This window comes from Agelaius tricolor, unplaced genomic scaffold, assembly GCF_023055355.1.
Source record: "Agelaius tricolor isolate 1412-34295 unplaced genomic scaffold, bAgeTri1.0.p SCAF_3, whole genome shotgun sequence".
Classification (NCBI taxonomy): Eukaryota; Metazoa; Chordata; class Aves; order Passeriformes; family Icteridae; genus Agelaius; species Agelaius tricolor.
The window spans coordinates 13,477,891-13,538,838 of NW_027269263.1; the positions used below are offsets into that span (position 1 = coordinate 13,477,891).

The following is a 60,948-nucleotide window of genomic DNA, read 5'->3' on the forward strand; positions in this document are numbered from 1 at the left end:
AATATATATTTCAAAAAGCATCCCCGCCAACCAGCCAATTCTGACACTGCATCTTCATCCTGGAGAGTTTCTTTCTCAAGTTGCATCAAGGAGCAAGTCAGCCCTGGCCAACCAGAAAGAGTCAGAAAAACTGAAGGATGCTTTAAAACTGCACACCGTTTCCTTCCCTCTCATTTTTTATATCAAGTTCATCTAATAGCCGCAAATGTATTATTTTAACCGGTATTGAAATGAACTCTTTTTTGTTTTTTGATCACAGGAAAGATGAGCAGGCAGTGAGGAAAAGAGAAATATTTTGCACTCAGAGTAGCCCAAGATGTTCACTCCTTGGTGTCTGTTTCCCAGAGGTAAGGAAGTGTCAGACTTGCTTCTAAGAGCCACCACAAAATTCCTGTCACACCCCTTCAAAGGGCAATTTGTACTCATACATTATATTTAAAGCCAATCCAAAGCAGAGTGCTGCATGAAGAGTTTTTCTGATACAATTTCATATAAAGTTTTGAAGTACTACCAGCTTAAACAGAAAATAAACCCTGGATTTGTTCATTTCCCTCTACCTAAAGGCTTTTTTTTCCCTTGCATTTCTAAAACTGAACCAGCAAAAATTGAGTGGTGGGAAAAGGAAAATATGATAAAAATAAGAAGCTTGGTGTGTGTGGAAGAGTTTTAGAAGTCCAGCTGGCTTCTAACAAAAATAAAAATTTAAAAACCTTATGAATATTTTTGTTGGGAGGGATGATGATACATCCCCCCATTTAATCCTAGCAAACAAAAGCTGAGCCACAGTTATCTGGATTAAATGAGACTAATTAAATTTCCTTTTGGACAGACATCACTGTCTTAATCTCCCCACCTGCAAGCTTAAGCAATGTTTCATCTCTTAGAGGTAAAACCTGTACAGAATTCCAGAGGTCCCACCAAAGGGACCAACTCTCCCAAATCACAATGCAGTAGCAGCTCTGCCTTCAGGCACTCCATAATAAGCCTTGTTAAATATTAGCCAGCCAGGGTTGTGTAAAACCCCACAAATTTCCTCCTCTAACACTGAACTAACCCATATGTAATTCTACAGCTCCAAGTACAGCTTGCTTCTCCTGCAGATGAGCTAACGGAGTTGGTCTATAATCAGACCAGCTGCCTCACAATTCAATCTCTGTCCAGAAAAGTGCATAAACCTGTGGGGAAAAGCTGTCCCACAGAATAAAAACACGTGCAATGAGCATTACTCAGCAGGCTGTCAAATCACAACAAATGCCTGGGAAGGGTTTTAATTTAATCCACTTCTTGTAAACACAGGCAGGCATTGGAAACATTGCAAACTTAAAGAATGAAATTTAAAGCAAGTCTTTGACTGAAGGAGCTTCAGGCCACTGGGGGATATTTGAAGACTAAGGTCACCTACTCTCTTCAGCTTTTGGAGTTGCTTGGTCTATACATGTTTAATCACATTTCTGGAAAAAATGAAAAGGGCTACATGGGGATATACACTACGCATTGCAGATTTTATCTTCCCCCTGCCTCCATAGAAAACAGCTCCTAGACTTCAGTAGATGTGGGCTAATTTATGCCACTCCAGGCTCAGACTTTTTGTACTTCTCTACCCAGAACACAGTTGTCCATTTAGAGTAGCTTTGTGCCACGTTATAAGCTCTTTAATCAATCAAAGTTTCTGTTCTAGTCTCTTTATACTCTCCACTTGAGAACATTTTTATGAAGGAAGCATTTTACCTGGCTCCATATGATATTTAATTCTGCTTCTCAAATATCAGTTAATCTCATAAAGGCACACTGCTCATAAGTGTTCCCTCCTCTCGCTTAATTAATTTTTAATACTCAAAAAATTGCAGTTTTTAAAGAAGCCAATTAAATTCATCCAAAAAATCCCCAGCAAATGCCCTTTCAGGATGACTCAACTGCTTGTATTTATTTTATTTGCTCAAGTCAATGAGGGGAAACTATTTTTGAAGTTGGAAGTCAGAGTTACAAAACCAAAAGGGGATTTATAACAAAGCAGCCACGTTGCTCAGCACTTTTCCATCCAGGAGAAAGTAGCCAAGGCGTGACATCCAAATTACAAGAAAGCTGAGGGATCACTGAGAAGGCAATAAGTAAGGACATAGATATGCAGGAGCCACAAGAGTGAGATGGGGGCAAAGGGATGGACCAGCATTTTGATACTTCACCAGGAAAGCTGACACCAGGCATGTCCATCCATATTAACCCTTTCCATGGGCTCTCTGGACACTAACTAGGCTGCTCCTCGAGTTGCAGCAGCTTGCTGTGAAGGATGGAAGCACTGAATTGGAGAATAACTATTCCTCAGCTATGACAGAGGCTCACTCTGACTCCTACTCTGCCTCAGGCACTGCAAACCCCCTTGGCTTTGAATCCTTGTTTTTCCTTCAAGGACAAAATGCACTGGAGGAAAATGTCCGATTTAGTGAGTTCTTTGGTTGTGTCTTTCTTCTCCTTGCCATTTATTTTGTCCCTCCTCTCCTTCCTTATTCATTTTAAAAATAGGATTGTCCACTTGTACAGTTTCACAGTTAAGTGTAGCTAATCAAGTGTGTGATAAGGGTGGCCTTGATGAAGGGGTTCCTTGAAGGTCAGCTAAAGATGGTCCATATAAAAGATCTCTGCACCCACGTGAGTCCCTAAAAAGCTAATCCAAGAAACAGAGGTAGCTTTAAAAAGCCAGACCTTGGCCAAAATCATGTGCTTGCACTGGTTCAGTGCCAGCTTCAGGCAGAGCTTCCACCTACTGAGTGATCAAACCTAATTCTGGCATTTTCACCATGTCTTCTTAAACACTTGTCCCCTCGCTCTTCAAGGGGATGCCCAGAACAGAACTGAAAACAATCCCAAAAGCTGCCAATACATCCAACCTACATAAAGCCACCTACATCCTTATACTTAATAGAAGATAAGCTATTGTTCCAAAAGAGCTTATAAAAATGAAGTTATCAAAAATCACAAGTGAAGTCCTTCACCTGCAGTGGACTTGTGATGTTTGAATAAAATTACAGAAACTTACAGAAAATTACAGCACTACCTCTTCATAAAGAGGAAGCCCTAATATGTTTATGTAATTCCCCAAAGATAATAGGTAAAAATAGCTTAATGAGAAAGGAGGGAGAGACACCAGGGGAAGGGTCACCTTCAGGATAATGATTGAGACTGGCAGAGTCATCACAGCCTCAGAGAAAGACAAAGAGTGAACACCCTTTGGTAGTGGACAGCTAAAACACCTCATGTGATGTTAATTCTTACATTTCAAGCAAGCCAGCAAATTATGCTCCCCAATAATTTATACCTATGTGGCAATAAAGTAGATTACGGCACATGACTAAACAGGACAAAATATCATGCAATGATTTAAAAAAACCTGCTGAAGACAGGAAAAATAAAATCCAGATCTGTTTAGAAGAACAACAGGGTGTTCTATTTTATTATCTCAAAGAGAACATGCAGCTAAGAAAATTCCATATAGAGAAAGCTGAAAAAGCCCATTTCACAATGATGAAAGCAAAGTCTCCTGATTTATTAAAAAATGTATCACTGCTAAATTCTTCTAGAGCAACATGCAGCAGATCCAGTTCCAAGGCATTAGTGAAGATAATGCTCAGCTCATTCATCATTACTTCTCTCATTTTAAATAAGAATATAAAGCTCGTAAAGGCTGGAAGAAGTTGTTTGGTTAATATACACAATCTTGGCAAAGTCTCTTAATATTTTGCATATGGCTCACAAACTTTTTGACCCTTAGTTTGCTTGATAATAACTTATAGAAAAAAAGAATTTGATACTTGGCACATATTCAGGTGCAGAGCCTGGGCCTAGGCCTACACCAGTGAGGTGAAAATAAGTCTTATTTTGCACAGCAAATGTTGTCAGTAAGCATTAAATTATCCTCTTAATTAATCAATTATTTTAATTGTGGTGTGGATGTCAAATCCTGGTGCTTATTAATATTCTACTCTTTAAATAAGCATCACTGTAAGGAAAGTAGAATTCAGTGGGGCACTGGAGTCATCAAAAGTACTTTCTAAATATAGGCATAGCTGCCACCTAAGTGGCCAAATTCCTACATCAGTTTCAGCAGCATGATCCAAGATAGATCTGTAGCTAAATATAGAAGCAGTGAAAAGAAAGAGTAGGAATGAGTAGGCTGCAATGTAAGTGGAAAGGGAAAGCAGCACAATCATCCTTGAAGTGTCCATTTCTCCTATAGCTTACTGAAATATGTCAGGGACAGGACCAGGTATGCAATGCTGTTTTATAATCTCTATATTCTCAAAGAAATCACATTATTGTAATGCACATCTATATAATGGGTGCTTACATGAAAAGGAAATACCCTCAGCAGCTGGACTTGAGTGATCTTTGTGGGTCCCTTCCCAGCTCAGTCTATTCTGTGATCACTTCATTTTTAGTTCCTCTCAGAGCTAAAGAATAACACATAAAGCACAGAAGTGACAAAACACACAAGTTCTCTGCAGTTTTCTAAGTCTTTGAGAACTGAAGTGTAGATTTTTTTTCCTCTACAGTATTGGCAAGAAGTGTCAGGATGGGAGCAGAGTCACTCACCTATAAAAGAAAAAACAGCGCTTTTTCCCCCGCCCCTTATCCCTTATAATAAATAATAAAAAATAAGCTATTATAATAATAAATTATTATAATATCTATTATCTATTATTTAATATCTATTATTATAGTATCTATTCTCCATTGTTATAATAAATAATAAAATAAGCTGTTATGATGGAGTTGCATTAAAACAAATCCAGAGGGATTTCTGGAGGGCCAGAGAGGATGAGGAGGAAACAGCCACCCTGTGATACAGCATCAGCACAAACCAACTGGGAACTAGGCTGGAAACCTGGGATGTTCTGGTGAGATCTCATCAGTAACTGGCAGACAAAAAGGACAACAGATTTCTCAGCAGTTTATACCCCAGTGCTTGCAATCTCTAGCTGTGTACGTATTTAACCTTCTAGTGGAAATTAGGAAATGCAGAAAGCTCCTATAATACTCATCCCAGTGCTTCACTAGAGTACAGAATCCTAGGAAACCACTTGTGACAAGCTGAGAGCTCAGGTACAGAGCACCAGAAGCTGTTGATAACAGCATGTCACAGGAAGATAAGAGACCATGAGTATCTCCAGAGATGCCTCACTCCCACACTTGAGCATTTCTGTGCACCTTGCCCACATGCCAGGAAGCTGTTTATTGTCTGTGTCACAGAAGAAGTTGGCAGAAATACCTCACAGCCTTTGGCAATCTGAAAATCCCTCCTTTGAACAAGAGTTGAGAGCGAAAATTAAGCTAAAACCTTGAAAGGATTAGAATTATTTCATTAATACCAGGTCTGGATTTCAAAGTTAGATCCAAACCTGAACCTTCCGCTCTACCCAATGCTGAGAGGGCTTGGATTTCATGTTTCAAAGTCCAATTAGAAAACATACTTGCTGTCCTACAAAATACCTATCACTTAGAGGTTGTACTTTTGTGACATCTGGCCAGAGGGGAGGAAAAAGGGAATATAAAGGCAACACCTTTTCAATTTAGCAGATTCAAGCACAGAAGTATTTTGTTCTGAACTTGAAGATCTCCTCTTTTCCCATTATGTGCATAGTAGAGTTATGTGGAGTCTCTGAAATTCAGTCAGCTCCTGACACACATTTGTTTTTGAGAGAAGCAGCAGAGAACTCAGAATGAGAACTCCAGTGCTGCAGACACACTGCTCTACAAAACTGAACATCAGGCAAGGTGAGAAATTACAACTGGTGTCACACACAAACCACTGACTGCTTACTGGGACTACTCACACCTTTCTGGCTCAGTTTTAAAATTTGGAACCTGGTGCCAGTCTTAAGCTCACAATCTTTCGCCACCTGGCTCAATGGACACTTTTTCCATTCTGCACTAACTCAGCACCTGCCTCACCCACAGACACCTGCCCAAGAACTGGTTTTTATCCATCAAAATGTAGGAGTTGGTCTCCAGGTCTCCATACATTTTTCATTCATGAATTCACGATACACACATCTGTATTACACAATGAATAAAGAACAGTTGAAACTGGATAATCTTTAAGGTCCCTTCCAATCCAAACCATTCTCTGACTCTAATTCTGAATGCAGTTTTCTTTCACAGTCTCCTGACAAGGTTCTGTAGCACTGGTACAAAAACAATGATTGAGAGCTTGAAGCAAGCTCCACCAAAATAATCTGTGGAAAATTCCCTGTGACACTGGAGCCCGTGGGCTGCTCTGGGCTCAGTCCTTATCAAAGGCATCCCCATGGTGCTGCACAAACAACACACAACTGTGTGGACAGTAGCCTGGTTACTAACAGAAAGCATAGAGAAATACTGCTGGGATTAACATAGCTCAGGATAAAAGCCAGCTCCATTTCCTATCAAACTCCTGATGCTATTTTGGATAACCCCTCTGACAGTAACTCTCCAGTTCACAAGCCAACAGCAGATGACTGCTTGCAGCAGTGCTGACTTGCTTCCTCACATACCAGCACCTGGCCACAACAGGAAAAATCCCAGCATGACCAGACATGTCAGCAGCTTTGGGGCCACAACACATTTTAGGGCCTGTCCTAGTGCACACTGTCCAGCCAAACTCAGTCAATCAACTCTGCAGACTCACGGGAAAGCCTCCAAAACACTCATCACCCCCTCCTGGCACTCTGCAGTGCAGTGCCTGTCATCTTGCTTTGGGCCAAGGTGTTGGTCACCACATGGTGACATACTGTACAGTTACTACAGTACAGCTGTGTCCAAGAGCTTCCTATCCCTCAATAAAGGGCACACCTGGAACACCAAACACCCTCAGCTGCCAGTGTGTCTGCAGGAAGAGGCCTTTTAGTGGATCAGCTGGCACATTCCCAAACCCCAAGCAACATTCAGCAGCACCATTTTCCTGTGATGAAGCACCTGTAGATCCCAAAATGCACAAAACCTTCCCAGTTACTGAGCATTCCCAAACACAGTTACTGAGGCACAGGCCAGGGCAATGCCTGAGATTATATTTCAGACATCCCAACCCTCCTCCAACAACCAGACATCACCATCCTCTTCATCTCTCACTTACTGAAGGTAGGCACATGAACATTTATTAGTGTGTGTATAGAGGCTCTGCCAAAGAAAAAATAACAAATTTGGCACCTTCCCCTTGGCTCTGTGTTTTGCTTACGTGTGTCTCTTCTTTATCTCTGATCTACAGATGCTCAGGACAGACAAGCTCATAGAGGAACTGTCTCCAAACTAATCCTGAACTATCAAGACACACAACACAGAAAGGCTTGCATGCTGCAGAAGAAACTGTGCTAAGAAAGCAGGACTCTGTCCATAGTGGGAGAAAAAGCTGTCTGCATTTCAGTTATTGCTTCAGCATCTGCTTTACAGGGCAGGAAGAGAATTCTTTCCAGTGCTAAAACCCTCAAGAAGATAAAACCTGTACCGCTGGCTTTTGTTCTCCCTTTTAGATCAACTGTTTTAATGCTCCTTATTTAAATCCATTAAAGTAGGAAAAAGGTGAGGTTTCAAATAGAACTGAATGAACAAAACACACAGTAATCCCTCCTGCTGGAACTGTAATTTCTTTTTGTAGGAAAGAACCACATGCATGTGTTTCTGCACAAGCTATGCTGGTTCTCCTTGCCTACAGGACTTGGCACAGCACTTCCAAGGGAATACTGAAATAAAGCCAAAAATGCTCTGGCCTCTTGGTCCCCTGGGTTCTGTTGGCTGGCAGGACAGCTTGCAGATGCTGCTGGAAGGCAGCAGGTTTGCCACTGCCCTCCCATCCTGTCCCCCAGCTTGTCAGGAGGCTGAACACAGGTAACATGCTCATGGCAGCACTCCAGGCTGGCCAGGAGTTTGTCAGCAGCAGGACATCCCAGCATGGAGCTCCTTGGAAAGGGCTCCTTCAGGAGGCTACTTGTATATCCAAACAAGGCCTTGCACTGTTGCTTCTTCTAGAAGTGAAGTGTTGAAGCAATAATTTACTAAATGTGTCACACTCACATTTGTAGCTGTGTTGCCTGACCCCACAAGCTATGGAAGGCCAGGGGGAAAGGGGGAGGGAATAAAATAAAATCTTATTCTTTTCTTGGGAACAAGTAAAGGTCAGTTGTCTCATCAAATTTCATCCCTTAATAGTACGCCTGTTCCCTCAAGGAAATTTCTAATTGTTCCTCAGTCATTTCAGTCTTTGGCTTCTGCAACATTACTGAGTAATTATGCTATAAATTTAGGAGCTTCTTCAGGGGACAGTCCCTACTTTGCTCTGAAGAAATCCTGAGCAACCCAAACAAGAAGAAACTCTTATCATGCATCATTTGCCATTGAAATGTATGACAAACACCAGACAGACTGAAGACAACACATGTGCAATGACACTACAGGCACTTGTCATGTTTCTCTCACAGTACAGGGAAAGGTTTGGATGGTATATTGGTTAACAAAACTCATCATTTCTAGACCAAAGTCTCTTTATATCAAACTGCTGATTTTATTTACTGGGCCTCTAGCTCCATAAGTTGGTCTTCTCCCTGACACATCAGCACCTACACTCACCTACTCCACAGTAGATGCAACCAAACCAAAAGAGAAAAGAGGTTTACTCATGAGCTGAGCAACCACAAACCAGCACACCCCTCACCATCCCTTATGTCTTCCTAGAGAGGGAGAATTTGGAGTACTGCACATCTCTGCCAGAGCCTCATCTCAGCTAAGAGCCCAGCACTCACAGAGCAAAGACAAGTACTCATTCCACAAATAACCACACTCAGGTGCTCCACTTCAATGCAGCACCACAAGCTGGGCTAAATAGTAAAATTACTCAAGTGTTGAGCTATGGGAATAACTGTGTACAAGGCATCAGGGTACAACATGTAGCATAATGTCTAATTAGATATCACAGCAAGTTATCTCTGGTATTTTGCAGTCATTGGATTGCAGAAATCTCTTTACCATTAAATTCAAAACCATAAATAGGAGAAAACTTTTTTTTAAAGCAGAGTAAGACTCCTGTCGTTGCCCATCACAAGGATGCAACAGAGAGGTGTATGATCTGCAAAACAGCTGATTAATTTTGCCCAGCACTCAGCTTTAATTATAGGACAGCCTTAAGGCTAATATCAAATCCTTACTATGCAGACTCTGGATAATCACAGGCTGTGCTCTGGGAGTTCTGCCTCTGCAGCCATGGGGACAGGAGGCCATTTGAATGCCTCTTCTTCACACATAGCTCACACCTACTTCGTTGCCACGTTGGAGGCACAGGGCTGCTGAACCTCCTGCATTTCTCCTGCCTCCCTTCTGTCCTTCCACAGCTGCTCTTTGCGGGAGCTCCCGAGGCTGGGCAGACACAGCCAGCAGAGGAGCTGGGTGGGAAGAGGTTAAACAGTCCACCCAAAGCTGGGGCTGTGGACACAATCCGTGTTTTCTGCCAACCCACTCCCCAGTGCCCACACTGATGCCTCCAGAAGTTGCCTCCTTTCAACTGAATGATTTGACATTTATGCTAAACATGTGCTTGCCTTACCTGTAGGCATTTTCTGGTACACAGAAAGTTTTCCTCTTTGGAAAAGGGAGACTGGCCTTTTTCCAACTCAGCATCCCCTGCTCCTCAGCCCCACTGCCTCTGCACATGGACAGCACACACGTCACAAGGATCTTAAATGTCAGTGCACATCTTTCATGAGGACTTTCAGGCAAATTTATGATTAAAAGTAGATATTCAAGCAGAAGATGAATACATTATGTCCTCAGGCACCTTAAGTCATGATCCATATTTATAATGCAAGGCTAAGGCTTCAGTTGAATAATTACATCTTTTGCCTGCCCATTCTTCCCTCCCACCCCCGTATGTACACACTCACCACAAATGCATATATAACATTTAAAGTGAGCAATTATTCAACCCAAAGGCAGAATATCCTTGAGTATGTGCATGCTAGCGAGGAAGCTTAATTCTGTAATTGTCATGCAAGGTCTGCAGTAGCAAACCTTGCTGAGATTAAAACGCCTTACTCAGCACAAATAAAGGTGAGAACAGTGTATTCCAAAGGGGCTGGAGCACACCATGGCTAACAAATCCCAGGACTGTAGTAGCCACAATCATTCCAACTCCAGGTATTTCCCTTCCAAGCAGAAGTCTCTGATTTCAAGTCCCTGACTTCTTACTTGGTCAGTTCTTCAGAGTGGAAGGCGATGCTTTATAAATTAATGAAAGGCATTTTAAAACATTTGGCAGCCACTGAATTCAGAAATCATATGACAAACCTCTCAACAGTATCACAAATATTGCTTTTCAACTAATGATGATCTCCTCTCTCTTATTTGAGGTCATCTTTCTCAGCAGCAAGCACTGCTACTGTGTCCTGGATTGCCAAGCAAATTGTATTCCATTTGCCATCTGTATGGCAGTTTTGCTCTGTTCAGTGGGCAGTTTTCCTTATCTCTTCCACACCCACTCCTCCCTCTGGGGAGACATCTGCTGATAACAGGCTATTGAATGTCACTGCATGGCTGATAAGAACTACAGCATCCCACTGGGAGATGCTCTGCCCAGAGGGAAGAGCCAAGCATTCCTAACTGGATATAATCTGAGACCTTGGGACAGCAGAACGGCATTTCCACTGGATTCCCAGAGGAACAGCTGCCTCTTCCACTGGATCTTCAGAGGAAGAACACACCCTTCTACAGGATCACTGCTCCAGCAGAACCACACCTGACACTCCAGGAGGGCTGCAGCCACATTTCCAATTGGACTGCTACCAACACCCTGACCCACAGGGTGTCAGGTTGTGTTCTGACTCTGTCAGTGTTGTTTTGGTTTACTGCACTGTTTATTTTATTTTCTTCCCTAATAAAGATCTGTTATTCCTGCTTCCATATTTTTGCCTGAGAGGTCCTTAATTTAAAATTTACAGCAATTTGGAGGGAGGGGGTTCACATTTTCCATTTCAGGGGAGGCTCCTGCCTTCCCTAGCAGACACCTGTCTTTCGAAACCAAGATACACTGGATGACTTGAAGTCAGAAGTTTTGTTAGAAGGAGCATTTTGACCAGTATCCTAGAAATATAAACCTGTATTTTTTCATGCACCCTTCTCAGGACTACAGATAGAAGAAAGAGTACAGGTATCACTAAAAAGGACCAAACAGACAAGAAGTGCATTCATTACAGCTGGGAAACGCAGCTTTTACACACAAGAACATGTATGTGCATGTACATGCAGGCAGGCACTTCTTATTCATCAGAAAATCAGAAGATTTTTCACTAAATTGAACATTCTCCATCAGTTCTGGAAGTGGAAATGCTGTCAGCAGCCTCAAAATAATGTGCTGCAAACAAAAAACATATCTTGACAGGACCCCATCTTTTGCCAAAAAACTTTATTAAAAAATTCCTGGCAGGTCTCATCACTCTTTGTACCTCCCCTAAAATTTGCCCTCAAATACACAAAAGGAGCAGGAAGTGCTGGGAGCCTGCACTCAGCAATGTCTCATGGGCTCCACTAACCCAGGAGCAACTTCCATGGCAAATTTATCCCCACAGACCTAGTCCCAGATAATCAGTGTCAATGAAATGCATTTAGCTAACTGGGATTCCTCCCATTTTAAATATTTTAAAATCCAAATCCTTTAGTTAGGCAGAAATTGCAATCACAGTGACACTGGTGAGCTGAAAAAAAAGGTCACAGCTGCAACAATGGGGGTCACATATTCTGGGGGCTGGCAGAGCCAGACAAGAACACCACCCATGGAGCAGAGCATTTGAAAATGAAGCTCTTCAGCTCTGAGCAGGTCATTGAGACATCACTCACAGCAGAAGTATGAGAAATACAAGCGATATTAGGCAGCAGAGGTGGGGGAGTGTGAACAGGGATGGGCAGAGCATTGTTGAATAAGCTACTGACTTCTTGCTTTATTCATATCATTGCTCAAAAAGACAAATGGAAGAAACTCCTGCCTTGTCCATTGCTCGTGGCTTAGCAGAATCACAGTGATTTGTCTTTCTTCTTTTTCCCATCCATTCCAAAAGAGATAAAAATCATTACCTCCTTTCATAAAGAATTTCACCACATGCCCTGATCAAGAAGCTGGGTGTAACCAAGCTTTCCCCAAGCTGTCCTCCCATCTCTCTTGTCCACAGAGAGAAGAGCACAGAAACAGAGAGACTTATTGGTCTTGATCTGCAACAAATTAGCTCAATTCTGTAGCAGATAAAGGAAGCCAAGGCTACACCAACAGCCTCTGCAGAGGAAAGAGACACACAAAAATGGTATTCCTGAGGTTGTGGTCTAATCCCTTCCTGAAAGATTTTTCTGTCAATTCAGAATGGTTCCAATATTCCATCCAAGCATTAGTGTCTACCAGTAAGACAAGAAATGCAAGCCACAAAGAGATCAAGCTGCTGAGTTTTCACAAGGTAAAATTAGGCCCCTGGAATTTTTGGTTCCTCACTAGTAAAATTCCTATGAACACAGATGGATGTATGACTTTCCCTGCAATCCAAACACTACTGTGAGGTCTGTCCTGCATCACTTCTTAGCACATGCAGCATCTCACACCAGTGACGCTTCATTTCTACCCTTCACTGCAATCACAGCAGAAGAACTCAGTTCCTAAGCACAACTAAGAAGAAAATCAGCAGAAAAAAAAATTTCGTAACTCAGGCTAAATTGCTGGGTTATTGTGATGCATTTTGCTGCTGGAAAAAGAAACCCACAGCAAGATACAGCCACTGCATTTCCATGACCTTCATCCTCTTGTTTAGTCCTAAAGAGGATTGCATTTGTCATCCCATGACATGTAGATGTGCATTTCACATGTGAGAGGACATGTGCTGTGCATTTCACTGGTTCTGCCAGCTACTCAGAGTTTTATTCTGCAGGTTTCCTTGCTGCTATGCCTCATTCCTAGAGCATCATTTGAGCCTGTCTTTATTTGGAGTGGCAGGTACAGGAAGCAGTCCTGCTAAGACACAGGAGAACATCTGCATCTGAGGCTTGCTCCTGCTTTGTCATTATGAATATATAATGTCACAGCCCTGGAGAGGGAGGAGGCCAGAGCATCCTTGCAAGTGTTTGATGGGGTGGGCAAATCCTGCCTATAACAATAATTAAGAAGCTGATGTAGTTATGGTACACTAATAATAATTTTTGGAGACAGTTTAGCATTCAGGAAAGGTCAGATGAGGTGGGGTAGAAGCCCACCTTGAAAAGCCAAGGGGTAACACCCAAGTTACAGTGTGCCAAATTGAACAAAGCAATTGCAAATAATTTCTTAACTGCATCTACACTACCATGACAAAACCATCAGCAATGGCTGTGCACCCATTCTTGCCAAGCAGCCTCTCTGTGCATTCCACAGCATCCCAGTGCTCACAAACCAGCTCCATGCTGACTGCACTGTCTGCCAGTGCCTTGCCTGGCTAAAATCTCCAGGACAGTCCTCAAAGAAGAAGAGATTATTGCTTGGTAAAGCCCTGGGCACCCCTGAAGAGGAGCTTCTCTTAAGGGTGCCACTGCTTTTTCCATCTGCTCCTGGAAACTCAGGTGGAACAGTGAGCCTGCTTTGCCTCCCATCCTCATCCTGGTGCAGGTCTGTTCACATCAAATGCAAACCTGGGGGCTGCAAATGCCTCTGGCAGAGCCTGCAGGAGCTGCCAGCACCTTTGGTCTCATTAGGGTGACTCTGCTGCTCTATGGGGCTCACACAGGCTTTACAAGATGCAGAAATACACGCAGCATGATGCCACAGAAGGGTGAAAATGGACACAGACAATTCACAAAACAAATTCACCAAAATTCACATCGGACATCAACTCCTCACATACATGAAGCTGTCAGACCACAAAACAACTGTGGCTCTCTGCCACCAAGAAACAAACCTAGGGCAGGGAAAAATATGCAGAGCAGCAGGGAGATCTCACACACACCCAGCCCACCAGAGCAGTGCAGATAAGGTCTACCAAATGTCCATGTCCTAAAGGAAATTTTATGGCAGTTGTGAGGACTGTTTGACTCCAGACTCCAAAATACAGATTTAAGAGCAAATAAACTTCAAAATGTCACAAATACACCCAGAAAAGTTTTAGCACCACCTATATTAGCTTATATTTAGTAAGGGCAAATGAGCTCAGCTACAATAGAAACAAAGATCCAAAACCAGCCTGGGATTTAAGTCTTACAACCTGCTTTTACTCATTAAATACCCAGTCCTCTTCTGGCTGATTAGAGTAACAGGATACCCTGAGAAAGGCTGCTTTTGTATTTCCCCGACTTTATGGAGTCAGAATCGTTTCAGAAGTTTTACTGGGATTTCATGCTTCTTTATTAAGTAAGGAGGTGAAATGCCTGTTAAAAAAATACCCCAGCTACAAAGGAGATGAAACTCCAGTTGAAAAAACCCAAAACTTTTCCCTGCTACAAACACCCAAGTTATTATTTCAAAACTTACATTAAACCATACAAACTCTCTTTTGCTTTAGAAGCCTTGTATTTTTGCCAGAACTGTATGAAATGTGGTTGCCTCCAGAGGCAAAATCTAGAGGAAGATGAAATTCATTCCAGAGAGCTGATGGGCTTTCTTGCCATACATCAAGATCTATGCACCTTCTGTGATGCCTACAACACATTTTTAGCCAAAATCTGACCCAGGTGATGGAGCACACAGTGATATCAGAGCACCTTTGGGTTATTTCACCACACACTGTACAGTATTCTAACCTAGCACAGTCCTTTACCCATGAGAACAATCTTTATCCTAACTCAAAAACAGTCTAACTTCTGCTATGCTGACTTAGAATGTTCCTCCCTTTGCTTTTTAAGTCATTGCTGGATTGTTTGGGCAGTTCTGCTCCAAACACTGCTTCATAAAATTATTTTCCCTGATTCCATTATATGTTCACTAAAACATCATTTAGATTTAATTATTTTAGCAATCTATTGCTTCTCAGAGTTGAAAATATTATTTTCAGAGAATCTGAAGCATGAGGTTATATCACTTACTGAATCAAGTTAAGATGCAATCACAAGACTCAAAGTTAGCTTTTGAGAGTATCTGGGCAAGTCTCACTTCCTCTTTTTATAAGTTTACTCTTCAGAGTAGGATTTAGCTAAAAATTCTCTAATCACTGGAAAAACTTGTCAGTGCAGTTTGTCAAGTCCCCTGCAAGTCTCATTTATTTTGCCCTAAACAGACATTACCTAAGAGCCCCAGAGCCCTTCTCCCTGCACACCGTGCCTTTCTTGCAGCTCTTTTTTTGCTGTGTTAACAAACATCCCCTGGGGAGGTGGCTGCTCATCTCCTACGCCAAAACTCATCAACACCCACAGGCTCCAGGACAAGGCTCAGATACATTTCTCAGTTCCACTTCCTTTCCTTGCTGCTGGGTGCCCCTGGAAGCAGGAATTTGCAAATTTGCAGAGCAAGAATAAAGTTCTCTCTAATCTCTCCTCCCAATGGAAAGATCACACCAGAGGTGCCACTGTCTGACCATAAACACCACAGTGTTTGCCAGGCAGATGTTTTTCAAAGTCTGAGTTTGAAGATCTTTGAAATTGAGAGTTTGCTGTCCTTCCACAAGAAACTGCTTCTGTTTCTGTTCTTCATACACCTCTGCTGTGAGGAAAGATTGAGAAGAAGAGAGAGCTGGCAACTGAGGGAATTGGGATTGTTCAGCCTGGAGAAGAGAAGGCTTTGGGGTGACCTCATTGTGGCCTTGCAGTGCCTGAAGGGAGCCCACAGGAAAGATGGAGAGAGACTCTTGACAAGGGCCTGGAGTGACAGGACAAGGGGCAATGGCTTCACACTGACGGAGAGCAGGTTTAGATTGGATATTGGGCAGAAATTGTTCCCTGTGAGGGTGCTGAGGCCCTGGCACAGGGTGCCCAGAGAAGCTGTGGCTGCCCCATCCTTGGCAGTGTCCAAGGCCAGGCTGGATGGGGCTCTGAGCAACTTGGGACAGTGGAAAGTGTCCCTGCCCATGGCAGGGGGATGGAACTGGATGGGCTTTAAGGTCCCTTCCAATCCAAACCATTCCATGTTTGTACAATCAAACAGCAGCTCCTGAGACAAAGTACTGCTCTACTTGCAGGAAAACAAAATATTCCCTACCAGAGGAGAGCAGAGCCATCCTTGAAAACACCAAGCACACAAATTTGCAAACACTACTGGCATCACAACTCTCTGAACAGTCATCCTAAGTTGAAGACCCCACACAGAAAACTAGTGGAAATTGGTCCTTTGTTTTAATATTTTTCCCAATAGCCTCTGCATGACCCTTTGATTAGCACATCTGTCTTTTAATAAGTTACTACACCAAAAATCCAAGCTGAGCAGTGCAGAGATCTGCCTGTTATTTCTGGGGTTGCTGGCAAAAATTCAGGAAGCAGGTGTGCCTCAGCATCACCCTCAGGATAGAGGGAGCTCAGATTGTTCTTCTGCACTCTGACCTACTCTGGTTGGAACATTTAAGCATTTCTCAGTAGCAGAGGTCCCATTTCCCAGCTATGCAACAAGCATAATGACGTCAGGCTTGATGGGATCCAGGGTGCAGCTTGTCCTGAACTGAGAGTTCAGCCTCACTGCTATAGGGCTGTGCTTGTAAACACAGGCAACCAAAATCCTATGACTGTGCAAACATCACATTACTACTGAAAACGCATTTTTAAAAAAGCACACGAACATTTTTAGGTACTGGGAGTACTTCAGGCATTTTTGATGAAGGGGGTTTTTTTTATTGTTTAACAAACAGGTGCAGTAAGCTTACACCAAGGTCGAGGAAATTGTTACAGTCCTTTTGAGGTTTACCTGACTACATTTTTCTGGGTTGCCAGACAGATCTTAGTTTAAAATAAAGATGTTTAATGATCACCCTTTTTATTTCTACCTTACTCTACAAAATTCCAGTATGTGCAGCACAGCACTATTCATGTGGGACTCAATACCCTGAGCAGAAAATTTTAGTCCAATAGGCTCAAAAGCTGTTTTTCAGTTCCATTACTGCCTCCAAAGAGACAAACATAACCTCATTTGTTCCACAAATACTAATGTAATTTGGCTTTGATCTTGTCTGGACCAAGATAAAAGGTATCCTTTAAATTACACTCATTAGGGTTTTAACCCACTTTTAAACAGAAGGCAGGTTTTGCACATCTAAACAAGGAGGACAACATCCTCAGCTACCTCCTCCAGAGAATACCCTCACCAGACTATAGACACCAAGGACAAACATCTCCTTGAACCCTCTGAGCAGTTAAGCACCCTCTGCAGACAAAGGGAAAACCCCACAGAGAATGAAATTATTCCTCTTACACTACAACAGGTGTCTGTGAAATGACTTGCCACGTTTATCATTCCAATGACTAATGAGAAGATAAAGAAAGCTCCAGGAATTTTAAGTTAGAATAGGTTGTTCCAGCTGCATTAGTTACAGAAGGAAGAAAAACATCCATCTAAGAACAACTTGGTTCTTAACTTTTTGGCAAGCAAATTTAGGATTAAGTCAGTCCTGGCCTTTTAATACAGGCAGTTACATACTTGACTTAAGTTGACTCCTCCTGCTTCCAATGCCTGGTCTACATGTTTTAGGAGTTAAACATTAAGACCACATGCAGTCAAGATTTCCCACCAGCACCTCTACATTCCCTTGCATGTGCTACTTTTAAAAAAAGCCTGGAAAACAGTTCTTTGTTTCAGAGTCTACATGGATGTTTGGCACAAGCCATGCAAGCTGCAGGAGTATAACAAGTTTAGATTGCTGAACAGGAGAAGAGCAGCCTTTGGCTCTTCCCCTGGGCAATGAAAAATTCAATATTAAGCATTTGACTCTAACTGCCTATTGGTAACTGTATCTCCAGAGACACAGCATGGCAGAACTCACAGCCTCTTGCTGCTTGGCCCAGTCCTGCATCCTGACCCCAGGTCCAGCATGTGGAGTTAAGCCCAACCTTCACTTGCAGTCATCAATGGATCCTCAAGGATAGAGCTACAGAAGAACCCTGAACTGAGTCTAAACTGAGCAATATTTCATCCTTATGGACCATTCCCTTCAGGATTCCACACACAGCACGCCCTATCCATGCACTAATCTGACCAAACCCAGTCTTGTTTTGGAGGTGGGGGACAATTACTGACACTTAATGAAACACAGCCAGGTTTCATACATTTTGTAGCTCATCTGTGTCAAGAGATATAAAAACTATAGGCATCCATGTGCAACTACTGAAAAGTTAGGCACACTATTTGCATAGATTTATACTGTACCAAAAAATGTATTACTCTGTTCATGAGTAAAATCTACCAGAATGCAATTTATTGGAGCAGTAATCATAAAGAGCAGGCCATGTCTTATTGCCTCCAACAAAAGCCTTTTGCCTTCTACAGCCATGAAAAGGTCAAGCACCACCCACATTTTTAATAACTGTTCAATAATCTCCCTTTAAAGCGTGTAACTGTATCAGACTTCAACTCTTTTTAAAAGGAAAAAAGCCCCAAACCCACAGTAGCTCCCTGAAGTCCCCTGTGGGTTATTCTGGGTCCAGCGAAGCCAGGCAGTTACACCAGTGCTGCATTTGGAAGCTTTCCAGAACCACGTGTGACTGAGAACACCAGGTTATCGTTCCATAATATCTCCAAGCAAACAGCATTGCAACATTCCTCACACAGTGAATTATGTTCTGAGGCACACAGAGGACAACATGCCCATGCAAAACCCCAACTGCATCAAAATCCGTTTCACCTGCTCCCAAGGCTCAGGCACTTCACCAGCCTCTATTATCCCTCTATATTGATCTTACCCTTTTCTGCAGAGCCATAAACTCAGCTGACAGACTGGCAACTTGCTGATCCCAGCACTGGTTCTTCCCTTGTTCTTGTTTCAGCATGGCTTGGTCAGCACTGAGCCTCATTTGTAGCTTGTGAAACTGCAATAACAAAACAAACACATGAGGGACTTGTCAAACAAAGCAGGCTGTAAAATTATCAGAGTGGAAATCAAGTGCCAACATTTATTATACAATGAGCCACACCTCAGCTGGCAAATTTCAGGCCCACAGCTTGATAAGAGGGAAGAAGTGGCTCCAAATTTCTCTGCATTAGCCATGACAAAAGTCTCATTAAAAACATGCCTGGAAAGCATTTAAGGAGTAACACATGTGCACACGTTCATTTGGATTTCCCTTAACACTGCATGCATTTTATCAGAAATACCTTATTTCAGCAATTTAATCCTCCTGATACAGCTCCTAGTTAAACAGTATCACTACTACATTTTCATTAAAATGCATGAAACTTTTACACACGTAAAATCTATTTCACTTTTCTTTCTTTATCCAGTGTGCTTTCCCACCAACACAAGATTTGAGCAGCTTAGTGATTTGTCCTGGTAATAAAACAACACACTGAGTATTAATTCTGTCAGGTTACAACATTTTCATCTTTCATTTTTCAAGAGCAACTGCCAGCCTTGAAGATTTCTTCTAGATTAAGGGCAATGCCAAAGGAAATTAAGGAAAGAAGGCAGGTGACAATAAAGTAGGCCTCATATCAGGCAGGTACAAATGCTACCCAGGGACAGGATGCAGAGGTAGACTGCAAACAAGTGTCAGGGAAGGGAGGAACAGTCCCAAGCAAATCCTTGGGAGGTAAATGGCAACCTAAGAAGAACACATTTTTCAATTCCAGTCAGCAATACCGCTGGAGGAGTTGCCTCTGATGTTTGCCTGCTACAAATATTTGAGCTGGTAATTATTAATTTTAAGGCTTTTTTCCAACCCTAAGTGTGTGGATACATAGATAACTGGAAAATTATTTTTTATAGGACTAACCAAACCCATAATATTCAGTCCACGTAAAATTCAATGCACAAAAGAATCTCAAGCCAGTACTGCTAACTTTTCTTTATGTAGGTATACAAGTAAATAATAATGTTATTAATGTGCTGACAGTTAAAAACAGCCAAATTTATTATTCAGCCTGTGCAGTTATGATGAATGAAGTAAATGTCAGGCTCAAGAAGATAATATTAAGGGAAGGAGGTAGGCCAGGCTTTGCCTTTCCCTCCCAATTGGTTAAAGATTACACCTCAGAAATCTTTAGGTCAGAGTAGATTTCTTACAGAATCCTGGAAGTGCTTAGGTTGGAAAAGACCTCCAAGACCATTGAGGCCAGCCATCAACCAAACACTTCCAAGGCCACCACTAAATCATGGCCACATTAACTCATTGCCCAGTAACATCTCTGCCTGGTTCTATCAGTGTTGTCCTGTGCTAATTAGTGTAATTGGATGATGACTCAAGAAACAGTAGAGAATCTGAAAAGCAACTCCAGGCTTTGTCTGCATACATACAAGAACACTTGACCTCAAAAAGCAAAGCATCAGCTGACAAAAACAGGTGGGAAATAACTTTCAGATGTTGAATTCTTCAGATTTAAGAGGGCTGGAATCAGAAGGTTTGGGCAGCCAGGATTGCCATTGTGAGCACTAGAAACTTGGGGTTTGCTTCCATTGGAGGAAAAAGCACTGCCTGGAAAGCCACAGAGCCAGAGCTGGAGCTGCAGCAACAAATTCAAGGAACAAGGAACACCAGTCCAGCAGCTCCAGAAACAAATTCAGGATCAAGTTAAGTCCAGCTTCTCTCTGCTGCACTTTTGGAGGTGTAAATAAAATGGGTCCTATTCTCAACTGTCCTACAGTCCCAACACATCACTTTTCTCCTCTCTACCCACCAGAAAGCAGATGGAATGGTGAAAAGAGGTGTGAAGGGGACTGTGGATGAATAAATTACCCTATGATTTAACTGCTTCCCAAGAGCCACAGGCACACAGGGCAAGTAGAGGTCAATCAGCTCTGAAACTGCTCTTTGAGCTATGCAAGCTCCTGGGTGTCCCCAGGGGCCACAGCAGATGGTTTAGAACTCTCTTCTGTCTCCTCAACTCTCATTCCTGCTCCTCATATAAGAGAAGAATGGCAAAATTGGTGGCTTCAAGACAACAGGACGTGACCAGTCATTGTATGAGTAGAAACTACACTAAAAATACCAAGGAATTCTTGGTCCCAGTAGGGCCTAAGCTTGTATTGAAACAGTAAATGAAGCTTCAAGTGAATTAAAGTATAGTGAGAGATTTAGCATGCAGTCAAACCAGTGTTTGCTCAGGTCTTTTAGGAGCAGGGGAGAGAAAAAGCATTGAGTGATGTTTGGGAAAGTCAGCTTTTCCCCAGAGACAGAAAAGGCAGTATGTACTTTGAATGTTGCTTTCTAGAGTTCGAAATATTTTTGCCGGTAGTTCTACTGTTTTGGGGACTGTCTTACCACCAAGGTAAGTCAAAATAAAAACTACAAATGTCAATATCCAGAGCAGCAAAAATACTGAGACTTCCTTTGACTTTCTTTTGTCTGGAGTATTGAGAAAGAAAGAAAAAAAAACCACCACAAAACAGGCATAAAAAAACCACTTCAAATCAAATGACAGGTGTGTTTGAGAAAAGGCAAGCAGCCTGGGGGGTTACAGCAGCATCCAACCCAGCCCAAAGCCTGATCCTGCTGGGTGAAGCCACTCCTGGCTGTGTATCCCAGCAGGAACACGTGATGGCTGCAGAGCATGCAACAGGCTGTACCTTGAATTAATGGTTTGAGCCAGAGGACCACACACCGTTACCTCTCCTGGAGGAGCTGGCTGTAATAACTGTGCTGCTCACACACCACCCTCATCCTTGCATTTAAAAACACAGGCAAAATGGAAGGTGTGATTATTCTTCAATGTCATAGCCAATAAATATTGCAGAGCTCAAAATTAAGGCATGGAGAGAAGCATCTACAAGAACAATTTTCTCTCAGTTAAAGCATTGGTGCTTGTCACAGATTTTAATTTACTAAGCCTTTTTCAGTCATGCATCCCAGTCAAAATTTAAGATCTTTTCTGTCTAAAAAGAGTCATTTACTGAACTTTATGAGCAGGAGAATGCTGTTACTGACTGATTTTAGAAACTAAAATTTCTAAACAGTATTCTAAGTGATAGTCTGCTGGATTTATATTGGGGGTGGGAATGCCTGTGGTGTGCAGTCTGGGGGAAAAAATGCCAAGTTATAGGAATAAAATTCCTTATACTGCTGCTTAAAAGAAATAAAAAGCCCTCCATAGTGGATCTTCTGCTACGTGCAAGATGAACATCAAGACTCTTCAGTCTTCCAATACTGCAATGGTCTCAGCCTTGCCATGACCTGTTCCACATTGCCTCTGACTGCTTTGCATGATGTCAACTCACTGTGTACAAGGAATGTTACTCACATTAACTAGACAACATATTTAAGAATTCAGAGTTAAAAGCAGCAATGTTGTTGAAGCAGAGCAAAATGAAGAGGAGCACCTGGGCTCTGTTTCCATGCAGAACTGACTGAGCTCAAGCCTGCAAATCAAATTTAATCCCCCTCACCAGAATTGCTCTCAGACTTAGTACAGTCATTATGAAAATTAATACTTCTCTATATAAAAATAAGTACACACATATTTAGAGAAGTGAAAATATACATACAACTAAATTGCTTTCAAACCTGGAGTGATAATTTAGTTTTAATGATTAGCTATTGCAATTTAAAATGGAAACTTCTGCAGTAAATTTGAAATAACTAACCCAATTCTACAATTCATTCAAGGAACATTCCACATCAAAAAAAAATTAAAAATTAGAAAAACTCCATGCTTTTTAAACAAGATTTTTGGTTACAGAGTTTACTTGAGCTCTTTATCTGTCCCTGCTAAAAGTCAGAGTAACTGAGATGCCCAAACCAACATGAAAATCCCAAGAAGAAGGTGATGCTAAGAAGAAACTGATGCTGGGGCTCTCACTGGGTTTATGTCTGATGCTGACAGCTGGAGCTACCATGACAACCATCCCAGGCATAAGGTCCTCCAACACCAGGAGACACTCTCCAGTGATTACTTGATCTGCTATAAAGCCATTTTGTACTCTGAGAGTGCTAAAGAACAGCTTTAATATACTGGTGAATCAGACCGAGAAGCTATTTAGCTGCAGAGAGTACTGGCAAGCACATATAAATTATCTTTTCTCAGGGAAACACACTCTCAAATTCTCTATTTTCCCCCACACAGGGGGATGTTTTCAATACTCTCTTGGTGGTTATTACACAAAATGCTCCTGAGCACCATCAGCATTTCAGGCAAGCACAAAAGACATAAAACAAAGGACATAAAACACGGACAACTCTAACAGACTGCTAGTGTACACATCCATAAAGTCTGTGGATAAGCTCCAAGCAAGACCACACTGCTAGGGCTCAGACCAGTCCCAGTACAGCAGGGGAACTGGGTGAGGGATGGCAGAGCTGCTGACCCTTTCCTGGGTTAGGGAGAGGCCACAGAGCACTTCCCACATCTGCTTGCTCCTGTGTTGATAACATCACTGGTTGCTATGGGAGCAAGGCAACTTCACAGCCCCTGGTATGCAGGGAGCACCAGGCACTTCACAGACATCCTTACCAAAGGTTTAGGGACTGGAGGAAACACAGCCCTGGGGGCCTTTTCTACCTTAAAGGGGGAAAAAAAAAAAACCCTGAGTGGGTAGAGGGAGAAAAAACTCAAATATGTCTGACCCTTCATTGCAATTCTCAGAGAACTTGAATTCACATCAGGAGTTCTCAGTCTCGGGCTAAGAGTTGGCACAGAGCCTTTCAACTCCAAAACTGCCTCCTGGGCAAGTCCATCTTTTACTGGGAATGGGCAAAGGAAGCTGAAAACACAGAGGAGGTGACACTGCCCTTCCTTTCTGCTTGCCCATCATCATGGATAATCCTCTCCTCCTAGCAGTCCAGACAACCTTCACCTTACAGGAAAAGGTGTCTGCAAAGCTCTCTTTGTCCTTGTCACAGATGTGGTGGAGGGAGATGCTGCTGTGCAGTCCATGTGTGCCACAGCAGAGAGGGCACCACGCTCCAGGGGTGTTCACAGCACCTCCAAAAGCTACATTTAGTCCCGAGGGTTTGCATCCCCAACAAAACCTCAATAAGAAGAAAACCAGCCTGACTTTCAACACCCAGGGAAAATGTACAGAGTCAGCAGTTAAGAGGAAAATATCTCTGCAGGTATGTGGAGTGATTTTGTTCTCGAACCCCATGGAAGTCAACAAACACGGCACCCTGGGATGCTGTTTTCCAAAGAACTTGTCTTCAGGGGAGATGGGAAGTGACTCACAAGCTCTGAAGGAAGGGCCAGGAACAGAGAGAGGTTTCAGGCAGCAGGAGTTAAGCAGCTCACGTGTTCCTCACCAGGAGCAGGGATTTTGGCAGGCAGCACCTCCAGCCCTGGTATCGCTGGGTGGCTTTGGCAGCATTCGTGCTGACACTGTGTTGGTCACGCTGCAGGACTTGGAATTCCTGGACTTTTTGCTTAACAGTCACTTAATCTCCTTTACATTAGGTCTGTTTCACACAAAGTTCTGCATTTGGGGTTCCTCATGGCCAGGACTAGCAGGGAAACAGTAAAGGTGGGGAATAAAATAAAATTATCACATCTGACGTATATGTCACCCCAGGGTCAGCTGGGACAGAAATAAAGCAAGTTTCCCTTAGAATTAGCCAAAGAAATAAAATACCTATTTTTAAAGCCAACTAAGCACTCTCATGCACATACAAACATCTCTTTTCCTCCCAGCTCTAAGAGATCCACAAATATATGTATAGTCCCGCTTAACAGCATTTTTGACCCTTTGCCAGTACATAGAAGATAAGAAAACATATTCCCCATGAAACACAGTTCCCTACAGGCACATGTACATTATCCAGCAAGAAAGCAGAGAGCCCTGAGGCACACCAGGAGATCTGGTCCTTACTGCTACAGGCAGAACATCCCACATGAATCCTGGGAGGAAAAACCACACCACAGACTTCTCTGGCACTACCAGAGCATCCACTGAAACAGCTCCTGGTGTCCAAGCTGGACACTCATCCCTAACTCAAGTGCTTTCAGTTATTTACCAAGAAGCAGTTCCAAAGCAAGCACTCCCTTTTCCCCCTCTGGATTCTCATCTTTAGTCTGAGAATGTTTAATGTTAAACCTACAGGATATGTTGCAAGCCCTCCCCATCTTTAGAAAACCACCTCATACATTCACTGGGATTAATTAATACCTTACTGTGGTCTGGACAGCCACCACTGACTGGATTTACATCTTCCACTAATGCACTTTAAACACTTGGGGACTAGCTTAGTACCCAAATCTTTACATCAGGGACACTCGAGACACTTGGAAAGTACTGCCAATATTGTCAGGTCAAAGGCCAAGATGCAAAGGCAGGTGGGAGAATGGAAAACTCATTTTAAAACAATGATATAAGAGATCTGTCTAGTTTTGTTGCCTTTCTAAGAAAAGAGCATCAAGTTGCAAATGAGGCTATCCACTGAGACTGAAAAAGGCAGACTACATAAAATCTGTTGCACATTCACCTCCAGAGCACACTGTTGCAGGTGACAACTAAGATAGAACAACCTGAAAGCAAAATAAACACCCTGTTCAGTACACAAGGGTTTAGATCCTCACATCTCAGCACAGAGCCCATCTCCAGCTACCAGAGGAGCTTTTCTGAGGAGGTTCTTCAGAGCCACTCAGAGGGTCTCTGCTTTTTCCCACTGAAGCAGCTGGTGAGGGCTGATCACAGAGGTCCAAGGTCAGCACATTATTGTTCCAGCCAATTATGTAAAAACGCCTTCATCACAGCAGAGAGATGCTGGTCACACAAGTGTTGTGTTTATTTCCTGAAGGAAGTTCCCTCCATTTAGAAAACAGGAATCAAACTCCTGTCTTCTACATCAGTGTTACCTAAAAGAATCACTACTTTAAGTTCTTCTAGGTTGACACTTGGACAAACCTAACTGGATCAGAATAAGATGCTCTAGTGGAAGGTGATGAGGAGGAAAAAAAAAAAGGAATTACTGACTTGCAATAACAAACCCATTGGAGTGGAAAACAGCCTCCCAGAGGAAGTCAAATGCTCTGTGTTTTAGATAAGAGGCAGGAATAAATCACTTTTCCTTATACATTGTCTCTGAAGGAGTAGTTGGACAAAATTAAGACCAAAACAAGACCATAATCCTCCTGAATAATACTGGTAAAGGAATACATTGAACTACATTGTCTTCTGGATAGCAGAGCTACAAGTCACTGATGCAGAGAGTGGGTTTAAGTATTTAGAAAGAACCCAAGCCTTACTCAGACTTCTTATGCTCTATCTGGGAACACAGTAGTGTAAACACAAAGTATTTGTGTAAGTCTTCTTCTAGGAGATCCCTATTGGTAGTATTTGGGGTAACGTGCTGCTGTAAACATATCCTTCATTCATCTCAAGCAGGGTGGGTAAAAACCCAGTGCTTCTAACTCAGGAGATTATTTATTTATTTATCTTCCAAATATTGAGCCTGCCAGTAACTTGGTCAAGGTCAGGTGGGATTATCCCCTAGCTCCAAGAAACACTGGCCTTCTACACCTCTCTGAACCAGGATTATTTGTTCTATAGCCTCATAAACAGAGCACACACACAAATTATTCCCTGTAACAGATTTCAAGAAAAATCTGGACAAGTGGAAAAAGAGGGAATCCGTCCATTAATGGTTTTCAAACACAGTGACCCAGAAACAACTTCTGCCTCAGGAAGACCCAAAGCAGAAAGAAGGAAGGTATTCAAGGGAATTCTTGCTTTAGCCTTTGCTGAGAATCTGCTTCTTGGCAACACCAGGAGAAAGTTCCGACATTTAACTTCATCTGAATCATTAAGCATTTCTCCAGCATCTCTGGAAGAATTTATGGTCCATGTACTCCCTCTGCCCACCTCCCTGTGGTCAGAAATCCTTACAAAAGCACAATGCAACACAAAGAGTTTGTGTTTCAGCAAACAGGTATTTTCCAGCCAGATGTTCTGCCCAATGTGTGCTGACTTGTTCTGGCACAGACACCAAAAAGCTAATCTTACCTCAGTCACCCCTGCACTGACAGATGCCTCATCACTGGCAAACTAGAGCTGAGCAATACTCAGCAGGCAATAAAGGCAAGAAACAGCTGCATTTTTAGATTTTGTGACTAGCAGGGACAAATTAAAGGCAAAGGGGAAGAGGTTAGCAGCTCCTGCCAAAATCGAGCCTTCAGCCACATGCCTGGATGGTGAGACACAGGAATATGACCCTGCTACGTTTTCTTCTCTTTGCCATTGCCTAGAGGATCTGGAAGCATAAGAGATGTGAAATTAAAAAAAAAAAAAAAAGTTATTCCCTCCCCCCCCAATGTTGATATGTCAAATCCTAGGTCTAACAAATAACTATGTATCTCTGTCTTGGCTACAGGGGAAAAAAAATATCACATGCTATTCCTCAGTGGAGTGCACTTTAATTATTTCTGCACTTCTTTCTTTACTTGACCTCTGTTAAATAAGGTGGATGCAAAGACAGACTATTGTTGAATGGAGCAAATTAACTATGGAAAAGAGAACTCCTTGAATAGTAAAGCCTTTTCATCTTGCTCTTAAGTCAATAATATTATGGAATTAAAAGTCAAATGCAAGGGTTTCTTTCCCCCCTTTTAAGCTCCATTCCAAGCTCCAATTAAGTAGTTTTATTCAAAATTTCTGCCCTTCCCCTTCATGTCTCATGTGTATTTGACATTCAGGTACCTTCCTCTTCAGAATGAGGGAAACCCAGCTTACCTCAGCAATAGCAGAGCACAATTGAAGTTAAAAACCAGTACCCAGAGCAAAAGAAATACAAACAAATCCCCACATTTTTATACTTAAAATAGGTCTGGTCTGCTTATAGGTACTAGCACAGGATACACAAATCTATGGGCCTGAAGGGGTGCACCACCTTTGGAAACAGACCTGTGCATTTTTCTGTGCTGCCAGGAACACTGTTAGAACAGAAAAAATCAACCAGCTGGGAAGGAACTTGGGGAAAATCCCAAGAGAATAATGCTGCTTGTCTCATGGGTTCTTCATCTCCCTTGCATCAAAGGCAGAGACAGAAGGCTCTTTAAACCACAACCTCGGGTGGATTTCTTTACCTTCAATTTGTCTCATCTTTTCCTGCTCACCCACCCTCACCCCTCTCCTACTTCACACATTTTTCAAACACCTGAGACACTGGATATCCCTGCCTCTGCCAAAAACCTGCCCCTGGTGCTACTGTCCCCAGCACAGAGCATCTTTGGAGGCACAAAACAGCCTCAGAGGCATCTCAGCAGAAGTTAGGCAGTAGCAGAGCTTCCCTTTGACTCTGGGTAAATCTCTCAGGAGTGCTTTCTTCCTTCCATCTCAGTTTAGTTCAGTTGTTGTTGCCCAGAGGAGCCTGGATGTTCAGGGGCTGGCACTGACAGCTTTCACCCCAAAGCAGAGGCACCAGCACAGCTCAGCCCTGCAGCAATTACTCCCCCTCAGCAGCAGCACCGGAGCTGCTGTGGGCAGCTGGTGCTCAGACTTGGTGATAACACATCCAAAAAAGCCTTTACAAGTGGTACCCATTTGCAGTTTTGCTCATGGCCCCAGCAAGGGCAGGGATTAAGCAGGATCTGGCAGCAGCCTGGTCCCACAGGAGGCCACCCTGCAGGGCAGGACTGAGCTGGAGCACTGAGAGCCACTGGTGCTCATGCCTGGCTGTGGATTTAACATGTCCTCAGAGCTGTCAAACCACCTCTCACCAGTGCTAAACCCACCTTTGGTGCAGCAGCTGCACACATGCAATGGGAAAGGTGAATAAGGACTCTCTGAGGAATCCCCAACCTACAGCATTTGTAGGGTGGGCTGAGAACTACTCCAAAAATCCTTGCCACAAGGAAGAGCAGACTCGGTGCTGCTTTACATGGCAGAAACTAATCATGCCTGCAAACACTGCAAGTGCATTCTTGTTTGAACTCACCTTCTCTCATTGTTCCTTTTATTCAGACCTATTTTGTGATGCTCTCAGGGAGGTGAATTAAAATGCATCAGTGGAAATAGGCTCCACTCAGGCCTCAGAGGCTGCATGGTATTTATCATCTGACTGCAGACAAGTCTCAGTCTGCCAGCCTGTAACTTCCAAAATGCATAACAAGCGTGCCAGCAATGAGAGACAAAGCATCACTTATTGCTCAGATAGCTTCCCTCACTCTAATGAAGGGTGAGTTATGAGCTGCACCTTCATGCCACCCATTACACAACAGCATTTGCCACTCTGCCCCCTTTACTATAAATATACCACCCACAGAGATACTACAGACCAAAATCTACTGCCTGACTCCCTTCACATTAACAAGTCAGGAGTTATTTTATTTGTGATGAGGAGTAACTCCAGTGCAAGATAATTGCAGGGAGGAGTAGAATAATTTTTCCTTTCAATCTATATTACTAGGTTTAGAAATAACATACTTTCTGGTGTGTTGCTTAGTTCTAACCACTAACTGATTTATAGAACTATTAATGAGTATTTATTAGAAAGTCTAATGGGTCAGTAGTTAAACTAACCTATTAGTAATAGCTTCATAAAAATCTCAATCACATAATCTTTTAATTTAAAAACCTTAACACACAGCATTCCTGTACCATTTTACAGATGTAATTACTCTATCACATTACCAAATTCTTAGAAATAACCCCCTTTTCTCTCTTGAGACAGAATTAATCAGTCAGTGATTTCCTTCCACTCAAATGCACAAGTGTCCTGGGAAGCATTTTTATCTTCTTACACTCCTTGATATGGTTTGCAACTTCCCACTTTATCTAACTAAATGATCTTTCCACTGAGTCTTAATTTCTCATCAGGTCTGTTAAAAAAAAAAACCAAAAAAACTCCCAAGGATCTATTCCTTCCTGTGATGTCAAACGAACAAGCAGGACTGACCATCACTTCTCAGTCTTTCAGACGTGGCAACCCACCTCTGGCTCAGCAGCTTTTACACAACCCTCATGGGCAGCAGCCTGGGCTGGCAGAGAGAAGAACCAGCTGTAAACACCAAACACAAAGCTGACCCTCTCCCTACCTCATAGGTGTTGAGCTCCTACCATTAAATGCATGTAGATGTTCTCATGCCAGTTTAAACCTTTTCAGGCAGTAACTAAAGCCTGTTCTTATCCCTTTTACCCAGGGGAAAAAATAAAATCAACTTCTACAGACCTGGTGATTCTAGAGGTCTGAATCCCATGGCCCAGAGCAGCCACATGGTTCAGTGGCACAGAGCTGGCTGAAGAAGTTAATACATTTTCCTTCCTCCCTCCACACAAACACTGCTCCAGCTACTGATTCTTACCCCCGTACTTGTTGTTTACAGCTTCCAAAATCAACAAATAACCCAAGTCAGAAAGAAGCTCAAAACTCCACAAATATCCCCTTTACATTATTAAAAAAACCAAACCAGGAGGTCAGTGACACCATACTGGAGCAGGAACACTACAGAGTTGCTGCAAGCAGTGCTGTACCTGAGCCCAGACAACCTGGCACCTCTTTGAAACCTTTCAGAGCCCATCAGAAGTCAAGACTCACCACTTGGGACATACCAGCTCAGATTTAACAGCACTGTCAGGACCATCCTCCTTTCCACTCCCCTAAAAGCACCCAAGGTCCTGATAAAGTTTATGGCAGACCTCTAAATATCTGCTGGGGGGGGGGGGGGGTCAGAACCCACACTCAAGGCCGCACACTCAAACAGCACAGGGCAGTGCCCTGGGGTGCTCAGAACAGCAGAACTGCTCACTGAGTGCTTGCATATGCCCAAGACAAATACACATCCATTTTTCTCCTGCTCACCATCTACCCTCCTCTTAGGCAGCAAAGATCCATTTGACAACTTGTCATCTTTACACTTGCTCACAACACCCATTTGGTGAGCACACACTCTGTTCCTGTGGGGATCTAAGAACTTGCTGTCAGCCTGGAATTGGGGCAAACACCATTTGCTCATAACTAATCCCTCCTGCAGCACTAAAACAGCTGACTGCTGCTTCAGAGGAGCTGACATTTACTTGGGAATTGTTCTGGCTTGAAAGCAAAACCAGTGAGAGACTCCAAGTCAGAAATACAATTTATTAGGAAAAGGGGGAAAAAACCAAAATACATGCAATAATGCAAAAGAAAAACCACTGACAGAGTCAGAATACAACCTGACACCCTGCTAGTTAGGGTGGTGGTAGCAGTCCAGATGAAATGGACTTGAAGTGGTGATCCTGTAGAAATGATCTGGTAGCTCTTGACCTCTGGAAAACTAGTGGATAAGGGCTGCCTGTTCCGTGCCAAACCCCAGATTATATCCAGGTGGGGATGCTTAGCTCCTCTCCCCTGGGCAGAGCATCTCACAATGGGCTGATATTGTTCTGAGTCACGCCTGGGTCCTTGACTACCCATTGAACAGAAATGGCTCCCACAGGGAGTGATCTCTGAGTCATGCAGGGAGGCATTAATAGGCCCATTAACAAGTGATAAGGAGAAAACAATGCCCCTCCTGGTTTCAACAGCTCTTGAGGATGGGAATAGAATACATCTTTATGTTGTAACCTAGGACAGCAGCCTAATTCACCCCACAGTGAGGTCAACAGGGAAGCTTCTCCCTGTTAAAGTGGGACCAGGCCCCTCATTCCCTACTGTAAGTGCTCTGTCATTTCCACAGCAAGCTCATGTCACTACCATGGGGACACCAGTCCATTACCCAGGCTCAAGAATTAAGCCCGCTGAGCTTCATAAAAGTCAAAATCCAGATGTTACAAACCAAACAGTCAACAGCCCTGGCAGGGTTATTATTGCAAATCTCTTATGCCATGACAGAGAGGACGAGAAGGGTGGCACACAAAAAGAGGTGCTCGTTCTCTCCTGCTGAGGGGTTTAAGCAGGCTAGCAGCTACAGGAAGCACTGAGGGGTCTCTCCTCTTGGTGTTCCACAGGCAGGAGATGGGATATTCACATGACTATCCCCTTCACCCCACTGCAAGGGGACCACAGTGCCCCAACAGCCTCCACATGTGCTTTAGGTTCCCAGGCTCCAATGTACACTTAGAGCATTAAAAGTCTGGGCCTTCTCCAGATCTGGAAAAGGAGAAACACTTTCTCCTCTTGGAGAGGAATTGGAAGCTACAGGGGGTGGAGAATGACGACAGACAAACAAATCCATCACAGTTGATCACTGCTTTTGGAAAACAATACAGCATCATAAAAATATCTGTAAATATTTTAATAAGGCTTCTTTTACACTGAAAAAATTACTGCTTTTTTTTTTAAATACAGAGTAATGTTTTAAATGTTCTGAACTTACCAGGAACATTGTTGACTTTGGGATTTAATAGCTAATATAATATTAAGTACACATTTGCAGCTCATCAGGAGAAGCATACCCGCTGATCAGAAACATGATGTAAAAGGAGAGCTGCTGATGAACTGTGGTCATTTACCTCCTCAAATTTCCCCACTGACGCACATCATCAGAGCCCCTGCAAAGAGAGCCAAGGCTGTTTTCCCCCGAATCAAATAGCAAGGGAGATGTTATTTGAGACATTTAACCAACTTGGGAGCATATGCCTTGCAGACTATCCCCAGTGAGGAATTCATTTTACCCATGCCAGAGCTTTGCACCCTGGGATCTCCCTTCATGGCTAAGGCAGGGAATTAAGCTACGATCCCATCAGCTACACATTACCAGAAAAAGAGAAACACTGATATTCCTCTTGGATAAAAAAAGTTAACCAGCTAGTAACTATTAAAGTAAAAGTCATTTAAAAGATAAAAACCATATTTGACTCATTTATAAAATCATCTGTAGCCATACATGAAAGGAAAAAAGTTTGCTGAAAAGACCCCAGTTCTATGGGTCTGTTGCCAAAACCCACATTTGCTTGCAAACAATTTTACTCTATATGACAGTAAGTTTGGGCATTTAAAGTAGAGTTTGCAATAATGGTTGTGGCAGTTCTCAGTCCATGACAGATTGGACAAAGGTCTGTAAATTTGGACAATACATAGTGAAAAAAAATCCACCCAAACACAACTGAATGAATGCCTTGGTGTTGCAGTCAGGCGCTGTGAGCCACAGCCTGCAGCAAGACAAAACTCAAACTGAATTTACAAATGTCTTAGGTTTCAAATGCAGCATGTGACTGGGGGTGTCTACTCTATTGGCATCTTTTAGAAGTGAGGCAGTTATCTGCTGTTAATTGGGCCACCTGTTAAGACAATGTGGAACAGTTTTTCTTTATCTCTTCCACAACCAGCCTTCCCTCTGGACGCCCTCCAGGAAGTATGTTCTCTTAATGGGCCATTGAGTGTCACTGCATGACTGATAAAATTACATCATCCATTGGGAGATGCTGTGCCCAGAGGAAGGAGCCAAGCATTCCTACCTAGATATAATCTGAGATTTGGAACAACAGAGACAGCCTTTTCCCACTGGATTCCCAGAGGAGCAGCTGTTTTCTCCACTGGATTCCCAGAAGAAGACCAGGCCCATCTGCACCACCACTGAATCTTCAGAAGATAACAAGACCCATCTACAAGATCACTGCTTCAACAGAGCCACATCTGTCATTCCAGGAGCACTGCAGCCACCATTTAATGGGACTAATACCAACACTCTGACCCACAGGGTGTCAGGTCATATTCTGACTCTGTCAGTGTTATTTTGTATTACTATATTTTAATTTTTTCTAACAAAAACTATTATCCCTACTCCCACATTTTTGCCTGAGAGCCCCTTAATTTCAAAATTACAATAATTCAGAAGGAGAGGGTTTACATTTTCCATTTCAAGAGAGGTTCCCACTTTCCTAGGCAAACACCTGTCTTTTCAAACTGAGACAACAAAGTGACAAAAGACCATAGCTATGACCAGCTGTGAGACAGCATAAAACAAGCACAGACAAGAACCAGCCAGTGGAGGAGGACCCAAGCAGCAAGGCCACAGGGCAGAGCTGCTGCTGTCAATGGGCTCCAGGCTGCACAGCCCAGCCCAAGGCAGCCACTCAGGGCAGGAAAGGGACCTGGACAAGGAACAGAACCATGAGCAGGATCGGGGCGCTTGCAGTCCAGGAGCTGTGGGCAGCTACACCACAGCCAGAGCAAGAGCCACAGTCGGGGCTGGCACCAAGAGCCAAGCATGGGCTCAGACTCTGCTAATGAGAGACAGAAATGGAAAAGGAAGAAAAGAAGCCACAGCCAGGACCAGCACTGTAAGGACCAGAGGAAACAGTGCTCAGAGTCCTGGGGGTGCTCCCCTGGCTCCAGCCTGAAGCATGGGCAGGGAGTGGCACCACAGGAGGGATGGATCCAAGTCCTCTGTGTCCTCCATCAGCTCCCCTGTCCCACCACATCCCCAAGAGGCGCTGGGGTAGCAGCTGAGCCTGAGGGAAGAACAGAAGAAACAGGCAGCTCTGCTAAAGGCCTTGGAGACATCCAAGGAGAAGCGAGCACAGAGGTTGGCCAAGAAGGTGGCCAAGGAGAGAAAGAAATGGGAGAAGATAGGCTGCAGTGAGGAGTACATGGGCTACACCAACACTGACAATCCTTTCAGGGACAATAACCTACTGAGCACATTCATCTGGAGCAAGGCTCTGGAAAAGGAATGGATCAGCCATCTGGATGAGAAGGACCCAAAGGAGAGGATCAAGCAAATCCAGGAGGACAATCGCCTGGAGCTGCAGAAGATGAAGCAGCTGCGCCTGGAGCAGGAGCGGGAAAAAGCCATGCGGGAGCAGGAGCTGGAGATGCTGCAGCGGGAGAAAGAGGCAGAGCACTTCAAAACCTGGGAAGAGCAGGAGGACAAGTTCCACTTGCAGCAGGCCAAGCTGTGGTCTAAGATCCGGATTCCGGATGGGAGGGAGAAACCCATTGATCTTCTGGCCAAGGACATCAGTGCAGAGGATGATGACCTGGCTGTGGAGATGCACGAGCCCTACACCTTCCTAAATGGCTTGACCATCTCTGACATGGAGGACCTGGTGGAGGACATCCAGGTGTACATGAAGCTGGATCAAGGGAAGAACACAGACTTCTGGACGGACATGACCATCATCACAGAGGATGAAATAGCCAAGCTCTGCAAGCTGGAGGCCTCTAGGAAAGGAGGACCAGGGGAGCATCGTGAGGCCTCTAGGAAAGGAGGACCGAGGAGCATCGTCAATGCCTCGGTCAGCTCAGATGTGCAGGCCGTGTTCAAGGGGAAGACCTACAACCAGCTGCAAGCTCTGTACCAGGGCATCAAGAGCAAGATCCAGGCAGGAGGGCCCAACCTGGACACTGGGTACTGGGAGAGCCTTCTGCATCAGCTGAAGGCTGACATGGCTCGGGCCAAGTTACAGGAACAGCACCAGGACATGCTGCGTCAGAAGCTCTACAAGCTGAAGCAAGAGCAGGGTGTGGAGTGTGAACCGCTCTTGCCCATCATCAAGCAGGAGCCAGCTTCCCTCAGCAACAGGCTGGATCCTGAGGAGAGTCTTGACATACAGCCAGGGCCCTCCTCAGAGCCAGAGCAGGACACAGAGGCCAAGTGAGAAGTGGAGGGAGAGGCTGTGCTGATGAAGGAGGATCTGATCCAGCAGAGCCTGGATGACTATGATGTGGGCAAGTACAGCCCCCGGCTGCTGGGCCCCAATGAGCTGCCCTGCAATGCCCACATGCTGGAGGCCAAGGAGGACACTCATCAGCTGCTGCTCCTGTGCCAGCAGCTCCAGGTGACAGGCAATGCTCCTGAGAACACCCACAACATCATCTTCCATAAGGCTAAGGAGGACATGGGCGCAGATGAGGCGCAGTTCAGCGTGGAGATCCCGCTCACAGGCCAGGCCTATCCGTGGGCTGACAAGTACCAGCCCCGCAAGCCTTGCTTCTTCAACCATGTGCACACAAGTACAACCAGACCCATTAACGACACTGACAACCCCCCACCCAAGACTGTGCAGGGCTATAAGTTCAACATCTACCCCAACCTCATTGACAAGCGCTCAATGCCCAAGTACTTCCTGGAGGCCTGCCAGGACAGCAAGGACTTGGCCATCCCGCACTTCCATGCCAGGCCACCCTATGAGGACATCACCTTCAAGATTGTCAGCAGGGAGTGGGAGTATTCCACCACCATGGCTTCCGCTGCCAGTTTGCCAATGGCATCTTCCAGCTCTGGTTCCACTTCAGGCAGTACAGGTACCGCCGGTGAGGGGCTGCTCAGCACCCTTGGACACCTGCCAGGGGTAGGCAGGGGGCATCATCTCATGGCACAGACACTGCTCCAGGCAGGGCCCTGAGGCCTGGCCCTGAGACTCTTGTATAAATAAAACTGATTTTTACCATTTTTTACAGTTTGGGAGGAATTCAAAGCTGTTTGAACACCATGACACAGTTGTAATGCTGCTAGCTTTTACTATAATAATTAAAAATTTAAGCTCTTATCTATGCACCTATCTACATCACATAATATTACAATGACTTTACCACACCCTCCTTGTAATTCCTTCAGGAAAATCATTCTGGTTTTATTTTAAGCATGTATTGTTCAAATTCTCAGTATCTTTTGTATTAATAGTATCAAAATAAGTTGAAACATTTATAGATAATAAACTTCAATATGTTAATTTGACCTGATCTTAGCAACACTTAAGTTTTATTACTTTTAGGTCTAAGTACTGTTAAGTTAGATTTTATCAGTTTGGTATTCTGTTGAAGTTAAGTTTATTATCTTTTTTGTCAAAGGTCATTTATTTCAAATTTTAGTATTGTTTAATATAAATTATCCTAAATTTTGTTAAAAGCCATCTGTCTAAACTCTAAGATATGTATTTTTTTAGAGAGATAAGACAGCTCCAATTAAAACTATAGGCTGCTTAATTGATCCAATGAGTGTTTCTACAGCTATTCAATTAAAAAAATAATTTTTAGTCTGATTTTCTCAGGTTGTTACTTTTGTTCTGTAAGGATATGAAGCTTAAGCAGCTTATTAACAGATCTGCACATGAGGATGGGCACACACACACACACAGTCCCTCTCACCTCCAATAGCTTTAGGACTTACTGGCTAATTTCAAACAGGTTTTATAGAGCAGCAGAAATTAACCTCAGTGCCCAGGCAGAGAGGAAAAAAAGCAAAATTAACACCCTGAGGGAAGAACTATCATAATTAGAGAATCAGCTCAGGGGTACAGAATAAAACCCAAAACTAAGTCCAGCTGCTGTCCCAATATGTAAATTATGACTGAGGATAAACTTTAGACATGATGAGCTCCTTGTAGGCAGAGTTATTTAAGGCGCTCATTCAAGGCTTTTTTTTTTGCATTTGTAGATTCTTATACTCCTTCCAGTGGAAATGCAAATCTGTTTAGGGCACTTCAGCCTGATGATAATTATCTTTTATGGCCTCTCAGAGAGAGTTCATGGATCCTCCAAGATTGATATACTACAAGTTGTAAAATAATTCATCTCATGCAGACTTGCATCTGCAGTTTGGGGCTAGAAGTTTCAGGAACACCCAAGTAGACAAGCAGAATTTCCTAACTCTGGTTGAAATAGAAATAGTGCTTAGAAACCTCTTTAATAGTATTTTTGCATTGCAAATCGTGGCTGAAACAATAAAACTGACAGCAGGAAGCAACCCTTGCTAACATCCAGCACAAGTTTTCAAAGAGACATTAAAAATACCTGTGAAAAAGTGTGTTTGAAAGCCCTTTCCTACACCTCACCTAGATAACCCTAGTGCTCATCTGTGGGATAGGTTAAGCAAGGGCTTAGATCTTTGCAATTTATTCCCCTCATTGCTATCCCCAAAAGGTCTCACAAGACTGGGCTAAAAAAAAAAGAGTTCATATTGTGGTCCAGCTCCAGTGGCACACCCCTTCATACACAGGCAGCCCTAATGAGAGTTCCTCCTTTAAAAGTCCGATTTTGATCCCTTATATTTTTTCCTAAGCTAAACCCAGAAGAATATACAGATTTTTTTGGGCAGCATTTCAAAAAAACAGTGCTAATCATTCATCAGTAACTCTCACTTAGATTTCCTTATTGATGCTCTTTTGAGGAGAAATAATATTTCAAATGAAGATGTGTCTATTAGCATTCAGAGGCATCACATTTGATAGCAGAATTGATACTTTGCTAATCAGCTGCTCGCAGGGATCTGAAGAGAAATCCGTGAGAATATGACAAGAATAAGACAAGGGACACATGGCTTGGAATGACAGAATACCCTCCTGGGCCTTCTCAGACTCTTCCAATTTGTGTATTTTGGAAGATGCATTTTCAGCCATCCTATAAAAAGATCAACCAATCACTCACATCATTCTTTTGTGTAATTTCTCATACACACACTTTACTGTGTATGAGAAACTAAATTATTTCTCATATTATTTTCACTGGTTTCTGACCAATGCAATCCTTGTGCCATTTTTCAAAAAGGCTGTTGAATAGCAAGAAAATTGTAAGTGTGCTTCCTCCTGGACAAGGCAACTGCAAAGTGTGCTTTATGACAGCATATTGACCAGTTAGTGTTTTTTCATAAAAACAAAACATACCTCAATCCTGAGATGTATTAACAAAGCTCTGGCTCTCAGAGTTCTGAGGACACCTGTGGCCTTAATGGCCTTGCCAGTCTCACCTGAGGGCCCAGATCCATGACCCCTGTCCATGGGCCCAGCTTAGCTCCATCCCTCACTGGAGCCATGTGTTGTGTGCAGCCCTGCCCAAGGTCCCCAAAAAGCCCCAGGCCTGTGCTGCAGATAAGGCCATTTCTGATGCTGCACACTGGATAATTCTTTTAGCAACACTCAAGGGAGCTCCATCTCCAGTCCAGTCTCCTGCTGTTCACAGCAGGACTCCCCCAGACCTGGTCCACCACCTTACCTTGTTTAGGTCTGTCAGTGGATCCTGCCATTGTCACAGAATCATTTAGTCTGGAAAAGACCTCCAGGATCAATGAGTCCAACCTTTTAACAATTTTCACCTGGTCAATTAGACCATGGCGCTGAGTGCCACATAATTTCTTGAGCACTCCAGGGATGGTGACTCCACCACATCCCTGAGAAGCCATTTCCAATGCCTGACAGCTCTTTGAGGACATCAGGAGGACTTTCCTCACTGAATCTCCCCAAGTGCAGTCTGGGGCTAGGTCCTCTTGTCCTGTCACTGGTTGGCTGGGAGAAAAGGACAACCCATTGTCACCAGGTACTGCACTCCTGGGCTCTGGGGACAGAGGGTTTTGCACAGTTCCTGTTGGCATCACCCTTAGTCACAGCCATCACCCCCATGTCCAGCCCCTGTTGGGTTCCTCCATCACATCAAGTCAAGTCAAAAACCACAACAATTTGTGTTCTGGCCTGAATGACAAGGTCATGTAGAACATGCAAAAAAACATCTTTCCCCTGACCCACTTGTGTGCTATGCATGGACACACATCCTGCTCAGCCACAGTCAGTGCTGTAGCAGGGAAAATGTTACTCCTTCCAAACACGCAGGAGAAGAGGTCAGAGACTTGCTTCAAAACCCTTCCCTGCTACTTTCAAGGGCCGGCAGTCAGGAGCCAAGAAATGTTGCACAAAGAAAGGCAGGTAGGGCACCAGCTATGGAAGTTCAGAGCAGAATTTCACTCCCTGACTGCTGGCACCATTTATGGATAAACGAGCCAAGCAACACAAGACAACAAAAAAGCCCACCAGAATGTACCAGCTTCTGGTACATCAGCTCCTCTTTCTCCCTCCACTCTAGGAACCCTTATTCCATTATTTCTTTATTCCAAGGGTTTCTAGAGTGGAGAGAGAAAGAGGAGCTGATGTTTCAGAATATCTGCAGATAGTCAATTATTCATATGCCCTCATGGAGAGGGAAAAGAGCAATATTTCCAGTTCAGCATCAGCACATACTGAAAGCACTGTGAAAAACCACCAGAGGTGTGAAATAGCTGTCAGTCCATGTGAAAGGCCAAGATTAAACACCTCTCTCACCCAGCAATCTTAGTCTAAGGATAGCAATCATGAATCAGCCACTCAAAACCCACAGAGGGCTTGTTCCAGGAAACTACCCTTAGAAAGGGCCAGGATGGTTTGGAAATGCACACAGACAAAACCACACCAACAATCTGCCCACAAAGAGATATTAATAATCTACAGATTGTACATGCACAGGCAGATTGCTCCAAACCTCCCAGGGTGTGGGGTGGGAGCACATCCTCCCATCCTGCCCTCTCCAAAGGAGCAAAGCACGCTAACAGAGGAAACTGAGAGGAAGGAAACTTCCTCATACCTCCTTCACAAAGGGCAAGTCCAAGAAAAGCAGGGTTCTATTTACAGTCCTCTAAAGTCCCTGCCTGCCAGATGGTCCCTTTGAGCTCCTTGGTGGGGCACAGCTTAGGCTGTGTTAAGACTCCCCAGAGCCGGGGTAAGCTCACAGCAGGAAGGAACCAGGCGATTGGGCCAAGTGCCACCAATATAAGACCACACTGTGTGAGGTGCAGATAACCTCATTTTCTGTGGAAGATATTAGAAGAGAGCTGTGTGTTTTCAGGTGTGAGGTAAGGAAGGAGGAGTCTATTTCTTATGGGAAAATATAACAACTAAAACAGCAACACAAAAAAAAACCAAAAAAAAACAACCTAAACAAAAAAACCCACAATCCTGGGAAGTGTCCCTAGAAGGTTGTAAAGATAGAAGCCAAACTAACAATCCTTTGTTCTTCTGGAAATACTTTCCTCTGCCCGTAGCAACGGAACCAGGACCCCATACTACCATCCTAAGTTAAACATGGGCCCCATTTGGCTCTCAGGAGGCCAGGATTTAAATTTCTTTGTTTTCACAAAGCAAAAAAATACACGCTTGCAGAAATCACTCTCTTCTGATTCATTTCCTCTGGCATTGTATTGTTAAGTTGCTTTAACAAAATAGTCAGTTTTCTCCTCTTCCTCCCCCTTTCCTCTCCTTCAGGGCCACGTTTTCCCCCAGCAGGGAGAAAGTCTAACTTTCTAAATAAGCCATTACTGTAGCTAATAGCCTAGAGGGAGAACAGCCCCCCTGTGAACCCTGAGAACACTGTGTATTAACTCTTGTAAAGCAGACAAATGAAAGCAGGAACACATGTTATACATTAGAAGCTCATATTTTGATGGTAGGCTGCAACAGCCCAACCTTCAATTAATTTTGCCCCTGCTCCCTTGGCTTCTCAGGTTTTCTGAACTTCAGCCATTAAATCTGGGTTTGCATCGCTCAGGTGCCAAAGGTTTCCTTCCAGGTGGAAGGAAAGAGCTTCTGACCACACAAGCCCCATTCCCATGCTGGCATCTTTAGTATTTCAGGAGGTAAATGGAGAGAGTCTTGGGGACAGACTGGTAAAGAGCATTGCCACACAGCACTTATTACCACAAAACCCTACTGATGGTTCTGGAGCCATGCATCTGCTGAAAGGAACCAATTATCTGATTGCTAGGCCTGGTTTTAAGAGAGGAATCTGTAACATACCTATGTTCCTTGTTAGACTCAATTACAAACTGCTGTGGGCAAAAGAGCAGAAAAAGCAGGAGGAAAAAACCTAGCAGTAAATTTACTGCTTGGTTTCAGTTGCAACCTACTGCTTCCCAAGGAGTAAACATAAATACATGAAAATTGTGTAAAACTGTTCAGACCATAGGTTTGAACTCATCACCTAAAAGTCAGCAGTAGGCTTTCACCCCAGTTCTTAAAAATGCTTTTATACCTCATAGCCCTGTTCTGGGCAGCATCTCTTGCTCTCTAGTTGAAAGGATGGCTTGTCACCACACAGAGACACTCACTCCAGCCTTACTATTCCATTACTTTGTAAAGAATTATCTCACAGGTCACCCAACATCTCTGTACAGAGGTGCAAACCACAGTCTTCTTTTCACAATAGATTGTGGAAACTTGAGGAGAAAAAAACCCAACAAAACAACCAAAACACATGTAGGATTGAATTATAAGAACAAAAAAGTGGAAGAAAAAAATTTGAGTTCCTAGATAACCTTTCATTCATGTAAAAGCACTTTGTTTATGCAACAACACCAGATATTAACACCCCAAGAATTATCTTTTAATAACAAGCACTGGTTATTTGTTTTACATAGAAAATCTATGTGATATTTATTGTTGCTGAAGAGTGGAAACTCTACTCCACTGAAAAGCAACATTGTTCATTATTATGACACAAATACATATGATGTGAATTATACGGAGTAACTGGCTGAGGTGAACCATTGCTCTTTCCTGCTGCCTCAGAGCTTTAGCTGGGGCTGAACTGCAGGTGACAGTTCATGCTTCAGATGGAAACACTCCTCTGGAGTGAGAGCAAGCACCAGCAGGGATTCAGAGACAGCCCCAAATGCTCTGTGTAGTGTCAGAAGCTAATCCCACCTCTGAAGGAAGGGCTAGGGGGAAAACAGCACTCAGCACTGAGAGGGCATGCTCAAACTTTCTGGCTGATGAGATTCCCAGAGCTCTTCAACATGTGCTGGGCAGTTACATCATGCACATGGCTCTGCTTCCAGCAGCCTGCTTAATACATCAAGAGCTGCTGTGGGGGAAAGGAGGCAGAAGAGCGAGCAAACTCCTCATCAGAGTGACCTCAGTCAATGCTGCAGCCAAGTCTGTGAGGTTTGGATCCAGAGCACCTCCCAGCATCCAGATCTAGAGCCCTAGGTGCTGCCATTACAGAATGAGGGGCCAACAGAGGCAATAAATATATGCTAAAAACATCAAACTTCAGCTTTGACCATGGCCCTCACGCACAAAACACAATATGCTTTCATCTGTGTCCATCTCTGCTTGGTACAAGAGTGCAGCCAGCAGCACAGGACTTCAGGGAGATTGGCAAAGATCTTCCCCTCCACGCCAAGGGCAACACTTCTTGCCTGTGGCATTTTCCACCCACACATTAATCCCCTCACTTCATGTTTGAAAATAAAGAGGAAAAAACCCCATCATTCAATAACAGCAGCAACATCAATTCACCAGGGGAAACAACAAAGGCAGGGGAACACAGGGAGGAAATGTTTATACATGCAAAGGAACCGCCAAGAAAACCAACCGATGAAAAGGCAGAAAATAAACAAATCCTGCCCTGCTCAGCCCCAACCTCCAGCTGCAAACCAGCCAGGCCTTTGTGTCACCCTGCTGCAGGTGCCAAAACTTTGTCCTGGCAGCCATCCAGGGGTTTTTGCTCCTCAGGACAGACAGACAGCAGGGATGGTTAAAGCAGCCATGCCCTGCTGTTTGCTTTGCCAGTGCTCCACTGGGCTCGCTGCTAATGGCCACAGTCCCAGTGCACCAAGGTCTTCCTCTCAATTTTGTTTCTGTCACTGAGAACCTTTCATTTCTCATGGCTCCTCTCAAAAGGCTTTATCCTCCTCCACACAGAGCAAGCACCTTGGGTTTGGAGCACCTCCCAGCAGGTAACCACATCCTTGCTGACACCCATTCCAAGGTGGCAGGCAGTCCCCAGCCTGACTCCCATGAATGCTTCTACTGGGAAAGGATAAAACACCTGAACAGGGCACCAGCATCAGAGTTTGTCATCTCAGAACTATAGTTCTGCCTCCATGGAGAATGGTAGACTCCAGGGACAAAATGGTGCCTCTGCTTTTGTGTTGTATTGTGGAAATGCCAAAAGTGGTGGAGAGAGAGGGGAAAGGGTCACAGAGAAGTGGAATATCTTATGGAAACAGGCCTGTACTAGTGATGAAAGAAAACCTCTGGTCCTGCCAGAGCCTGCTCCTACCCAAGTCCACAACAGAAGGGGAGGAAAAAAAAGAAACAACCACAAAAAAACTCCATTGAACCCAACCCCCCCCCCCCCATTTCTCTGTGTTCCACTTTCACGGAGTGTATTGCAAAAGACCAATCCCATTTTATCTAAAAGCTTGCAACATTAGTGTTAACAATCATATCTTTCCTTCAGATGTGCTGACCCTTCACGCTGCACACAGCCTGGAGTCAAGTTCTCATTGTTTCTACTCCTGAAGGCACCTGGAGTCAAACCAGTCACTGATGAGCACTGGGTTTTACCTGAGAGGATGTGGAAGAGCAGAATGAAGGTGTCCTGTGCTCAGAAGAGCTGTACTAGTGACTTCCCAGGGCTGTTTAAAGTGACAATACAACACAGAGGAACGCTGAGACTCATCCCGTGTCCACTGTCTCAAGGAAGACTCCAGTAGTCTTCTTCTTGCTTCTTTATTCCATGTACTTTTAATATCCATGTGTTTATGCAAGGTATTAAACCCAGCAAATGCTGATCACTGCCTCTGCTCTTCCCATTCAGATCATTAAGTTAAAGTCAATGCTCCTGCTTTTGGCTCTAGCACACATCACATGCCTCTGAGGGGAGGTTGGAGCCCTCTCACTCTGCATCAGCTCCTTTGCAATGTGCATACAGAAACAGAGTTCCTATCTGCCCATTTCTAGAAAACAACAGGTTTCCTAATCAACAAGTCCACCTCTCATCTCACCTTGTGCAATTTTAAGTGTTCTCAAACACAAAACAAACCACACACGAAAAAAACCCAAAAAGCCCCTAAGCAGTTACTGACATGACTCCTGCACTGCTCCCATAGAGTCTCCTAAAGTGAATGGCTACAAAAATGAAAATAAGTAAAAGGAAATAGCACATAGGCTGTGCCAGAGTAAGCTTAAAAGGCAAATGAACTTATTTTAAAATTAAAAGCCTCCCCTGACACTGGATGATTCTAAGGAATATTTACATTTTTTTCCCAGCAGCCTCTTATCTGTCTACACAAGGAACCAAAGTGACAACCATTATCAGAGCCTTCAAACACCTTATTATTTTAGTTTGCAACCATCCAAGACAAGGAGCAGCTCAGTTTTCAGCAGAAAACAGAGAGAGCCTAAATACAGGGCATAAGAATTCACACTGTTCTCTGGCTAAGTCAGTCCCTGCCACACATCCAGGCACAAGGAGAAAGCAAAGCCATCAATAGGGTTTTAAAAACAGCCTGCAAAACACTCGTGGGAGGACTCGGGTCAACACAGCCTTCCATGACCTTCATTTCTTGCAGAAGTCATCAATATTCACCTACTAATGAGAACTCGTGGCCTCACAATTGGCTTTTCCCTTCCCAGCTGTGCTCTAAAGCTGTTCTTGCTTGCCCAAGGGTAAAGGGATGGAGGGAAATACTCAGGTCTCTAGAGGGCAAAGTCAGAAACCTAAACATAGAACCATTCCTTCTCCTTTTGTTGGGCTTTCATTGTCAGTGTCAAGAGTGTCTTATGGATCAGCAAGGTGACCACCAAAACACACACAGGGCTTTTTGTCCTGTGACCATTCTCTTGAGTGTCTCTCTAATACAAATGCTAATTTATGCTTTGCTTGTTCTTTTTGAATTCATGCACAGGAAAGATTTCTCTTGCCAAATTGTTGTTTTAGAGGTTTCAACAGAAAAACAAAAGCAGACTAAAGGGGAAGTTAACCCTGAGGTTTCAGGAGGAAGTATGGAAAACCTGAACCTGGCAATACTCATCCCAGCTAAAGTAGTTCCAAGTACACAACTTTTGTCACAGTATTTGCAGCTTGAATTAGTGACATTCCAAGGACTTCTCTTTCATTTCCCCTCGACCACAGGTTTTCATTCTTGTATGTATTTTCTTTAAAAACCCAAACAAAACCCAATACTACATTATCTCAACTCTCTTCATCCTCTCACATTGCATCCCCACCTTCAGCTCCTGTGCCTCAGCTGTAGTAAGTTAACTGATCACAACCAAACATCTCAGTAGGGAAGAAGTTTTTCTCATTTACCAGACTGATAAAGGCAGTTCCAGGACTAACAAGGGCTTAAACACCCCTCAGTTCCAGGTGGATGCATTCCCACCATGCTCACCAGGAACAAGAATTAATATTAAAACACTTTTCAATAACATAAGTGCTGACAGACCCTTTAATGAAACAGCTCTAGTACCCAGTTTAAATAATGATCTACCCCTGAAAGCTTACAGCATAAGGCCATTAGCAAGCTCTACAAATCTCAGGTAACTTCTTCACAGAATTTTAAAACACTTAGCAAACACTAATTAATTGAGCATCACATCACCATCCAAACTAAATACCTGAATTCACCACAATAATACATTGGATTTTCCTGTCTTCACTTCAGGTTGTTCAAACAATTTGCTTTCTCATTTTCCTCAGAGTGAACACTTGCTCTTCCCTTAGCAACCACTGCAGTCAAACCCGCTACACATGCGGAGTCCTGGATACATTTTGAATCAATGAGTGAAAGAGGGATTTTCACATTTTGCTAGCTCTAAGTCCAGCATTATTTTACCCTCATCAGCAGGTGGGCTCCAGGGAAGTAATGCTGCATGCTAGCCATAAAGGTCAATCCATATTAGATGTGTTCAGAACAGAAGATTTGCTTCCAAAAAAGCAGTTTTCCCACCACCCCCCTCACTGTGGCATTAGCTGATAGCGCAGAGAGGCTGAGAGCACACAGAGAAGATTCCTTTCAAGTGCAGCTGAACAGAATGAGCAGCTCCATTTGCTAATGGACATTCAGCCTGCTGGATGAGGCTAAGAGTAGCCCAAAATATATATACTGTGGATTTCAGGTCCTAAGCAACAGCTATTTAGTGCTGCAAGTCAGCTCCTATTGGGCTGCTGGATTTATCAAAAGAAATAAAGCCACAAAAAACCCACTCCTGAAAAGAAGAAAGTGCTAAGGCTCCTTAAGTGCACATTTGAGCAGTGAAGGAACATCAAAGCATCAGAATGGAGGCTTCAGTTTTTTCCTTTCAAACAGCAATGCACAAAGGAAAAGAGTTGGTTTAAGTTCACACACAGGCAGAGCTGCATGCCTAGGGCAGCCACAGGAGCTATAGCTTCCTTGGCTCTTTGAGAACTCCAGAAAAACAGTTAGAGAAGTTCCCTTGAATGAAAGGGCCTGGATCTAGAGAGCAACACTTCCCTCAGCCCCAATAATTCTCCTCCCTCCTGCAATAAAAGCACATACACCCCAAGCAAAGCTGAATTCCACATAAAACGTTACATCACCTTGAACTACACCTAGTCAAAAAGATACTTACTCAGAGCTTATTTATATATTCTTCTTGTAAAGGACCTGTGACAAGTCACCCATGAGCAAAATTCAGCAGTGTCAGCACACACCCTCTGAGACAAGGCAACAGCACCTACTCCCCACACAGACACAGCTCTGCAAGTAAGTGCACAACCTAAGAACAACTTTACAGTCCGGCAAAATCATTCCACATCTTATATCCCCAGTGTTATTAAAGTGTGACATACTCACAGAGAAAACAGCCAAAAGGAAAAGGCAACTTCACATCACAAGCAGCCCCCAGGACCAGACAAAGGCTCAGGACTCTCTACCTCAAAGGCAACAAACACTGCCTAGCCACGTACAGGGGAGGAAAATTTAACCTCTAGCAGGTGCCCCAACAGGTGTGGCTGTTTAGCAATCAGGTACAACAGCTGAATTTGGGCCAGTCAGCACCAAAGATGGCTTGGTGAGACCCGGTGGTGCAAAGATGCAGCTGACAAAAATTATGAAGTGAAATTGGGAGCTCTCGGGAGTGTCTTGCACCTCGGCATTTAAGAGTGTGGCCATGTAAACGTTCTGGTACCACTACAGTAGCTCACTTCCATTAGTCTGTGTTCATCTGCTTCTGTAGGAAAGTTAGCTCTGTGGCAACAGCAGTGTGATCACAAGGCACTGAAGATACCTCTTCTAAGAGTAAGGTTATTTTTTAGACCTGTAAACAATTATCTCTTTGAATTTCTATCTGGGCTGGAGTTGCAGTACTTGGTCCTGTAATTTCAGTCGCTGGAAAAGCTCTTTCTTGCGCCTGATATTTGTGAGGGGGATTAGGAGAAATAAACTGATGTTGGTTTTGTTTGTATGTGTGGTTTGGACTTTGTGGGGGTTTTGGGGTTTTTTTCAGGAACCAACTCTAGTGAATAATGTGAAAGCACAAGCCACTAGCATTGGGAATTGGGAGTGGAGCAGGCATTGAAGCTTTGTGTAAGCAGTGCTGCTTTATCTCCCAGATACCCTGATTTGGGTCTGTCATGGTGGCAAGGGGCAGGGCAAGCAGCTCCCTGTCAGCTTCCTGCATCCCTGCTTCTCCCAGCGCCTCTTGCATCCATCCCGTGTGGGTGAAAGCAGGATGTCCCTCAGCAGGGCTTTCCGGCACACCCCTCGCTGAGCCTTGTGCAGCTCTGGCAGCCTGCAGCTCAGTTTCGAGGATTTAGAAAATAGACGTGTTTCGATGATTTATACAATAGGTGTGCTGCAAAAGCAGCAGTCTTTGCTATTCTGTTAAATCGCAGCGATTTGCAAAGAGACAAAGAGTAAAGGAAAGCAAAGTGGGTGCAAACAGACTTAGATCCTCCCTTCTTTGTTTCTTAACAAATCCGCTGGAAGCACTCGCTTGGCGGAGAGGAAAATGGTTATTTGCATTAGGACCCTCTTAAGTCGCTGCTCCTTTGCTCTGAGTAGATCACGAGCCATTGTTCTGCTCTCCAAAACCAGCGTTGGGGCCGGTGGCCCTGCTGAGACTCTGGAGGAGCCTTTTGACTTCCTGGCTCCACTTCTGGCAAGCAAACGACTTGCTGCAGGGTGGCAGCCCCAGCCTAAATTTCTGAAGAAATGTAGTGACACCGAACCTCAGTTCAGCAAAGACTGAGTCCTCTCTTACCAGACTCGAGCTCTTCTTTTGGGGAGCAGCAGAGAGACAGTCACCCTATAAACAAGTTACACATTGTCACTGAAGATTAAAAACTGCTGCTCGTTTAAATTTAATTTTAACGATTGGAAACTTTAGGAATTAAGAAAAAAAAAGCTATGTAAAATATTAGCCTGAGGATCACAGATTTTGGCTGAAGATCTTCCCCAATTTCAGTGGCATGGTTGAATAGACACTGCAAAAAGACATCTGTGTCACATAACACAGCCCATTGCTATATAGAATATCTAACCCAAAGGAATGATTCAGATGCTGAAGGTGCTACTAAAGGGAAGTTCACTTGGTAGGGTTTGCTTAAATCCCTGTTATGCTTCTTTTCCTGAAGGGGAAGAAAAAATGTTTTCAAATAAGGAGATATTTTTCTCTGAAGTCATCTGGTTTCTTCAAACACTTTCGGGAAAAACATCTCTGCTTTGTAACAGATAATCATAATTTATCTTCCACTGAGCTCTGCTATAGGACAATTTGTTTCTAGCCTTGTTCTTGTACCACAAAGAATTCACAATTCTTCATTTCTGTTATTCTTAACACTGTCTGTGTGCCAAACTAAATTCTTCATTTTCCTGGTACCCCTATCCTTAAGTAGTCTCAGTAGGAGGTATAAAGCCTTATCCACTCAGTGCCTAGCCACAAAGCTTAAACATATTTGCAACTCTTTCAAGGTTTCTAGGTGAAATGAAACATTGCTATTGTGAAAACAATTCTTTCCAAATGCTGCAGAGTGCCATCACACAGTGAAATTGCTGTTATTGCCCACAAGCACCAAGGAATACTCACACCTGATGTCTACAGAAAGCTCAGGATGTGTAGAAATGCCCAGGGTTATGCTGATACCGGATACTTCAACATCCTGCTTGATATTCTTGAAGTCCCAGGACATTCAGCAAACCTGGAGGCAACTCTACATGACTTGTTGGCAAGGAAAAGGCTAATGAGTTTCAAGAGGCTTTTGCTTTTATATTTTTAATTTTTTTAATAAGTTTGCGAGGAACAAAAAGCCAAGGTGTGAGAATTTCATATTTACCTAGAAAAGCACCATAGGTACAAGACAACTCCTGGAAAAACTGCTGGTGCCCCAGCCCAGGTGATGGCTGGAGTCTCAAGTGAGTGACATTTTTGTACCACACCAGTGCTGTTGATTCTACAGGAGCTGAGCTGAATCCTTCATGTGCCACTCAGACCAAATGCCCCCTGACTCTGGAGCAAAACCTGCCTGATCAGTGTCTGAAGGATGCAGCCCTGGGGTACACGGTTCACTGCTGCTGCCAATTAACTGAGAAAAACATCCTCATCACTGTCTGGGTTCCCAGAGCATCTTTATTTCCCTTTCCAGGCTTTGCCTGTGCCCAGAAGGTTTAACTGAGCTTGGAGGGGCAGTGTTCTAGGCAGGGTCTCAGCAGAGAGAGAGCATCTGTCTGCAGGAGGCAAAGGCAATACCTCCAGGGGCAGGGCAAAAAAACCCATGCGAGTGTGTTGTGTTCTGCCCTGGGCCCTATCCATCAGAATGTGTTCTCTTCCCTTGAACCCAAAGAATATGGTGGCCAGATTTCTATCCCTCTGTTTCACATGGAAACTGCTCAGGCCATCAAAGGCCAGCTAGCTGCAATCACAGAAAATACTTTTTAGTCAAGCCTACAATATAAGCAAAAGGTAAAAATGCTTGTTGGCATCCTAGCCCAAAAAAGACAGAAAAATCACAAATAGAAAGGAAAATAGGGTGTAGAAAATTGCTCCATTTCTAAACCCTAATTTTTAAGATTTTGCTTCCAGCCCTGGAGAACTGCCAGGTTGCTTTACAGTACACTTTTTTCCTTGGTGTTTTGCTTTCCTATTACCAGGTGCTAAACTGGCTGGGGTTCATGCTTGCCTCTCACACAACAATCTTGGATCCTGGAAGTAATAATACATGCTCTCAGATGTTGCACAAATAACCATGTCGTGTTTGCCAATTACACTCTACTTGTCTGTTGTTAACAAACCATGCAATTTCTGGTTTCCTGCAATAAATTCAAGCATAATTATCTTGTAATCTTGCAGGTATAAATGTAATTAAGCCAGGGAATCACAGTAATAATTACCAGGTAGATACCAAAGATACTGTGCTGATCCCAGATCCTTCAGTATGACGCTAATCGTGTCACATGGTATTTGTATTTCTTTGGTACTTTCCTTAATATCTCTGAGAACAGCCATGTGAAACTGATTATCTTGTACATTATTAACTGGCCCCTCCAATTTAAATTGACTCTCCAGCTTGCAAGGCAATCACAAATCTTACAGGGGACAGAGATGTGACAATTTCATTGCCAGATAACAATGCAAATGTGAGGCCATGCTATGAATAACAATTGGAGTCAATCACACCAAAGTAGTTTCATGTTAAATCGCATTGCTTGGTGATTTTTTTGAGATAACAGAGATTCCTGTGCCCTGCATCAGCTTCCTGTCAGGAAACATCATCTGCCAAACTTCCTGCTTGCCACAGTGGGGAAGAAGAAGACAATATAACGTTCTCTTTACTGGGATCATTGCGTGGCAATGGACAGCTGGGGGGAACTGCTTCCAGCTGGGCAGGAAAAACAGTGAACTAACAGCAAAAAGGGATGAGAAGAGACCAATACAATGAGGAGAACAAGTTCAAAACACATGAGACCTCTGAAAACAATTCACCTGGACACCCCTCCATTTTCTAGCACAGTATGAAACTGAGACCAGCATGACATTGTGGATGCTCCTGTACTTTCTGAAGACATAGAACAAGTCAAGAAATAATTTGCTCTTTAAAGCCCACAGAAGTATTTGTGTTTTACAGGGGGAAAAATGAGGAGTTCTCAAACATATCCTCAGGTACAGCAGTGACATATTCCTCATAGGCAAAGCCAAAAGGTCAGAGCTGTTAGGTGACATGCACCTCTTGTAGAGGAAGGACAGAAGGTGAAGGCCCAGTGCATCAAAAAGCTTTTTCTCATTCAAATGCAGCATGAAGGCAGCAGTTTTGCCTAATTGTTAACAGAAGTTCTGCTGGCTTTTCATCTCCCTGGGGCTCATTCCCACTTCATCTGCTAATATAGCAAGTTATAGTGAATTGGTTGTCGTCAAAGTTTGCTGATCAGGAACCCAGTCTTTCAAGCTGGCAGCAAGCCTGGAGTATGGATTTGTCACAATAATGAGCAAGGCTGGGATATTTTGAATAAACCTGGGCTCCCTTGGTGCAGGGCCAATTTATCAGCTCAATATGAGAAGTGTGGCTATGGGTATTAAATGCCAGAACACTAAAAGCTCAGAGACTCCTGAGAACCCTACCCTGAGCCAGCTCCCCTCTCCTGTATGCCTAAACAACACAGAAGAGATAAAAACACAGGCTGGCATTTGTATTTCCAAACCATTTACATTTAATTTAATAATATTTGTAATGTGTTTGGCGAATAAGCCGTGGTGAATTCCAACAAACTCTCTTGTACCTAAGCAAACCTGAGCTCCCAAAGGTTCTGGAATTAAAGGCTGGAGCAAAGCAGGGGCTTCCATGGGCCAGCATTGCTGGGAGCAATGGCACAGCCCTGCTGCCCACTGATGTTTGCACTGCCAGGCAGCTGCCTGCACTTCCCACTGGGAAAGAGGGCTCCAGGCAGCTGGAACTGCCCTTTGGGAAGAGGCAGAGGAGGCAGATTCCTTCTTCAGGAGACCCAGACTGCTGGCAACCAGGCAAGCAGCTGGATTTTTAGGGCAGCATGGCTGACTCAGGATCTGGGTAAGGGCAGACATGGGGCTCTTCAGCTGGCCAGTGTTTTTGTTCTGTTTCAGCCCTGAAAAGGTTGGTTTCTTACCTTCTTCAAGGCATCATGATGTCCTTATTTTGGTGCCTACACTCTTTTCCTGGCAAAGCCCAGTAGCATGGAGGCTCCCCTTCAGTCCCTCAGCCTCCACAGGTTTCCTGCCAGCTGCCCTGAGAGAGGTTGTGATGCCTTCATTGTTCCTCAACCCTGCATAGGCACAAACCCCAGCTTTATCCAGTGGTGAGCTGGAATTTCTCTCATGTTTATCCCCTCCAAGAAGTCGCCCTCACTCCCTGAGAGCTGCTGGCCCAGGAGTGACTGCAGCCATGCCACAGCCCCATTTATCAGGGTGTGCCCTCTCCTCAAGGTCCTGGCATGGCTTGGGGAGGACCTGCCCTCAACATTGCTCTGCTTAGCTGAAAGAAGACTTCTCTGTAGGGGGTGGAAAGAAGCAACAGTCTGTAGGAAATAGTGGCTTGTCCTCTGGAAAAGGCAGCAGAGAACAAAGCTGCTTTGGTACAGGTTTTCTCTGGGGTTTTGTTGTGGTCGCTGATGGCTTTTCACTGCTGGCCACCAGTGACTGCTTTTTGTCAGGACCTAAAACACCTCATTTTCTAAATGGTTTGAGAGCTGGATGAAGGACTCATCTGCCTGGGGAAAGGGAGGATGTGTGGCCACTCATCAATCCCAGAGGATAATGTAGCAAAATTAAGCTACCAGGACAACACCTGCTGCCTTCACAGTGCCTTGGTCCCGGCCATGCCATGGCAAATCTGTGTGACTGGTTGGGTGTAAGGTCCAGCTCCTCTTTCTCTCCTGACATCTAAACTCTCCAAGCTGCAAAGTTTTATATTACACTGCATCTTTTTTCTGCAGCCTTCCATGCTTGGCCCACAACAGTTCTATGCCCCCTAATCCAAAGCTGCAGACTGGGCTGCGACCGTGACAATGGATGAGAGTGCTTAGCTCAGCACAGAGGTTTCTGTGGTGTCCCCAAAGCAACCCTCTCTTGTTCTTCCTTCCCATGTGGGGAAAAGCTAAGTTTCCCTTGTGGTTCCAAAGCTCACTTCCTAAGCTCTCTGAACAAGCACAGCACAAAGCCTGCAATGTGAATTTCCACTGGTGTCACACAATCATTCCTGCAGTAACTGGCCAGGCCTAAAGCACATCGTGTTCCCCACAACCATCAAGCAAGAACTGCTCTCTGCTGCAAGGTAGAGTCTTGTTTTGCTTTGAACAAAATCCTACCTCACTTCTAATATGAAACCCTCCAGAGGAGAGAAGGCAGAGCTTTCTCTGATGTAGAACAGCTGCTCCAGCTCAGTGATTCATGTGGGACACCCAGAAACCTGCACAATGGTGCTTTGTTACAGATGCTGTAACACAGCCTGCTAAAAGCAGTCACAACACAACATTAGCACCTCAAAGCCTAGAGAACCAGGGCAGTGTAGAGAGCAGACTGGGAAAACACTGATTGAGAGACACCTTCTCTGAACAAATGACAAACTAAACTTGCAAGGCAGAACACTACAAGGAGTTATCTTGATGTTTAACAAGAGCCCAACTGAAGTAGAGTGGAGAAAGGTTTTCCCCAGGAACACATGTAATGAATTTTGCTGCACATGCTGGGTCTTCAGCTAATGCTCAGTGATCTCTTGTGAATTAGATGTAAGATGCAAGCTTACTTTCACCTGGAAAATGAGAATATAGGACAGAGCCCATGTCTTCAAGGACTGCTAGCAAGTGCTGCCACCCAGTCATCCCTGACTTCAACACTGCAGCAAAACTCATGAGGAACTGATGCCACTGCCTCATGTGTTTGTTGAGAAGGTGAAATTCACCCTTAAGCAGAAGGGTCTGGGAGTCAAACCTCACTTATTCCTTCAAAAGACACTCCAGCTGATACACAAAGGTTGAGAATGAATTGTACCCCCAGACAGCAGTGCATCAGTACCAAATCTTGATCTACCAGCTTCATTTCTCCAAAGGAACCCCAAACCCCCACGAGGTCAAGAAGCAGCTTTCATTCTTGGCAAGGTGGAGCTGTGAGGATTAGAACATGATGACAAATCTAAATCCTGATGAAAAACTGCCAGAGGCCCATAAGGCTGCCAAAGTACAGCAGGCAGGCTTTCACATAATTGCCAAGTCTTCCTTTCTCAAATGCCCAACCTGATTGACCAATTAAAGTGTTTAATTCTCTGAGAAAGAGTCTATCATTAACTGTAATTTGTTCTAGTCTCACCAGTCCTTTCATGGCTGCCTCTGGTGAAAGAACCATTATGTATGATCTCAATCTCCATATTATAATATGGAACTTTTGATAGTTTGCTATAAATAGGAATTGATTCATAAGGAGAATAATGGATTCATTGCTAGTCCTTTACCAACTACTTAATGACTGTCAAGATACATTAAACATCCTTAGCCCTACACTGGGGCCTGAGTTTATTCTTGGCTAACACATCTGACTGTATTATGCACTCAGTGAATTAATGCCAGGTGAAAAATAGTCTCAGCAAAACCACATTTTAGAGTGCTTTGTTTCATCATAAATATTGACACTGATCATTATAAATGCCTTCCAGACGAGGCAATAAATAGATAATCTATTGCCATTGAAAAGAAAGAGGAAAAAAAACCCCCAAAACAAAATAAACAAATAAAACACACCCCTAAATCTAAAAAAAAAAAATTAAAAGTAAAAAAAAAGGAAAAACCACCAAAAAAAAAAAAAAAACCCAAAAAAAAAACACCTACAAAAAATGAAACCAACCCAGTCCAGCATATCATGTTATCACCACGCTCTCCTGGTTATTCTTACCTGAAAGACCCTGACACCATGCTAGGCCCTGTGCAATTTACAGGCACTTAGGCTGTACTACTTGCTAGGTGATTAACAATATAGCATAAACCCTCTGATACCTTTAATTTTCTCACTCCTCACTCCCATGCCATGTCCATGCATCAGTATGATCCCCAAAGTGTACTGACAATTACATTTGACTTCAAAATAACAGCAGGCATTGCTCAAGGCTCACAACCCCCTGCTCTCACCCAGCCCTTCCTACACAGATCCACCTGCAGAGATTGAGCCCAGGCTCTGAGAGCACCCCAAGCTCCCTATTTCCTGTGCTATTCAGGCATTCCCAGGGCTCACAACCCCTCAGGGAAAGGTGTCCAAAAAAGCCTAGGATCTCATCATTGCAATAAGGAGAGCCCAAATGGACAGGAAAATTATTTTTGGAGGCTCTGTGTCTCTTACACCAGCATTCACTTCCAGCTCTTGCATTTCCAAGACCCAGGGAGGAGTTCCTGTTATGCTAAAAACCATGAAGTTTGTATTTTTAAAGGAAACAGAGTAGAGCAGGCACTGGGGTCCTACAGGGAAGGCCTGTGATGTACAATTACACCACAGAACATTCCCTGGCATGATGTATATTGGCACTGGGAACCACCTGGAGGCTTCTCTGCCATTGTTTGTGAATTCAGCATGAGCTCTCATTATTTGTTATATGCACTGGGTACACACAGTGAGTTTATTCAATAGCAAGGGAGGATGGATGACTGCACTCCAGATTAGTCTCTCAGTGCACCTTCAGGATTACTAAATTGTTACCTTTTCTTTTTGTTTTCTCCAGTCCCTTTAAATAGGCTGAGAATGCACAGAGGAATGATAAAGCTTGTGGATACCTTCGCAGACATTTCCTAAGAGAAAAGGGAACATGCCCAAACTTCAGAGTCTAAACCACGTAGGAAGCTAGAATTAGCTAAAGAAGCCATTTTCTGAAGGAGTTAAGGGACTGAGGCACACTTTCCTGAAAGCAGCTTGGTGTTTTCTGGTGGAAGTGACTGTTGCAGCCAGGCAACTGCTCCAGGAAAGTCTGCTTGGACCATTACTGCCTTTTCTTGCAGGAGCAGTGCCAGCTCTACCTGAGCTGCCTCCTGTCTGCTCATGTTCCAACAGGGCACCCTGAACCCACCTCTGGCCTCTGACTTCTCTTCTGGGAGCCAGGCACCTTCCCAATTCCTAAAAACATGGTGGAACCTGGTTCTTCACGTTTCTTCTAAGGTCTCACTTCTGTGGGTAAAACCAACCTGAAATCCAGGCAATGAACATGTTTTTGTGACCCCCATATACTCATGCAAATCCCTGCAATACTTCTCCTGCTGCGGCACCTGGTCTCCCACTGATCATATCAAATTAAACTTATCCTTGCAATTTTTAATGAAATTCATCCATAACCTGGTACAGACACTTGAAGCTTACATTGGTTCAATAAATTAGGAAGAGGCAGAATAACAAGCCTTGGAACCTGCAGAAAATATATGTAGAGATTACCAGTCAAAGAGAAAGGGAAGTCTTTAGTCAATATTCCTGAGGCAAAAGCATTAAGGTATATATTTTACCATGTATATATCATACTATGTGCAATAATGAGCTGGCACAGCTTGCTGGCAAGTCACACTAAAAACACACATTAAGAACAGCTGTCTCAGTTTTTTGGAGCACTCATCTTTCCCCGGATGTTTTCACTAACCAGCAACAATCCAAAACCTGTAATCCTTGTAAATTAACACTATTTGCTAAATTAGAGATTATCATATTCAAAATATGTTCTTTCCTAGCTATCACAGGCCCTATGTCCTACAAAAGCTGCTTGCATATAACAGCAGTCCAAATAGGAAGAAAAGATTGGAAATCCAATTATTTAAATCCTGATTCAAATGAGGCTGAGGAAGCCACAGCAATAAATCACCTCAAAGCACAAAATACACTTTTATGGAAAACCCAGGGTGGATACAGCAGCAGGAGAGAGTATGAAAATAGACCCTTCCTGGTGCCCCCCAAAGAGGAAATTTATACAATAGGCAGATAGAGTCTAATGTTTACACAGGTACTGGAGCATGATGTGCTTCAGCTAAGCCCAACTGCTATTTAAAATGCCCAGTGACTGTTTGTGTTAAAAGGACTCTGATTGCCAAGTGCCATTTCTCTGATGAGGGACAGGAAGAGAACAGTAACATAATTTACATTTTCCTCTCCTCTGCATCCCTTCCTGAAGGAAGAGTTCAGTAGACAGCAGCAGAAGAAAGACATATGATTAATAATAAATTATATTCCTCACGGCCTCACCAGCTTGGCCTGCAGCAGAATCTTTCCAGAGGATGTTTAAAACCAAAGAGCATCAGCATTTTTCAGCAGATATACCTACATTATCAGGCTGGTTCTCTATTCCAAGGATAAAGACAATTCCCAATATTGGAGCTGTCTTGGGAGCACTGATGAATGTCATTTTTCTGCAGAGGCTCAGTCATGAGAGTGGATGTCAGGGAACAGGACACTTTGGGGCTCTGCCACCAGATCTCATTTGTCTAAGCCCCAGATGTCCTCTTGATATGGCAGAAATAAGAATTAGAGCTGCCCTGAAAGCTTATGAAGCCTAAAAGAAACCTTGGGTGGAACAGATGCTGTTTGCAAGAAAATGCCTATTTATGTATAAATGTTGGGCTGTTTGTAATAAAAAATCACACAAGCCAGATTTTTATTATTATTACTATTTTTAATTTTTGGCAATGAAAATCCAAAGCTTTTCAATGAAGTCCAAAGGAAAAATAAAAACTATCTTCCTTCTCTAAAACCTTATTGTAGTTTTGTGGAATAAAGAATTGACAACAATAGGAAAGTAAGTCTTTGACTAACTCTAATGAATCTTATTGGTCACAGAGAAGCATTTTGGCTGAAAGGCAGCATTTAAGAGCCAAATGCTGCTATGGATCAGCTCCCTCTTGATAGCACAGCTATGCTGGAGTCGTGGTCCAGCTGACAGCATCCTGACTTTCACAGGTCACACAGGTGCAGACAAGGTCAACTTGTGTTGAAAGCACATTAAAGCCCCCCACTGAACCATTTTTCTCTCACTTACACAGGCAAGTTTAAACTGAGCTGTGTCAAGGTTAAATGACTATTTAGCCTGAGCCAGTGACTCAGACATTAAATCAAATGGAGAGCCTCTGGTACCTGAAATCTTTCTTTGCGATGGCCAAGGAAACCATGTGAGTCCCCTCTTTATTAAATATTTGTTCATACACAGTTCTTACTAGCTTCAGTTTCAGGCACAGTTTCAGACATTCTGAAAAGAGTGAGGATAATAGATCATTAAAACCAGACCAACATCATATTTTTAGCCATTTTCCTATTCCAACACACCAAAGTAGCAGCTACAACTACACAACATTAAGAACATCCAGTGTTTGCATGTTTGAACACCCAGCAGCACTGAAAATATATCAACAGCTTTGGGAAGGAGAGACAAATGGATCTTCTGAACACGAACACATTTATTTCCTAGCATTTTCCCAAAATAGTTCTAATGGATGTGGTGGTTACATATTCTTCCCCCTCAGGGCTTTCATTTGGATTGCCCAGGGTAAACGATTTTGATAATGTTGCCTTGGCTTTCTGTGGTTGGAAATAGAGCTATTATTTCCAAATGGACTTTCTAAACAACAGTGGAGATGAAAGGCCATCAAACAAACATCTGCTGTGAGCCTTGGGGATGCCGACTGGAAACGGTGTCAGAGGTGTTGTTTGAATAGGCAGTCAAGAAAATACCCATTTTGATTAATGTGTACAGGCATTAGTATCAATCATCATTTCCTTCCCAGAGAAAGACCTTGGAAATGCAGCACTTGAACCCAGCTGTAGACACTGCTTTGGACATGTTCATAATGGCTCTTTCAAAACAGAGCTTGCTGGGCTACTTTTCTTGACCTGTCAGGAGAATAGACAATAATGTGAAGTATCCTAAATGCAGCTAATTGCTCTAAACTGTATCTACACACAGAACAGAAATAAAAGATATTTCTCCTTCCCAGCAGAAATCAGCTACAAGAACAATTTTTACAGGGGAGAACAGGGGCTTGGTCATTTGACATAAATCAATTCCTTTTGGTGTTTGCAAAACAGAGCAAGATCACAACACGCGAGCAGACTGAAATTGCAGCTGAATAAATTTATAGCCTTGTTTTCATTAGTTTTAAAAATAGATTGTAACATCTAAAAGCAATCAACTGATGGTTTTGGTCCACTTCTGCCTAATCAGTGCTTCAATTGATGCGTCTCCTAAAAATACTTGAAATTGAAACTGTCAGATGCTAACAATCTCTTCTTCTGCCATTAGATAATATGCAATCAGTGATTATGGGCAGCAATGAAGCTCCTTAATTCAATGACTACAACCACCTACTTTCCCATTTTGCTGACAGAAGATCCAGCTGTTTCTGGTTCATATCAATGCTCTTCAAAGATTGGCAAGTATAGTTACAAGACTAAAAATAGGAATATTCTGCATCCCACATCAGTCACCCTTTTGCAGCAAAAGAATTTCAGAAAGTTCTCGACTAGACCAGAAAGAATGGGATTTATTTTTAATAACCACTAGACAGTCACACTGGTAATCACAGGGATATATTTTCTCCTCGTAACAAAAAATGACAACATTACTGGTGGCTGAGTTGGCTCTTGGGCTGCTTTGCTTCCAATAAAATTATCCTATACAGGGAAACTTTTATCCTGCTGCATCAGTCTTCAAGCCAATACCTGCCTGCAAAGCATCTTAGGATTTAGTCCCAGGAGACAAACAGTTCAGCTGTTTTCTCATTACTGGGCCACAGCTTCTTCTTGAGGTTATGTTCACTGTAAATGTTTAAACTAATAAAGTATATGGGAAACTCAAATCAGAGAGGGCAGATTCACCTTGAGTGATGCTGGGATCTGTGCCTTTCTTGATGTGAAAGGTGGTGACACGTACCACATCAAACTCAGGCAATATTCCTGTGACCAAAGACTGATCCCACCCATGGATCTCACTGGCAGGCCTGGGTAAAGAGGAGTTAGTGCATGCAGGTCAGAATGATTGTACAGTAAAATCAAGTACTCCTGCTTTGAGGATAAAGAACATTATTATCTTTAAAATGCTGCAAAGAACTGTTTGACCACTGAATTCCAAGAACCGAAGGCTCTTTTATCCATGGTGTGTGCATGACAATGTTGAACACTGTCTCAACCCAAGGCAGTTTTCTTTAATCACCATTATTTTTAGATGCCTGTAAATATGGGTGCCTTGAAGCAGTGACTGCGATTATTTTATGCATTTATTCCAGGTTTGTGCCATATGCTGAGCTCCATTGGTGAGTGTGCTCCTAAGTCCCCAAAGCTGTCAGCTTTCCTGGGGTGCAGGTTTACAGTCTGTGCTGTGCCCAATCCTTCTCTCTCCTTCTCCCAGCCCTGCCATGCTGCCAAGGCAGCGAGGAAGCAGCGTGGAAAGCTGTGATGTGTTTTGGGGTGGGGACATCTCCTCATGTCCTCCCAGCTGCCTCAATGACATGAACAGAGACCAGAAGGGCTGCAGTCTAGCCTGAGGTGCTTTATCTGACTTTATCTGTCTCTA

General features: G+C 43.5%; 1 pseudogene; it reads left to right on the forward strand.

Moving 5' to 3' along the window:
* Positions 1 to 33,956: 33,956 nt before the first annotated feature.
* Positions 33,957 to 36,181, forward strand: LOC139588655 (splicing factor Cactin pseudogene; annotated as a pseudogene).
* Positions 36,182 to 60,948: the final 24,767 nt, after the last annotated feature.